General features: G+C 38.8%; 2 protein-coding genes across 5 annotated transcripts; one reads left to right on the top strand and one right to left on the bottom strand.

Moving 5' to 3' along the window:
- Positions 1-29,473: 29,473 nt before the first annotated feature.
- On the top strand, positions 29,474-58,520 carry FXR1 (FMR1 autosomal homolog 1). 4 transcript variants are annotated; one of them, XM_035557364.2, is made up of 17 exons: positions 29,507-29,627; positions 38,585-38,637; positions 41,779-41,872; positions 42,707-42,778; positions 44,211-44,359; positions 44,792-44,885; positions 45,884-46,000; positions 46,103-46,273; positions 48,388-48,466; positions 48,851-48,960; positions 49,890-49,976; positions 50,710-50,917; positions 52,456-52,623; positions 53,616-53,816; positions 54,561-54,641; positions 57,053-57,144; positions 57,502-58,520. In XM_035557364.2, exons 1-17 carry the CDS (start codon positions 29,577-29,579, stop codon positions 57,670-57,672), a joined length of 1,998 nt encoding a protein of 665 aa, XP_035413257.1. In that variant the 5' UTR covers positions 29,507-29,576; the 3' UTR covers positions 57,673-58,520. The 4 variants fall into 4 exon arrangements, with proteins under 4 accessions (XP_035413258.1, XP_035413257.1, XP_035413256.1 ...); XM_035557363.2 differs by having other exon boundaries at positions 52,420-52,623; XM_035557365.2 differs by lacking the exon at positions 54,561-54,641 and having other exon boundaries at positions 29,474-29,627; positions 52,420-52,623.
- A 2,327-nt stretch (positions 58,521-60,847) lies between these two features.
- Positions 60,848-64,670, bottom strand: DNAJC19 (DnaJ heat shock protein family (Hsp40) member C19). Its single transcript, XM_035557367.2, has 6 exons — positions 64,525-64,670; positions 64,153-64,204; positions 63,835-63,908; positions 63,414-63,490; positions 62,212-62,282; positions 60,848-61,533 (listed from the first exon to the last, which is right to left on the bottom strand). The coding sequence occupies exons 1-6, from the start codon at positions 64,525-64,527 to the stop codon at positions 61,463-61,465; spliced, it is 348 nt and encodes a 115-aa protein (XP_035413260.1). The 5' UTR covers positions 64,528-64,670; the 3' UTR covers positions 60,848-61,462.
- Positions 64,671-71,830: the final 7,160 nt, after the last annotated feature.

The following is a 71,830-nucleotide window of genomic DNA, read 5'->3' as shown; positions in this document are numbered from 1 at the left end:
ATAGGCAGTATTGTTTTCTAGCTCTTGCTCAGAATTGCTTGAAAAGTCATGAAGTTAGATTATCAGCTGGTATAAATTTGACCTACTTTTGCTAGAATGCCCGGAGATATTGATTTGAGGATATAATTTGTGTCTCTCAGACTGTTTATGCAGCAAGTCTGTGATAAAAAAAGCATGTACTTCTGCTATCCTGCAGCCAGTTGTAATTATATATATATATATGTAGAAAAATACTAGCTACTTCAATTTTTTTTATTTATTTTTTATTTTTTAAGTTGAGAGGATAGCAACGGGATCCTCTACCTAGTACAGACAGGGCTATTTTTTTTTTTTTAAATTTTGGATCATGCTTGCTTAGGATCAGAATATTTATTTGTGTAAGGTGGCGACCTTGATTTTTATACTGGCCAGCAAAACTGTTGAGTTTGTAATTTTATTCTCTGCAAATCATCATCATTATTTACTCTTAGATGAATAATTTAGATATGTTACTTTTATGAAGACTGGAAGGAAAATTGAGTCTGTATCTCCAACACCAGCAGAGAGTTTCTAAATTGTATTAGGATGGAGTTTCTAAAATCCGGTCAGTGCTGTAGATTATTTTATTTATGAATGGAAAGGAGTAAAGTATATTTATTGCTAGGTGCATTTAAATGTTCAAACCTGTAGGTAAACTTTAACTTCTTAATATTTATAACATTGCATTGGTAAGAAAACAAACTCTTGGTCACTTTGTGTTTTTGTATTTTCTATAATTTTGGATATTACAAACAACATAGACATGGAAGGCCATAATAGTCCGTGATTTCTAATATTGGGTAAAGCACAAATATAAAATATACTTGAAGCTCAGCTCTAAGTAGATTATAAACATTTAATATAGAATGTTATCATAATATTCAGAGCACCAAATTGCAGACTTCTGTCACCCACTTTCAGGCATGCTTCTGAAGATCATAGTTAATTCTGCTGATTTATGGTAATGCTGTAGCACTATCATATGCAGCATCAGAAACCACTAACAAGCTTAGTATAAGCTTGGACTGAAATGGTTTGAGGTTTAAATTTCTGTAACGATTATGAACTAGAGGGAGTGAAATCCCACTTCAGCAAAAAAATAAAAGTGTCTTGTTACAATTCAATATTGCATCCTCTCTCTCTGCCCCTCTCATTCCAACCCCCCCTTACTTTCTCTTCTCTCTTTAGCTTCTCTGAGGAGCCATATTTGAGAAAAGTAATTTTAAATTGTGACTGGCATTTTTAAATTTAAAAATAATCCTTTTTGTATGGTAATGTGCTTCATAATTACGAGACACAATATTAGTATTTATTGTAAGTAAAAAAAAAAAAAAGCTAGGCTGAAAAGTATTAAAATCAACTAATTTTTTTTTGCCCATTTCATTTGAAATGATAGCTATTTATAAAACAAATATGATGACTTTGCCAACCTTTTCCACAAACATTTTAATAACGTATGTCATATTTGACTGTCTCAGGGATACCATGGACTGCAATTACCGTAAAATCTGTTTCAAAACTCCCTCTGAACTTAGGGTTAGTATGATGCTAATGAAGGTGTGCAAAGAGAGAACATTATGAATCAGAACTTTAGAGGATGTAAATCACAGTGCTGTTGTTTCATAATGAAATCAAAGGAACTACAATAACGCAGTTGTTGAGAATCTAGCTTTGCATGTTTGCCTTTTATACACTGAGCTATTCTCTTTCCTGTGCCTTTATGAGAGCTGTGCTGAATGGCCATTTTTGGCAAAAGGCTGATGTTATACTACAAATAAAGTATTTTAGGAAACTTGCCATTGGTTCAGGCAACATTGCCATTTTCAAATTGCAGATTCACTACTCCGATCTGTCAAAATCACTTTTTGTCTCTCTGCCCATATGAAAATGTACAAATTGCCCAAGATTTTGAAATGATTTGAAATGTTTACTTTCCGGAGTCCAATTCTGATATCAAGAATCAAATCACAAAATCTGAGTATCAAATCTTAAAGAAAATGATTTGAAAGGTTATTTCAATTTAGTCATACAAACAAATTCAAAACACACTTCCCCCACTAAAAAATTGCTGCTATTCATCAAAACTAAGGTCAGGCAAAATGGCGCAAGGAAAACAGCTGTATTTTTCCTGGTTTTGGTGAAACTTATTCTGAACTCATTACCTTGATGCAAGCTGCTTGATTTTGCGGAGGTCTGATACTTGTTCCCCATCTTTCAGAAAACAAATCATGATTAAACATCAATCAAAACTTTCTTATGTTGGGCCAAAATCAAGTATACCTGTTGTCTTCAATGGGACAATGAAGGTTTGTAAGGCATTAAAAAATTGACTAGATTTTTTTTTTTTTAGTTGAAGCTGAGACACATCTTGTTTACAGTAATCCTAAGTGTTCCTTCATATTTGCTTTTTCATCCCAGATGTTTAAAAAATAGGAATCATGACTTAAACAAAACTCCTAAACATTTTCAGTAGCATCTTTTGCCCAAATAAATTCTGTAGAATTTGTTATCTGAATCCTACAGCATCAGGATGTGGTACAGTTGTTGATTGTATGGCAAAGAGTTTTACCTTGATCATGGGCAAATTTGTGGTGGTATGAAACACATATCATCAGTGTCCACACAGAATCATGGGTTCACCTACTTCAGCACATCTCCCTCTTCAAGATGCACAAGGAATCCACTGCCCTTTTGTTAAAAAGCTGAGAAACGGAATCAGCTCTTTTGGGATTCAAACCTCTGTTTCCAACTTGTTCAGCTGTCTTGCATCTGCTGCAAAGGCTGCTGATGTAGCCAATGGTCAAAGTTTTTTTATTCTAAAAGTGGATCTAACTGGTTCTGTGTCTTTTTCTCCATCAGCCTAGCATAGATGTGAGAAGGAAGCCACCAGGTTCTGTAAGATTTGGGAGGGCTCATCATCCGGTGTTGAAATACCAACTCCACATGCTACAGCTTTCTTTTCAGGATGTCACTCTCCCGCCTCCACACTCACCACCAAACAAACATAGAAATCTACTACTGTTCTCCCCATGCACTCCATTTTCTTCCAATCTGAGAGCCATTTGTGTGTATAATTGAAAATTAGCAGTGCAGCTGTTTGAAGAGAGTAATTTATCACAGCACATTGTTCGCTCCTGACACTTTAGACCTGGCTCTAACAAGGCAGTGGTTGCTGGGGGTTGAGCTGCAGAAAGTGATTCGGCTGTAATGCCGCGTTTCCCCTGCTTTGTTGCTAATTGTAGCCTCTTTTTCTCCATTGAATTGGGAGTTGAGTAAAAGAGCTTGTTTGCTCTGTGCGACGAGGCTGCCAGGGCCGCTTGGGCTATTATCACAAGATACTCTTGATCTTTTGAAAAGCAGGAAATAGAATTTTTCTCCAACAGGGAAAGTAATTTGCGATGCGTCCATTAGTTCTTCATTAAAGCAAGATTAAATTGCACGGCAAATCACATCTGTGTTTGGATGATTAAAGGGTGGCATTTTAGAGGCCAAAACTAATTACTAGCCAAAATGAATGGGAGTGAAAAAACAGTCATGTTTTTACATTAGATAGTGTGGCTTGTAATTAGATTCAAGCTAATTCCACTATTTCTTCTCATTTAATGAGATGAGCCTGTCCTCATCTTTTTCTAGGCCATGCTAACAGCCCCAAATGTATAATTTTGATAATACTGAGAGTTTACTTTATTGAAATTTCTTAGCTACCTGCCACAAGTGACTGTTCTGTCTAGTGGTGCTTCATTATACATCAACATGAGCTACTGTGCATGGCCTGAGCAAGCATCTCAAGCAATCCCTGTACATTTATATGTAGGTATATTTGCATAAGTATAAATTTGTGTGTCTGTATAGATATACACACATATATGAATATAACACCCATGATATACATATTTTGTTGTTGTTGTTGTTGTTAAATGAATACAGGAATGTTTGAAGGAGTATTGAAGGAAAGTGAGTTAGGCCTTTGCATATCTGGGAAGTACAAATCTCTATGCAAAATTCCTTTAATTATGGAGATTTGGAGGTAGTTCTTCAGGCATGAGAAGAAAGGGATAAATAGTTGCGTCTGATCCCTGTGGGTCCCTTCCAACTCAGCGTAGTCTATGATTCTGTGATTCTGCGATTAAGTGGTGGTATGACACAGTTTTTTATTTAATTTTAAAAAATGAAGTCTGCTAGTTGTCATTAAAGCAATAAAGCTTGAAACTAGTAGCTGATTCCAAATGACCTAGTAATTCATTACTTTATTATATCATGTTCTTAAGATCAGAAATTCTTGTTTCTCATTAATGGATGTGGTCAATATGATGTGGTACTATTTCTCCTCTTGGGCTCCTGTATTTAAAAGGAAGGAGGCGTAAAGGGCCACAGATTGGATGAATATAAGTCCCAGAGAACAGGTGCTGTCCCTTGCTTCTAATCCTTGGAGATCCTTCAGAAAGCAATAGGTTGGAGATATGTTATCTGTTCTGCAAGATTTCATTGCAATTACTCCCAAAGATAGATGCAGACATGGCCAAACATCTGTTCACAAGCCTCCAATGAAACATACCTCTGGGTTTTTTTACAAGGCACCAACACATTCTAAAGGGAATTTGCCTTTGTCTTTCCTTGCCCTATAGTAAGAACATTTGCTGCTGCTGCTGAACATTTGCTGTTGGCCACTGTCAGGAAATAATTACAGAAGAGACCTTTTGTTCAGTCCAGGATGGCAAATCTTATGTTCTCAGCACTTCCTACTGGACTGGTCACTGCAGGTTGCTCCAAATACACCATCATGGAGGACTTGTAAGAATGGTACAAACTAATTTGTGATGTATATGTACATGTAGAGCTGTAGAGCTGTACTTTCATAAAACAAATATTCATTTGAGTAATATCAAACAGTGCCCACTACCTAGAAAATCACTTTCAGTAATAAATCAGGACTTTTTTTTTTTTTTTTTACTAGCTTTTATTTTGATGCCTTACTGTGTTCTGTGAAAGCTGAGATGGCCAACATTAAGGTCCATTTGTTGGCTGCTTGCTGTTTTCACTGGTTTATATTGGCTATAGCAGATTTCTCTTGAAGATGATACTTGTAAACAACAGCCATGGAAGTGCCTCCTGGCAGAATACCATAGGGGCAATTAAGCTCACTTCCGGTTAACTTTTAAAAGTCTAGGGTTTCTTCTGGAGAAGCAACAATGTATTCCATAATTGCCTGTTTCATCTAAATTTAATCTTAACATTATAAAAACTTAATTGTGAAAATGATGCAGGAATTCTAGCAAAGCCAAATATAAAGTTCTTGACTGCAAAATGGATGTATATTTTCAAAGAGAAATCCCCCCTGATCGAGACTCCTTTCCTACTTCTCACTTGGGACCTTTCAGACAACTTAGCCACAGGTGCTGACTTCATTGTATTTTACCCCATGAAGATTTTACGCCATCTTTTTTAGAGATTACTTGTAGTTGGTTCTCTGAGTTGATAGTTGTTGCTTATCTCATGAATTCCCATGGGAGTTCCAGCTAAATATGAGAAAACTCTCCCTTACTGTGCGGGTGACAGAGCACTGGCACAGGTTGCCCAGAAAGGCTGTGGTGTCTCCTTCTCTGGACATACTTAAAACCTGCCTAGATGCCATCCTGTGCAACGTGCTCTGGGTGACCCTGCTTGATTATCTCCAGAGGTCCCTTCCAACCTCGAATATTCTGTGATTCTGTGAATTTCCAACTGAAAATTCATTTTTTTAAAAAACAAAAACTTTTCTGCTTTTTTTTTTTTTAATCTAGTAAGACCGATTTTATTGACTCAACTGTTACTATGTAATATTTGTATTATCTCTGGAGATAGATTTCTGACTAATGGACATGAAACTTTCTACTTGGTTTTACGAATTATTTAGTGTCAATCTAATAATCAGGAACTGCACAGAGAAGATTTTTAAACAATATTTCAAATTAATTTTACATAACATTCGTTTACATAACATTCATTTTACATTAACAACATAATTTATGCTCACTCTACATTACATCATATCAAATTCATAGTCATCTCTCTGTTGTGAGCAACATATTACATTAATAAAACAGTTGAAAGATTGGTATTTTAAGTGTTTTGTCTAAAGTACTTTTCCCTTCATCAGTTTTAGGGACTCAAGCCATTGCACCTGCATTTGAATTCTCCTAATTACAGGGAACCTTGCTTGCTAAAACAATAAGAGAAATGTGTCCATTTATCATTGCTTATAGCTAGAAAAACTATGACTGACGTTCCTGCAGATACTCTGGCAAGCAAAAAGGCTTCTTACAGCTAATGGGAGGGGACAAGAACTCATTTGAAGACAGAAGGATCCTTTTTTTGTTCTAAAGACAGTTTGTATTTTCTAAACTGGGAATTGCAGAGTTCAAAAGTTTCTAAGCTCTCTGCTGCCGTTGAAAGCTTCCTCCAGTAATGGAACCTAAGTCTCTATTAATGAGCCTTAAATTCCACTTCAAAACCACTTAAATGTCCTATATTCTCAGCTTCCTAGCATATTTCTTTTCTACAGTATATATGCAGTCAGGGGTCATGTAATTTTCTAAACAAAATACTTAAAAATGAAAGATCTGTGGATTCTGGAGAAATTACTTTTGGCTGTGGCAATGGTTCTCAGAGTGTTTTTCACCGAATACCACCCTCATTAGCAGTTGATGTACATTTTGTTTGATCATTTCCATTCTCCCCGTGACTGGTCTATAAAAATGGTAACCTTCCAGATGGGTAACAAGCATTCCCACATTTTTCTACGTTTCTGGATGAGCAGTAAGCAGTAACTTCTGGGCTCAAACATCCAACTTTATGCATGCAAGTAAGCTGTCCAATTAACTTAAGGTTTGCTCATAGTTTGAGAAATACTGGTCAAAAAGTGAGCTGTGAAGAGGAATTTGTAAGAAATTTTATGGCATGAAGAAGGAAAGGCTTTCTGGGCAAAAATACCATGACAGATAGGAAGAAGAGAATAGCTTATGAAGACAGCATCTTTAGCAAGATAGAGACAAGCTTCAGCTGGAAGCAAGGAGGGGGAGCCAACATCATATGAATATCCAGATAGTGCTTGAAAGTGCTTGCTTTTACTGGTATCTGAAGTGAAATCTTAGGAATAAAACTTCATTTGAGACAGAATATCTAAGTCATGGCATTTGACAGAGAGACTATAATTAAAAAAAAAAAAAGAAAAAGTTGATCAGATCCACTCACTAGCAAATTTTGTACTATCACAAGTAATATTCAGGTCGCACTTCACCTTTGAAGTTTTAATGGCCATCTTAACTTAGTCACTCACTTACGTTTGAAGTAAGCGTGCAAAGCCTTAGCTGCCTCCGCTTGTCTATGACTGCTTTAGGAGTTTCAGAAGGCATTGAGCTCATAAAACTGCAGGCTTCAAAGAGCTTATTCAGAGATTTCATTCTGCTGCCGCCATTTATCAAAGGGGCACTTTCAAAATATATATATATCTTTATAATAAAATGTTTTTGTTGTTGTTGGTGGTGGTGGTGGTTTTTTTTAATATAAACCTGGCAGTGGGGATGATGGAAACAAAATCTCCATTGACATCAATGACGGCAGAACTGATTTCCATAGTTTTAAAAATAACATTTATATTTTTACAAATAATATTTATTATTATTATATATAATAGTTTATTATTATTATATATAATAGTTATATTCAAGTTAGTTACTGATATAAGGAAACAGAATTAACTTTCCCTCTTATTTCTTTATCCTAATTTTGTGGAATTTATGGAAATATAAATGTGCATTTAAGCTTGGACTGTAAAGCAAGTTTTAAATTTAACCCATAATATTGAGAATAATTGTATCTCCTAAAGAGTATAGCAACTCACTATTTCTGAGTAGAATTCACCTTGTTGGACAGATAAAAGCCTGAAGAGTTGGTGGAGTATTAAAGCTAGATTGTAATTTATTAAAGCAAACAACAAAAAAGGACAGGAGTTCTGTAATTTTCCAGTCCCATGATAGGTCTTTGGTATGTCTAGTACATAATGTTGGATAAATCACGAGGCATCAAGTTACTTTATGTCCCCTTTGAACAGGAATAATAATACTTAACTAAGTCCCATTCATGGTGCCATGTTCTCTTGTCCATCCACTTCCCTAGAAAACAGTGGCAGGCTTTGCATTGACTTTACTGTTTATTAGATCAGCCCTTTAACTCATCATTTTAACTTATGTAAAGGATTATGGCCTCAGAGGAAAGAGTGAATGTCTATGAAATAGATATGACAATAACCGGCAAATACATCTTTATGGTTATAAAATACTCCCACTCCTTCTTTATCCCAACAGCTTGGTCACTTCTTTTGTTTGCTGCAACAGTGCACCTCATAACATCACAATCTGTTGCCATGGAAATGGCTGTGATTTTGCAAATTCGGTTTTATGTCTTCACAGTGATATCAGATAGAAGAAAAAAGAACTGGGCAATAGGGAAAAAAAACTTGTTTGAAGACAAAAGGCCAAACTGATTCTAAATTCAGGCCTCAAATCTTGAACTTCAGTGGGATAATTCCTCATGTGAGCACCTTTTGAAGTTATTACTTTTCTGTGGTTACCTACATGGCTTACCTAGTTCCTTCTGGAAGGGAATGCCACATCAAGTCTGCCTGAACACTAACTAGCAAAGTAGCCTCATTCAAGTCTCTGGATTTACTATAGTACAACTAAATAATGATAAAATTATGATAATGATACCGTAAACATAGCTAATAGAATGGGAAATAGCCATCCAAACACACGACTTCAACGCATTTTCTGCTTTTTCACTGCTCTAATTAATCTACCACCTCAAGCATGTAAGAGCTGCATTTTGGTCATATTCTGCTGGTTCACAGTTTGGCAACACTAAGAAATTGGCTTTTATAACCATCCCAGAAAAATTATTTCACTTTTGCCACTCTGGACTAATTCCCCCACATAAGTATTATTTCAGATTGTAAGTGACTTTATTCCGAAATAAATTCTCTGGTTTAGAATAACAATAATTCTTCTGAAATAATATTATTCTAGAATAAAATACCCCACAACGGAAAATATGCTGGAATAGCTAAATGATAAGTATCTTAGAGATTAGACAAAACTTCAGAGCATAGACTTTTTAAACAAGTGCACCAAGCTGTTTGTTGTTGTTGTTGTTGTTGTTGTTGTTGTTAGTTTTTTTGTTTGTTTGGTTTTGGGTTTGGGTTTGGGTTTGGGTTTGGGTTTGGGTTTGGTTTGGTTTGGTTTGGTTTGGTTTGCCTGCTGTTAAACCTTGCTCTTTTCTGTAAGATAACCCCAGCACTAAATAACAAAGATGTGCAATTCTGACACAATTCACAGTACAAGCTGTGATTACTTTGATGAAAAATCTTAGGAGGGATTTATTATCTATTCACTGTAGAATGGGTGTGTTTTCAAAATGGGTCTTTATTACCAAAATTTACATGGATCTCCACAGTCGCTCCATGTAGTTGCCATCTAATGTTGGAGGTGTGTATATCCCAAATGCCTGAAGTTCTGCCTGAAGTTCAGCCTCTGCATTATGGTGAATCACAGGTCAGACACGTGCAGTACCTGCGCAGGTTTCTTCTGTGGAGGCCATTGCAGTTTAGACATTTACTGAGCCAGCGAAAGGATGGATGGCTGTGATTCCTTAGTTCAGAGGTTACATGTTAGGCCATTGCAGCCAGGACTCTGTCTTATTCAACAGTCAGGTATGGGATAAAGTACTGAAGTTGTTTCAGGGATGGGAGTTAGAACATGTCTTTTGCTGTACAGTAGTAGCTTTTAAAGGGAATATATTTCACCACTCTTTTGAAAAACAATATTAATTGGCAAAAGTACTTTTTTTTAATAATAAATAGTTGGATAAGATCATTGTTCATTATGTTTCAGACTTCGCTAACTGAAATCTGAATTTGCTAAGTGTGAATCTACATATGGTGAGGTTGATCAGACCAACTGTTTATGGTAAAAATAATAAATAGGCCAAAGCAGTTATTGCAGGAAATTGTCTGTGAATATTTTGAGAGATACTATCTTCTTTTCAAATGATAGCGTTAGCAAACAGTTCCAGACTTGAACTGCACTCATTAGAAATATGTACTTTGGCACAACTACAGAAAACAGAGTTAGACAAACAGTTAAAAAGGACAAATTGTTTTTCATAAATGTAGGACAACTGTAAAATATTTCAACTGCAAAATATTTCAAAACCGCTTTGTGAAAAGGGATGCAATATTGCATCTAGCTACACTAGTATAATTGTGATAAACCTTAGTTCACATTTTGCTGTGTCTATTTGAAACCTAAAGACAGGGGTTTGCACTGGAAAGCTTGTCTTTTTCCCATTTACAGCATTTGGTCTAATAAACTGTGCTGCCTTTCTCTACTTTGTATGACTTGCTCGTAAAATGCAAACATGCACCACTCAAGAAAAAATGTTAAGCTATAAGAGCAAACACACATATATGAACAAACAGCTTGAGGACAAAGCTGTGATCACAGGGGAGCAGTTCTCTCTGAGGCTGTAAATACATTTTCAAAGCAGGATTTTGTGACTGATTAGTTCCTGGATGTAAATTTCAAAATAAATATTGGTATTCAGTGAGAGATAATTACTAGAGGCATTATGAGCCTGACCATTTACTGTCAAAAGCAAAAGCTATGCTTGTTTAATAATGTAATCAGAATGGGAACTCTTATGTCTGAACCATTTTGAATCACATTACAAGAAGATGAAAATAGCACTTGAAACAATTCAACAGGGATCCCATGTGAATTTGGATTGAAGAATAAGCTGCAGAATCGCACTATCAGCTATCATACTATTAGGTATACTCTGCTGATCAGGATGAAAATGCTTTTCTTAAATCTCTTAAGAACTTTGTTAAGTTCTTTATATGCTTTAAGCAAAAGATATCACATTGATATAAATTCCAGTGTGCTGAACTGTCAATACTGGAAGAAAGTTCAGTGGTTAAAATAATAGTTACTGAGTAAATTAAGACATCTACTAAGGTAATAATAAGCTCACTGTTAAAAAAAAAAAAAAAAAAAAAAGTTAAGAGCCATGAAAATGCCATGAGCTGAATCTTCAGGGCTCTAGAAAGACAATAAGTAATTATCCTTGCACTGCTTATTTGAAGTAAAACTACTTAGTCCCATACTTTGAGAGACAGATTGTACTATGCAGAAGGACCAAATGTCAGAAAAAAATTAAACTAGCCACATGAAAGATGTACTCATGGCAAATATTTCAGAGCACCAAAAGGAAGGAGAGTTGCACAAAGCAAGGGGAGCCTTATAAAGGACAATTATGTGCTGTGGTACTTGGCAGTGACGAGTTGCATGTTCCACTCAGGCCGAAGCTTAAGGACAGTACGATGGATATGTTACAAGGAAGACGGGCACAGGGAGAAAAAATACAGAACTTACCGAAACAAATTCTTGATTTTTTTTAAGTCTAACAGTGGAAAAAAAAACTTCAAGAAGCTTATGCAGGATGAATCTTTCTGCTAGACGATCACCCAGTGGTACAATCTACTGATTCTCATTTGTATTTTAAATATTGAGTTCTAATAGAATATGTCAAATAACAAAGGCTTATCATAATTTGGCTAGGATGGGGTTCTATTCAAGTTCATAGATAAAGGCTTACATGTTACAATTGCTTCATTTTTGCTATTCTCTGCTATATCAGTAGAAGTTTTATATACTGTGTCCCTTATAGTCACAAATATTAGAAAAAAAAATCAGCATAAATACCAGAGACATTGATTTTTATTTTTTTTAAGAAGTGTCAACAACATAATACCTTTTTCTTAATCTGAAAGTAACAGACATTAGAATTACCAGTTTTGAGACTTAGAGGCCAAAGGAAAGCCAAATGTTGCCAATACCTAACAAAAACAAGAGGGCCTAAAATGATTAAGCCACTGCAGACCAAATGAAACATGATAACAAAGGAACCCCTTTTCAAACTGAAAAAAAGATGAATTTCAGAAAGTGGTTGCTAACCCAGGAAGATAATGGATAGCTCATTCTGATAAAAATCATGTATTAGCATTCACTCCTGGGTCAATTTTACAGAAAGAACAGAAGCTCCTTAAACAAAACTCAGGGTGTACTCTAAGAGGACACAGACACTATGACAAAGAGGTGATAATAGCTACTAGAGGCAGTGATTATATAGTTTACACAACTTTTCTTTTTCTTTTATTTTTTTTCTTTCTCCTCATTACTCAGATATAGCTGAGGCTAGTGAGGCTAGGAGATAACAGCCTATTGCCAACACTTTTGTCGTACTTTAATACAAAGGCTATTTCTAAACCTGTTTGGGATTATTTTTCTCCTATAATCTCATATGGTAATCACTATTCATCATGAGGAATTCTTCAGGATACTGCTTTTTAGGCCATTCTCATTCCTTACATGAAGCAGTTTTCATATTCATCTATATAGCTTGGTGCTGTCCACCACTTTCCTGTCAGGTATTTAGGAGCACCCCGAAGCTCCCCCCTTCACTGCGTGAGAGGCTGCTTGTGCTCTCCTAGTGCCTGGACGTCGCCAGGTCTGTGTCCTTCCTTCCACCCTCATGGGGGCTCTTTCCACCCCCATACCATTCTCTCTTTATCCTTTACACGTACTGGACCCTTGTGGCTCTTTCCTCCAGACCCATCTTTCACTCTGCTATTACTTCTGTCATTTCCACAATGAGAAGACAAGCAGAGATGAGGTATTTTGTTGTTATACCGCATGCTGTTAATAGCTTTGATCTGCAGACAATTACAGAACATACTGAAGCTTCTGGTTCTGCCAGCTCTGTATCTGGAGCTCCCTATATTCCCTGTTTAGCTTTCTTTTTAATTCGATTCTACCTAAATCTGTAAATAGCTATGCATTTATGCCTAGGGCATTCTTTGAGAAATTGTGGAACTGATTGGATGTATTATTCTAAAGTTTCCACGTTCCAACCAAAAAGACAAACGCCACCACCCTGAGAATAAAACCTTGCTTCATTTGACTACCTGTGTTATCTGCAGAGGCCTTCCTGGGGCGAGCTATTTGCAGGGTATACAGAAGCAGGTGTGGCTTTCATGTTGCTGTGAAGGTGAAGCCATTGTGACAAGAGCTAGGGCTGGTTTCATAAAGACAGTTTGAAAAGACAAAACCAGGACATTGGCTTTACTTCACAGGTAGGTGAAAGAAGGCAAGGGGCACAGCTAGACGAGCTAGGAACCAAGAACAGCCAGCTGGAGAAAGTTCTGTGATCAATATCCAAGAAAAGGTTTTATTTTATTTTTTTTTTATGAAATTCACCATTAGAGATATTGAGGAGGCCTATGTATTTAATTCCTGAGTTTTGAGGCACTGTAATAGAGCTGTCAAACAAAGATACAGAAAGTGCCACTGTTTCCACTAGACATGACAAGCTAAGGATTCCCAACAAAGCAAGCTGTCGAGGCCACCTGAAGAGGGATAATGAAAGTGATTACATCAGCAAAGAGGAAGGAACAATCCAGGTAAAGAGTTGGTGGATGTTTGATCTTGGAGGGTTGCTGTTACCTCCAGTGCAGTCATCCAAAGCTGTCTAAAAATTAAATAGGCTAAAAGAACAAGAATGCCTAGGATTTCTTCCAGGAATTTCTGTAGTTACCTACTAGGCATCAAAGGATACTTCTTTTGAACCTTCAAATATACAAGGAGGTCACATGCGCTAGTGACTGCAGATTTGGTAACCTATTATTCATTATTTTCTTTTATTGGTTGTTTTACAGTTCTAAGGCATGTGTGTTGTTTGCTGTGTCACACACACACACACAAGTTGTATAGAATTTTTATTTTATTTTATTCAATTTTATTTTATTTTATTATTTTATTTTTAACACGAGTAACAGTGACTGTCAGTAATGACAATGACAGCCTATTTTTTTCCGTATTAGTTCTGATCAGGGGTTCTTATACGAATATTAAATCTGGTTTTCATGATGAATGGTGCCTTCTGACCAGGACAAAAAATGTCAGGTTGAGCAGGGATATTTTCTATATACAGAAGACTACAGTCTTCTTTAAAGATTACCTTTAAAAGCCTAAAATCACAACAAACTAAAGACTTGGCTTAACTACTTTCATAAGTCTTTTAAAAGGGAGTATTAGATGTAATACTTGGGCAATACTGACATTCAGGACAAAGAGACAAGCCAAAGCAATGAGAAAATTATAGAAAAGTAAGATATTGCCCACAAATATAAATAGCCACTAATTAAATATCTGTAGTTAGAAAAATAACGTACATTTTTTTAACTCTAGGTGGCAGCAGTGGAACAAAATAGGGAAAACGTATGATTATGATTATACTTGCTCACTGTTAATACAAAATCCATTAATTAAATACTGCTGCTGCTATTTCTTGACACAGTATTACTTTCATACTCTAGATGGCAGCAGCACCACAAAATACAGAGAAACGAGATTCATTGTATTCATGCTAAATTCAAATATCCATCCTGTACAAGTTTGTGGAGATTAAAGTTGGAGAGGATGAAATGCATATTTCCTGTAGGCATTTTTGCACTACAAAAGAAGAAGAAACTAACAACAATTGTGAAATATCAGGTACCATTAGAGATGCATCACTTGTGAAGTAAGGCTACATTTTATCACTCAGTACATTTTTGCTAATGAGAAACTGATGTGCAGAAAATGTAAATAACACCGCCCCTCCAGCCGGGTGTGGTAAACTGATCCTTAAAGATCTCCACCTGTGAATATCTGTCAAGGATCTTGCTTTTGTTTGTTAAGAGGATTACATTTTTTTTTTTTTTGCAAGAGAAGAGAGTAACAGTAATCACAGCAGATATTCAGTCTTTAAAATCGGAAGGTTTTGTATGTATCGGTTCAGAAGGACTTCATATATTTTAGTATGGGTCAAAGAACTTTGAGGCAAAAAATAAAACATTTACTGTAGATTATACAAAGTTTTGGTAAAACCCATTTTGAATATAGTTTAAGTAGAAAGCATTGTAGGTGCCAGCTCAACAGAAGGCTGATCCGGAGATAGAAGTGGGAGGGACTGGCGGTGGAACTACATAATCTCAGCTCCACTGTTTTTCCCTCTCCTGAGAGAGAGTGGATGAAAAACTTAAGCAATCCAGGAATACTTTCATGTTCCTGCCAGGTGAGGTTGTGCCAAATTCTACAGAGAATGATTTAAGTATAGCAAGTTTGTTGTTCATATTGTTGTGGGTGTCTACCCTATGTATTTTAATGCTATTATGACCAAATAACCAAGTATCCCTCAGAGATTGCATGATAGGCAGTGTAATGCATCACCAAATGTAAGTGCCAAATACTACGGCAAAGCCGGTGTATGAAGGGATTCTCTTCAAATGCAGGAAAAATAGAATTTACTGCTGAGACAGAGGATAGACTTAAACAAAATGGGACACTTTCTCCAGCTGGCTGGAGTATTAGCCTCAGTCACAGAAGCTTCCTGAGGATTAATTAGAGTATTGTCTGGTCCAGTTTTAACTGTGTTAGGAGCGGATTGTGTCAACCACAGATTGTTGCCCAGTGCCATAACAGGGTCATATTATGGAGATGATTCCATTGACATCCTTTGGGAGTGTGCATTGTTCAAATGTACAAATTTGTATGCTGAGTGAAATGACTGAATGCAATCGGGGTAAGTAGGATATATGAGAGATCCAAACACTAATTGGGGTCCCATCAGTTGTTTTTGTTTGTTTGTTTGTTTGTTTTCTTTGAGCACTTAATAGTTTATCAATCAGGAAAGGTTTTTGATCTATGCTGCTAATTGGAAAAAAAATCATTAGTTATTATTTTGTCTTTAATATTAAGTCTCTTAAAAAAAAAACAGAAAGAAGAAGGAAAATTGATCTGGTATAACTAGTATTAAGCTAAAGTGAAAGCTAAGGCAGTAAACTTACTGAATGAATACTAACTGAAGTATTTTGTTATATTAAATAGATGTTTGTTAGCTATTGAGATATTGGATTGTAATTAAATCGTGGAATTAAATCATACAATCACCAGTACCACAGTGACTGTAAACCCTGCAAAATTCATTATGTGCTCTCTGATTATAAACCCTGAACGATTTCATCTGCCGAATCTGTAACTCAGAAATGGTTAATATTTTAACAGAGAAATAATAATAATAATAAAAAAAAAAAAGCACCTGAACAAAACTTTTGGAGAAAAATATAGTCTCCTTTCATTTCGTTTCTTTTGTGGTGGCTAATACATTCCTTTTCTCAAAAGTATGCTTATCAGACTATTGCTTTAGACTACTTGAAACTATTATAAAGTGTTTTTTTTGGCACTTTTCCCAGATAGACTACAGGTGCTTATAACGAACAGGCCTAACTGCATTTCAAATCCTAAAATTAAATTAGAAATATTTTGGATGTTCCTCACCAAGGAAAAGCAGGGATAAAGGTAGATAAAGGAAAACATATTGAAGTCTGCAAAAAAAAATTGCAGCTCTTCTGTTCTCTGGCTTTATAGTCTCTTGGAATACAAGGTGAAGTAATCCTAGAACCAAGTGGTGGTGTTGGCACTGTGCTTCTCATTACCAGGCTTTCTTCACAATGCAAAAAGAAGCCCATGCCCAGGGCTGCAGAGACTGCTCTGAAGCTCTGCAGTTAGATGTGCTGAGGCTTCTATTTTCTGGTGAATACCAGGTGCCGCTTGGACTGTGACGCTTAATGTCTTTTGAGGTCCTGTATAACTTCATGGCTGCAAATCGGTGTAGTCCATGAGATCAGAGCCTTCTGAGGATTAGGCACTGCTTAGCCACTTGTCCTATAGGTACAAGTACCTGCTGGGGGAGCTGTTCCAGGGAAAGAGTGATTCCATGGATATAGTGTTTTTTTCCTGTTAAAATGAGATTCCCATTGAACTTAACGCTGCGGTGTTAATTTTGCAAAATGTATATGCGCATTCTCTCTTTTACTCCCTCCATGCTGTAGCCAGGTTCACAGACAAAGCCATTCTACCGGTGGGATGAAAAAGCACAGTGAAAGAAAGGGCGTTGCATCCTTCACCTGGGTAACATCTCTGTTCTTTCTCTGCTTTGAATAGATTCTTTAAAGGCTTGGACAACTCTTGATGGTAGACATCCCATTAGCTGGTGCCAGCTAATATTGCTGATGGGATGAGGGCAAGGACTGCTGCTGCCTTCTCCATAGTAATATCGATATAGTAATAGTAGTAGTGTTATTTTCTACCCACCATTTAATTTGCAAGTTGAATAGCAGCTACGTACTGCAAGAGGCTAATCGGCTTATTGTTTTGCCTGTTTCCTGTTTTATTGCACTGACTTTTTGAATATTTCTTTAGAGGGGAGTTCCTGTGCCCGAGACTATAATATACTTGTATACTGTCTGACCTCCTGTTTAGTTTTATGTAGAAAGGACTGAAGACATGTTCTGGAAAGTATCTTGAAGTGGAGTAATGCAGGAAGAGAGATGATACAAGAAGGCTATAAAATGTATGTTTTCTTTTGAGAGCAAAAAATGCATTAAGACATAAACATTTGCTGTGCACGAGTGCCCAGCTCTCTGATACAATGCCACTTCATTGAAGTGGTCCTCTCAGCCTGTGAGGAACTGTCGTTAGCCAGAGAGACATAAATTACTCCTTGCTTTGTGAACTACTATAATGATCAAGCATAGAGGTGTCCTAATGTACTGAAATGAGACAATGACTGAAGATGTTGAAAAGCACTTACTGAGATTGTCACAGAAGCCTTGCAGCACAAGCCGGCTTCTTTGAAGTTTTCTCCAGCACTGTTGGAAAACTTTTTTTTTCCTTATGCTTTGCAGATCATTCCTGTGGGCTCATAGAGGTACCCCCATTCGCAGTCTTACCCTGTAGGCTAAACTGGTTAGTCATAAATCCTAAAGAAAGTGATTCACCAGTACTTTGATTGGCCTCCAGTGGACATTCTCTAAGCTTGTTGCTCTGGAAATATTGCTAATAGCAGGGCAATTCTCCAACTAACATTTGATTAATAAAAAGATCTTTGCTTAATAGAATGTGGAGGTTGTGTAATGAGGAGGACTTCCATGTAGGTAATATAAACGGTTCCCTGGTATAGAAAATTATGACAGGTTCTTTAATGTGAAGTCCATGAAGTAAAAGTTGCTCAAAATTATAAATCATTGTATACAGAAGAGAAAGTACCATTTAGATGAAACCACTGTACCCAAATAATCTTACATACTGATCAGTGTGAAATTTCTGATGTAGCTGAGGCATTCAGCTCATTTGAAGATGACTTCACCTGTTTTTTGCTGTCACTGTGGTAATGCAAACCAGAGATGTACAGCCTTGTTAGCTGTGAGAGTTGATCTCCGCTTTACAAAGCCCTGTAACCCACAGCTCCTCCTCCTGTCTACAGCAGCTGCTGATGGTGTTCCCTCTTCCAGCAAGCAGCTGTCACCCTCTTTCATACAGCAGTCAAATCCACCTTCACCGCTTCAACAGGCAGCAGCTCTGTTGAGTGACCTCATGTCAAGCTTTTCGTCCACTAGAACCCCAAAGTCCTTCTCCACTGGGCTGCTCTCAGCTCGTGTTTCGGATTGCCCCCCGCCAGGTGCAGCACCTTGCACTTGGCCTTGTTGAACCTCACCAGGACCACATGAGCCCACTTCTCAAGCTTGGCCAGGTCCCTTTGACTGGCATCCCTTCCTTCTCTTAGTGTTGCCTGCAAACTTGCTGAGGGTGCGCTTGATTCCCATTGCCTGTGCTGGTCCCAGGACAGACCCCTGAGGGACACCACTCGTCACCATACTCCAGCTGGACATGGAGCCATTGACCACAACTCCCTGGGTGCAGCCTTCAACTGAATTCCTTATCCAAGTCCTCGATCCACCCTTCATCTCTTCAAGTTGGATATCACGATGTCATGTGGGACCGTGTTGCAGACCTTACAGAAGTCCAGGTAGATGACATCGGTCGGTCTTCCCTTGTCAACTCATCTTCTAAACGATCTACCATCACCTCCACTGTGTAAGCAGTTATCCTCTTTACCTCTCAATTAGCTTCCACAGCCTCTGGAAGTACCTGCTGCTAGATAGACCTAACTTCCGTAGGAGGCTGCTACATGAGGGAGGAGGAAGTGGGCAAAAAGTCTGGACAGGGATGAGGACAAAATGTTGCTTATTTCGTAACCAACTTTGAGCAATATATTTTGAACCAAAGAGCTCAAACCTAGGGAGAAAAAAAAAAAAAAACTCAGCATTTCATACTGAAAGCAAGCGTTATCTTTGAAGCATGAACAAGCTGCACCAGTAATGCTCTCAGCTGAGCACGCAGTTTCTTAGTTTGGCTTTGCTGATAACTAAAAATTAACAATTCAGCGTAAGTCTTAATATAAATGTCTCTCTGTCTGCCACCTGCTAGACTTTCCTCCAGTACTTTCTCCATCTTCGTGCTGTATACATCAGTATTAGCAATGACGGATTCAGCAACGTGTAACTTGGAACTTTAGAACAGTGACTTGGCACCTCAGCCCAATACAGCTCGAAAAGGACTGCACTCCCTTACAGCACACCCAATTTTCTCTTAAAAGGTTACATGTCAAAAGGTCACCAGACTATATTCCCAGGCTTTTGAGAAAACGGAGAGTATCAAAGCAAGATTTGGTATTTGTTTTATGATACTATTTCTATTCTGATAAGGGAGTAGGCAGGTGCATGCTTTTTTTCCATAAAGAAGTTAACTCTTTCATTATGTTCAATCTTATCTACCATCTTTTAACTGCATTTTACTTTAGCTAATTTTTCCAGACCTGGGTGAGAGAGTAAGACAGCATTTTTTCCTCTTTTTTTTTTTTTTTTTTTTGTCCTGTCAACAGAATTGCTTTCTAAGTTCCATGTAGTTACATGTGTACACATGTACTGAATGAATCTGGATAGATGATACAAATTGAAATTTGAAAGGCAGAGAGGTACTGACTGGAAGTGAAAGCCTAAAACATTATGCATGTATAACATGATGAAACAGTGGAAACACAAGCTTTAACTACAGTTTCAGTTGCTGGGTTATGGTGCCAGCTGTAGGGTTGCAGGCTTTCCAAACCCAGTGGTACAAAAAACAAAACCTTTGCTTTTAAACTGATCAAATTTTGTGCAGACTCATTGACAGACAGTGGCAATAAGTCTACGCTGCAGAGAAGAATGTGTAGAAATTCAAGTATCGTGTAATCTCATTATCAAAGAGAAGCCGAAGCTTTGATGTCAACAGGAGTCCATCTGTGGACTTTGATATATAATTAATTTCTGTAATATTAATTATTTTTCCTCTGTTTTATTATTATTATTTATTTATTTTTATTGCATCATGAAATAGCATTCTCCTAAGAGACAGCAAGCAGTTCAGGGATTTTCTTTTCTCTTTTTTTTTTTTTTATTTTAGTTTTAGTGGGAGTATTTGCTGTTAGTTGAGTTACCATGAAAAAGTGCAATGCCTCTGTCTAGAATGATGGTAGAAGATGTGTGTCTCTAAGAGAGATGTAGGTGGCATATTGGCCACATGAGGGATGCACAAGAATGATGAGGAGTAATTCATTCAGAATCCCCAGTCGTAGTACTTTGATGTATTATCACAATATAATCTTGTATGTTAATAGCTGATTATAATATGTACATATATAGGGCAGTAATTAGCCAGGTGAGCTTTGCTTATGTAAATTCTACTGTCTGTGTTTGAAACTGATAGTGGCTGTTACTTAATAGTGTTTAAAAAAATAAAAAGGCATGCAGCAGCTTCAGATGGGGGACTGTGGGTTTGGAAGACTGTATCCACAGTTATTTGTTTCCTCCTCACTCTTTACTGAAAATTCCTAGGAAAATATTTTCCACCCAAGAACTCTAGTGTTTCTCTAGTTCGGTGATATTAATCTTATTTAGGTGTGTGCCCTTTTCACAGACCCAATTTAATGTGTCACTTTTCTCTGCCACACAGAAGAGGGATGAGTGAGGAAGAAACAAAACTTTTCTGAAAGCAAAAAGAAAGGCTTTATTATGTGAAGCTTAAACAGAAAAGCAAGAGTGACAGGATTTCCATACAACTGAAAGATTATCTTCTTTAAATGTGTAACTCGTGTTTGCTCTTTATGGGTAGATTGTTAGACTGTATGTTCAGCTCTCTCAAGAGGCATTTAGGACTTCAAATAGAGTAATAAATTAATTTGCGAGATAGAGACAATAATGAAAGATTCCATTTCAAACCACTGACATGAAACTTTTGTGGGATTTTCAAACATTAGAAAGCGTAAATGACAGCCTTATTTACTTGCGTAAATGAACCCACCAATGAAGTAAAATACAAGATTGACAGCATTAGGAAAAGAAGCTCCTTTTTTATCTACAAAAGAGATGTGACTTACAACAGTGTTATTATTAGCTTTCTTCCATGATACTTGACCACCTCATGACCCTGAGAGGCCAACCACAACAAAGTGAGGGCAGATTAGAGATCTGGTGTATGCAATCCTTGCTTTTTCTTGGATAACTAAAGTTATTCTTGGTAACAAGGAGATGATGAGTTGACACCCATCATCTAAGAAAGGAAACCATTAGTTTACTCAGAAGGCCAATACGAAGCTACCAGATGGGAACAGTTTTCTGTCACTATCTGTCAAGGCTAGAGTGTAGCTATCCCACCTCCTGTGACATCAATTTTATGCTGAGAGCACAGCAGTCTCAAAAACTACTGAAAAGCCATTTAGTTGTAAAGTATAAGAAACATCTGTCAGAGGCTAAAAGTGTTAAAGGAATGCTTAACCGTACATTGAGTTGGCAGATTCTTAGGCTCAGATTACAGGAAAAAAACATTAGCAATGAAAGTCCACAAGATTTATCCTAATTTTTCAGATTACTTCCTCAGAAAGTCTCCTTTTGAACTGCTCTTCAACAGAAGAACAAATGTGTAGACTTCAATGCTTAATAAAGCTAAAAGCTTCTCCCTGGGGTAATTGAAATTTTTCTATCAAAGGATAGATAGACCTGGTTGCAGCTGCAACAAAGAAGAAACATATAAAGCCAAGTGGAAAGCAGTTAGACAGCATTGGTGGTGTAGGACCATTGAACATGGTCTTGCTAATTGGAATCTATAGCACAGGACATTCAACTACATGCTGGGCAAATGACCCTGAAAGTTTCAAGTCTATCTAGTATAAAAAAAGTTCAGATGTAAAAATAATCATACGAATGATGGATTCTGTATTCTTGAATGGGCATAACCAACCAGAGATCTGGGTAACTGGCAAATTTCTTTTTTAAATAAGGCCCTTTGAGTCCCATATATGCATCTACTTTCACAAGCATTTCAAAACCTGTCTTCTAATAATTTCACACAGAGCTTTCAGAGAAGCAATTTTCAAAAGAATGAAAGTAATGAAACACAGCAAAGTTTTACATTTTTATTTCTGTACTTTGGGAGAATTCCTATTGAAGACAGAAGGCAGTTCAAATTGGAATTTCTTTACTGCCAACAAAAATGTGTGACTCTTGATCTAATGAAAAATTAGAGAGATTGAAAAGCAGAAGTAGACTTAGGAAGGATTTTAGTTACAGCAGGATGCAGCCCTTATTGCATTTGTAGTTCATACTGTGATCTTTAAGGAGACCTAAATTGCTCCAGAATGTGGAATTTAGGGTATATGAGACTTTCTTTTCTCAGAGGTACAAGTATGGGTAGCTAAGACATCAGGCTTCATTGTTATGCATTTAGAAAACATATTTCAATTTAAATAAAATGCCCTTTAATGATGAAAATTAAAACATTTGTCATGTGAATTAAAAGTTGTTCAAAATGGTTCCATACAGTGGAACTTGTGAATTTTGTCAACATTTCCATTCCTGCAATCTGATTTGGGTAAGCACAATATTTTATACAGAAAAAGGCTTTGTATTATTGTGATTGCTATTGGTATGCAAGGTTCACTGGGTTAAAATCTAAAGTGGCACTCTCACGCTCTCTGTAGCTCTGTTAGCATAAAGGTATTTATGGGAAGTGAAACAGATACTAAGCAAAGTACCTGTCTATGTACTTGTATGTGCTGGGGCCTTCAAAAATTAAAGCATGGAAAGACAGAAATCTGCTTCTGGAACTCTCAAGAGCCAGAGTACTTTGAGTTGCGAACCAGTCAGTTCTTAAAATGAATTATTTTGTGATTTAGATTACATCAAGTAATCCTACAGGACAAGGTACAGCTTTGTCTGAATGCGGGTGTTTCCTTTTTTGGTGTCCTGTGGCATTAAGTTCTTATACCTCAGATCATATATTTATGATCATTATGATAACACCATGCTTAGTGTCCACTGTCTCATGCAAAGCTTGCTCAGGACTTCATTGCCTTCTTGTTAGTGTAGGCACTGACTTTAAGAAATTAAATACTAATACTCAGAACAAGAGATCAAACGTGCCTATTTTGATGTTTGAAAGACACAGGTAGTAAGTGATGTAACCTAAAGTTGCATTACCTGAAACCCTGCTCTAGTCCAGTCCAGCACCAGAATGCAGACCTCTATCTACACAACACTGACACTAAACTCAAAGCTGGTCCTCATGTCAAGTCAAAACAGAGGTAGTCTAGCAGCAGACTTGTCTGAGGTTAAAGAAACAAAATTGTACCAAGAGTAGAGTAAAATAAAGTGTTTTCCTTTCCCAGTTTCTATTGAAAGTACTCAGGAGACAAAAATGATTTCATTTGTGTTCATGTGGGTAACTACAGTGATAGGGAGAATAAAATGCTTAACACTTGGAGATCAGAACTTCCAGGACTGGCGATCTAAAGCTCATAATATGAAAGCTCATACTATGAGAGGCCTGTCCACATTGTTACTTCACCGTGACCTCACATGACTACAGTGGTACCTCTCTGGTACTCAGTGCACTTCACTTCATGGCTTGGAACAAAGTCAAGCACAAGCTAGGTTATTTTTGATCAGTTGCATTCAGACTAGCATTCAAAAGCAGCAGAATCCAAGTGATAATGAAAATTACCAAACCAAGCCAACCCCATGAAAAGTTGCTCTGTGAATGGATGAGCTTCAGACCACTGCATAAAGTCCATTAAACAGCAGTGTTCTCATCTGAGTTCATTAAAATTTCAGTGAAGTGATTTTGCATTTTCTTTGCATTGTGCCAGGATGAACATTGTGCTTACAGCAGGCATTGTCTAGTGCTTCTCTTTGCTTTTAAAATGACATCAAACTTTTAGTTCTATTTTGCTTACTTTCCTGTGCTGCTACTGAACAAAAATATGAAGACCAGCCAAGAAATGGTAAGACAGACGCTCATCCAGTGTGAAAAAAACAAGGTTCATATGTTGTAACTCAGTGTAAAATTACCTTTCACATAGTACTGTTGCCTGGATTTATATATTTCTTTTGCTGAGCATGCATATTATCTTGTAAATTTTGAACAAATGAAACCTGAGTCATATTTACTCATCATTACTTCATCATAAATACAGACTGCAGTCAAAAATGATTTCCTTTTAGCATTGTTTCTTGATGTCTTCCTTATATAATTTAATTAGTTTGGTGACTTTTCTTTTTTTTCTTTTTTTTTTTAGACTGCAGTGACAAAGCAGAGTGTAACAGTAAATACCCACTGCATTCTGTGAATTATTAACATGTTTCATCCTACTAAACATGGGGGGTTTTAAATGCTGTATCTGTGGGACATTTTCTTTTCACTGTGTCTAGACACAGAAAGATAAATGTGAGTGCTATCAGTTGCAAAACACACAAAATAAACTAGCTCCAAAAACTCTCCCTTTCAAGGTAAGTATGAGTGCTTATTTACAACAATAGGAACACTTGTTATTTCTCCTTTCTCCGATTTCCATACCAGACAGAGCTTTTAAAACTGCGCTACACAAAAATGTTTTTACATACACTCACTTAGCAACACCTTTTGTGGATCCTATTTTCAGAAGCGGTGTCTGCTTACAGTACTTGCAGATGTATCTGGGCATGGCACATGTAGTCCAGCTAACCTCCAGACAAATATTCATTCATTTGCAAAGGTCAGGAATGCATTTGTAAAAGGCTGCTGAAAATTGGTAGAGATTCCTCTTCAGCTCAATAATTCAAATAGTGCAAAAATCACAGAGAAGGACAAAAGCAAACAAAACACAAGTTTTTTCTCTGTTTTCTTTCAATTTTTATAGCAAACCACTGGCCCCTTATGCAGCCGTAGCCCAATAGGATAATCTGTGTTGAAACAATGTGCACAAGCTTTGTGCCGTAAAATATTAGATCCTCTGATGTAATTGCATGGGTCTAGAGTAGCTGAATTTACATGTCTCCCAAATTTACTCATGATACCCAAGAACATTACGTGGAACAAGGAAATCATAAACCCCCCACACTTGGAAGCATATCATTTTTCAGAAGAACTTCTCCAAGACTCTTTCTGAGTTGTAATGTAGTTTTGTCATTTGGCAAAATGTAAGAAGCCAATATGATCTTACCTTATAATATCCTTCAAATACTCATTTGTGTCGCTTGTCTCCACTGAGGTAGTTTACAGAGGATCTAAGTGCTGCCAGCTGCCTAAGCTTCTGCTAAGGCTGGAAGTCTCTGGAAGTCTCTATGTCCCTCATAGGTATCACCCTTCTGCCAAAATTTCAGAAAGAGTAACTGAACCAGAGCTTTTTTATCCACTTAAATTTGAAGCTAGATGATTTTTTTATCATTATTTTATGTTTTTATGGCACAAGTTGCTAAGTGTCAGCATTTTCCCTCATTGAACAGAATGTAGAACCCAGGTTCTATACTGAGGGTTTGTAAGTAAAGGTACAAGTCTGAATTTATTTGACCTTGATTTTTGCCTATCTTTCACAAAATTTGCTAGAAAGGCATGCTTTAGGGGGGTTTATTTTATTGGAGGTAAGGAATATGTGCAGAAAAACATGGCAATACTCCTTGTTCTCCTAACAGCAAAGACACTATAGTTAATTGGCACAGAAATAACTGATTAGTTGAATCTACAAAAAACAATTACAAAATTTAACCATCAACCTACTCGTAGTTTAAGAGGGCTATCAATTTGCATATTTCTTCGCAAGTAAATATAATCTTAGTTTAAAAGATCACTATTCTGAGATGTTGTTGATTTCATAGATGTCTCAATCTTGCCAGGGTCACTGAACATGGCTACAATTTTTCTGCTTTTGGGTAAGATGAACATGTAACATTCTCATGTCAGAAGGTCCCAGAATGACAATTCCATTCTGACCTTTAGTTTCACAGATGACAGGATTTCCATGAATTCATTTTTGTATGAACTAGAGCATAGCTAATAGTGATTTTAAAATTGCTAGTGACATGACTCTAAAGAACCCTTTATTACTTTGCCCTCCTACCTGGGTACTTGCAGCTTGTGGCCAAAAAAAATTCTTTGAAAGTAATTAAAACTCTACTACAATACTGTTCCACTGTGAGTTGTATTTTCAGTCCTTGGGGTTTTTGGCGGTGGTGGTAGTGTTGGTGTTTTTGTTTGTTTGTTTTTTGTCTTTTTCCTGAACTCTCTCCAGTTTGTCATCGTATTTCCTGAACTTTAGACAATGGCCTTTGGGGGGAATGGGAAAGGGGGTTGTTTGGTTGTTTGTCTGTTGGAATCAATACTTTCAAAGTCTTCTATCGTGAAACTACAGTTTACATTGCCCATGATACATCACTGTCACAAATGCTTTTTCCATCCTAAAACCAGGCTGTTTTCTTAAATTTTATTATTTTATTTTGAAAGACTATTCCAGGACCTTTCTCATCCTCCCATGTTTACCTCTACTTTCCAAATTTATTAATGGTCAATCTATACTTACTTGAGAATCTTTTTGGTAGCCTTGTTTTCCATCTTGTATCGCCTTAGTCTCTCTTTGGTGGTTATCCTCCCTGTGTGCCTTGATGTATTTGAAGACAACAATCATCATCCCTCAGTCTCTAATCCTTCACCCTTTCTTTTGCTCACTTAAACAAACCAACCCTTTTTCTCCTCTTTCCAGCCATGCCGACCAAGGCAGGGAATCCTGCTATTCCTTTTTTGCTGTCCTTTCGGCATGATGAAGCTTGCTCTTACATTGCAGAATAGTTTCAACAGAGGGTGGTTCAAACAGAGTTCTTCATAACATCATGGACAGACATTTCAATGGGAGGTGACAAAAAAAAAATCTGCTTCCTGATGAGAACTCTTCTAAAAAAGATAGGTGGCAGTTTCATCGTAAGTGTTGAAAAAGGAAAACAAACAGAAAAATCACCTTCTGTAGTCTTGTGAAAAAAGTTGTAAGTAGCTAATGGTCCTCCCTTTCAATATCTCAGTAAATACAGTAATTTAATTTAGTAGTTACATCTAATTTATATTAAGTGAAAACTGAACTCAAAATAGCTTTGTCGTCTACAACCTGGTTGATGTGCTCCAAACTATTACGGTCCACAACCTAATAATCTCTCTTCTACCCCAATTTTTACTTAAGTGTAGCAATCTGCTTCAGTATTAACCTGTAAATAACCCTGTCACTTTAACTGCTACCATGTGCACGCTTTCAGAAAAACAAATTTTATCAGGCAAATTCAGATGCAGATTGCGTTTGGCTCAAGCCAGTTCTTGTTATCGTTACTGACCAGAACTGTACCCCGCTTTGCAAATATGGACGCCCAAGCACCTCAGGAAGTTCTTGGATATTTTTTGTTGTTGTTGTTGTTAAAAAACAAAACAAAACTGAACACCTTTTTTAACAGCTGACATTAAAAGACTGTTTCTTGGAAGCTGAATAAACCAATCTCAGGCTATGAGGTCTTGGGGCAATTAAAACTTCTGCCATACAATCTTCGCAGCACAACTGTTTGCTTCATATTATCAGCTCTCATAGCTTATCCTGGAAAGTCCTGAGTGCCCTTTACCCACAGGAAGGAGGGCACTTAGCATTTTGCACGAAGGGCTCTCTTACCTATGCATGGTCTAGGCACCGTTAGCAATTGTGGGTAATTTTTAAAGATGTTACAAATATTTATAATAAAAAGTACTCTTCAACATTCCTTGGAAGAAATATGATGTAACAATGAGAATAATCAGGCATATGGAATAGGAGAAGAGTAGATAACACAGTTGTGGTTTTTTTTCTTAGCATTACCTCATATCCAAGATAATATTGTTTTTTGTTTTGTTTTGTTTTGTTTTCATAGCATTACCTCATACCCAAACAAAGATATGAGTTAGAGTGGAAGAAGCATGGTGTTGTCAGGAACTAGCAGAACCTTTTTGTTTGTTATTTCTGCACTCATTTGTGTATCATTTCCCTTCATGCTTCATTATAGCAACTCAAAGCTCTACGTAGGCAGAGCCTACGACTTCAGCTGCACCTACCACCTCCACCAGCCCAACCCTCTCAGCTCAACCCCCTGCCCCCAAGGGATGCCCCGGACCACACCACCACAGAGTAAGAGCAACCTGAGTGATGCCACAGCTGTCTGGCACGTGGTGGGGTTAACCAGGACATTGCTGCAAGCCTAGCAGATGCTGTGAAACTTTTGATCTCTCTCCCTCAGTGAGGCACATTGGGTTGTCTTTAATCAGCAGTTGACTTGCCCAGTATTTCTAGTCGTGTATTACCTGAAGTCCTTCACCCCTGACAGACACAGTAAAAGCTGGCAAAAAGCTACAGGGGGGAGGTTAATATAGAGTACCTAGAAATTAATGCTTTTCACAGGCAAAATACTATTTATCTTGTGCTTGTGTTTATTTGAGGCTGACTTCCAACAGGGATGACCAGCAAAAAGGCCATTTTAAAGCACTGTTATCGATATTCACAACTGCTGTAAAAACCATACGCATTTGGCAAGGATGGGGCCCTTTCCCCGAGCTCTGCATGACTAAGCTGACGTGCAGCACTGAGCTCACGGCCAAACTCGGGCCTGACTGCGGCGTGCGGGTCACGGAGCAGCACCGGGAGGCAGCCCCTTGGTTTTTATTTTTAATTTTTATTTGTCCTGCTGCAGAGCGCGGTGGAGGCCGGGGTCCACCCCCTTATGGCCGCCTGGTGCACTGCGGGGGCGGCAGGCGTCCCCTGAAGCCTTAAAAAAAATAAAAATAAAAATAAAAATAACACGGCTGACAACAAAACGCCGCATTTCCCTCAGGCCCGCAGCGCAGCCGCCATTTCCCCGCGGCGGCAGCAGGGCGGGGCCCGGCGCCACCTGCGCCTCAGGGCGGGCCCGGCCGCGGCCCCCTCAGCCCGGCCGCCTCAGGGGGCGGCCCCGCAGCGGCCGCTCTCGGCCGCTCCCACTCCCTCGGGGGAGGGGGGGGGAAGGCAGGAGCCGCCCGCCCTTCCCGCAGGGAACGCCCCGCTCGGCTGCTGCGGGCCCCCCCCGCGGCTCGGCGTGGGGCAGGCCGGCGGCGGTGCGCGGGGGCGGGGCGCGCGGGCAGCGCCCCCCCCGGCGGTGACAGTTTCTAGAAGCACGTCCCGGCGGCCTTTGCGCTCGCAACATGGAGGAGCTGACGGTGGAAGTGCGCGGCTCCAACGGGGCCTTCTACAAGGTACCGGCAGCCGGGGGGCGGCGGCTTCCCGGGGCTTTCCCCCGCTCTGTAGGGGCCCAGGGGCGGCCGGCGGGGGGAGTCCTGGCCCTAAAGGAGGGGGAAGGGGATGGTGGGGGGAAAGGGGAGAGCGGGGGAAGGTGTCGGGGTGTGGCGGGGGCGGGGGGGCCGCGGAGGGCGCCTGAGGGAGAGGGGCCGGGGGTGGGTGGGCTGAGGAGGGGGTGCTCGGCCCCGGGTGGGGGAACGGGGGATGTGTGGGGGTGGTTTTGGGAAGGAGTGAGGGCCTTCGGGTGGGATGGGGGGAGCTGAGCCAGCAATCATCTGGAAATAATTCTTTAACGATCTCGAGTTTATTTATGTCGTCAGAACGCTTCCTTCGCCGTCACCCCCCCGGAATGTCAGGATGTTGCAGGATCAATGCAGAGTACCCTCAGCTGTTGCCCGTCAGTCATTTCCCCTAAGCCTGGCTTCAGATGTTTAAGAATCCCAGCGCTTTTTATGGCAAGAGCCCTCTGTCTTCCTTTCCAGGAGGGCTGCTTCCAGCCAGCATTGTGAGCACTCAGGGTAGCCGTGCTCTGGGAGTGCTTAATCTCAGGTCTCTCTTTAGCTATTAAGCCTAACCGCATACACGGTGTGGAATTGCACATGCGTTATCCTAGTTGAGGCTGGGGGGAGAGTTCTCTTTTTTTTTCTCTGAATTTCCTGTTTGCAGCTGTGGATTTGGCTTGGAAGTCATTTGGTGACTGTACAGTATGTAAAGGCAATTGGTCAAAGGACTGTAACCAGCTGACTAAAGGAGTTAGGCTTTTTTTTTTTTTTCCAACTGGTTATCTATTAAAAGAGTCGAACAGGAGATAATCATATAAGGAAATAATTTAATGGGGTAAACTATGCCCTTGATACATATTCCTCTTAAATTTTTACCAAAATAAGTAGATAAACAATGAATTAGGTACATATTTAGGTGGTTTATAAATAACCACAAAGAAACCCACATCAAAAGTATTTATATTTGGAACAGGATACTTCTAAAACAGAACTGATTTTTTTTCCTGTCCATTAGAAAACCAAGAATTTGGAGGTGCATTTCTTAGCTTTCCATTGTCCACATTACGATCTTGGACAAATCAAAAAGTATGAGCTAGTTGTTTCTTCTGTTTAAGGGGAATGTGAGACGAATAGGAGCATTAGGAAGTATACTAAATTTTTGGACTGAGAGGAGTTGCTTGCACAGCATTTATTACAATTAGCCTGATTTGAAATCTGCAATAATGACTTCTCCTTCTAAGTCAGTGAGAATTGTCAGGCTTGGATTAGTACCATCATGTGTTTGGCCCTGTGGACGGTGCTTAATGAGCGGAAGTTTTACTTAAAAATGTCATTTAATGGCTTTCAGGTTAGTGAAATGGCAATTAGGCCCAGCAGTGGAGCCATTCACTTCACCATGGTGAATGGTCAGGTTAGAGTGCTTGGACCCATGGTAATGAAAGTCCCAACTCAAAATAATCACTGTTAATGTGCAAAAATCCACCCCAAAACTCAATAAAACAAATAGAAACGTGATTTTAAAGGATTTTTTTTGTACTGAAATCTGTGTATTTGGCTCCATTTTGTGAGTCTTACTGCTTGAGGTAGGCAGATGATGTCTGCATTTGGAGCTAAGGAACAAAACGTCCTGTTGAAAGTTTGGGAAGCAAAGGAAGGAGGTGTATCAGCCTCATGGAGAAAGAATCCTGGTTTGGGCACTGATAGCATTGATACTAGTGTTTGTAAGGTTATAAGGGGATGAAGTTTGAAGTTTGCAGTCAGAACACTCTGAATTTAGATTCATTATCCCAGCATACCTCCTGGTAAATGAGATGAGAAGGATCCTGCTATGCCAACAGAGATAAAAAAGAGTAATTATGTAAACAATTAGATGACAGATTTTTTTAATGAGTTGTTAATACGATCTGCAATTCAGCTGTAGTAGCAGTGGTGATTAAATCTGTTTTAGTGGGGTTTTAGTAGCTATTAGAGATATGACCATGATAGATGAAATTCTGTGATTGCTACAAATTAATCAGAAAAGCAATGTTTTTTATTACAATAGGTGAAAAATCCATGTTGTTCTTGATGCATAAGTCAATGGAGATGGTCATAGACACCCCAAGATATTTTTTTTAATCTGTACAAAAAATATGATGTAAATTTCACCTTCTGTTTATAAATCTCCAAACTAATTTTATGCCTTTTTTTTTTTTTACTTTGCTTTAAATGACTAATATAGTCTGGAGAACAGGACAGTATTTATGTTGTATTTTATCCTGAATTCTCAACCAGTAAACAACAGAGCATGTTTAGCCATTCCCTGCATCTCAGAAGACTTTGTATCCATCTTAATGTTGAGCATCCATTGTCTTTGAGCCCCATCGGTGCCATCTCTAAAGTGGTTAGGGTCTTGTGGAAAAGGTGAGGTTTGTGTTGCGGAACAGGAGGAGAGTGGACAGAGTTGACAAGCTGTACAAGTCAGCAGTAGCATCTGTTAGGGTTATGTTGATTGTGAGATCAGAACAGTTGAGGATTTCTCAGTCACCCGCACACTTAAATGTTTCCTGGTGCTCAGATGGAAGCTCTTGTGTTTCAGTGTGTGCCCATTGCCTTTTGTCCTGCTGACTGTGAAGGGGGCCTTGGCGAGAAATGACACGAACACTTCTGTTTTGCCCAGTATCTCCCTCAGCCATTTGCTTACATGTAAATTTGGGCCTTGCAGTAAAATGACACCAAAGTACATAAACTGAACACTAGATAGCTTACTCTGTGGAATCCTTCAGTGACATCTGAATAATTCTAAATGTCTGTTGCACTTACCGTTGTAGGGATTTCCACGTGCAGAAGAGCGAACTCCAGTGTTGGATGCCCTTGCAGTCTTTCTGTTCTAGACAGTAGCTGTCCAGACTATGCAGAAGGATGAAATGTGATTAAAATGGAAGTAGAATTAAACCCTTCACCTTCAATTTACAGGTTCTAAAGCTCATCCTTGGTGCCTCTTTCAGGAGGTTCAGTTGTTCTAGTAGCAGGCCTAACCATAGATCTGTTAGAAGCTGGCCTTAAGGTAGAGAATAGCCAAAATTCTGCTAAAGAAAATGGTGGTGAAAGAGAAGTGCACAGTATTTCTTCACATGTAGAATGTCGAAGCACAGTGAGCAATTCTGTGGAATAAAATACTTACGTATAAAAATATAATGGCTTTTTTTTTAATTAGTGGTTTTGAGAAGCTCTCTGTGAGGCCTGCTGAATGTCTTCTTAGCATGACAGTAAAATAGGAAACTGTCGTTAAGAGGATAGCTTACACAGGTATTACACCAGGAAAGACTACAGTAAATGGAATGAGATTTTTTTTTTCTGTAAAGATTTCAACTGTCTTTTGATGGACAGCGTTTATTAAATCTAGCCCTATTGAGTGGGAACCATCAGACATCTTAAGGTTGTTACTGCTCTCTTGAAACTTGCATAGTTGCATGAAGTATGTCTAGTCATTGCCATTGAAGAGCCGTTTTCTTGACCCTTTTAGCCTGATAAAAAGCAGATGCCACAGGCAGTGGTTATTGATTTCTGATGTACATAATCAGTACAGGGTGTCTTTCGGAAGTTTTGCCCTTTGGGAATACGCATATGAAGAATGCAGCATAATAATGTGAGTGCCTTAGGCTTTATTCATAAGTCTAAACCAGGAGATTCAGTGCTGAAGTTCTTGCATGACTCTCATAATGACCTGTGAGTTTACATGTGATAATTATGATTGTGAATGGAAATAAGTAGTAATGTGGAAAATAAAACTAAAAAAGCATTTCAGGGTTGTTTCCTACCTGCTCTCTGCTTGTAATGCTTGGTCTGTTTTCTTCTACCGGTTCCTTGTAGCAGGTGCAGCTAATCATTTCCAATGAAAATAACACTTTGAAGCTCAAATCATTGGACACAAAAAAAATGGGTATTTATGAGCTTCCTGTGTTTGCTTTGATTTTTTTCTATGAGGGTCAGTATGAAATAGCAATAATTAAGTAGGACATTTTGCATTTGTTACATGAAACAGTTGTGTGTAAGTCTTAATTTAAAATACTAACGGTTCTTGGTTCTGACAGGAGTGAAAGGATTGGTAATGGGATACAGGCTTCTTGACCTTTATGTCACTGATTCAGAAACAGTCCGTGGTACCAGATGCCAGAGTGTTTGCTGTTTGAAATTTGCTCAGCAGTGAATACGGTGATCTTAGTGTAGTTTTTAGCGTGCGGGTATATGTGACTCAAAATCCAGCACAGTGGCTGGCCATCTCTGGAAGGAATGCCTGCAGCTAAGCTAACAGCCTTATTTTTAGACTGGGCTGTCCTATTTGGGGGTCAGCTAATCTTAAGAAAGCAGGATGAAGTGGGAACTTAGATTGCATCTGGCTGTTACACACGTTTTGTGACTCCCTGGAACTGAATGTAAAAACCAAATAAATGCAGATGTGGGTGTGTGTATGCTCGAGCACATAGTTCACCGTAAGGGCACTTCAGTAAGTCCTGATCCGTTTATGTTATCAGCAGGTCCTAATCCTAAATCCGTGAGCAAAGCCCAGGTAAAAGGGAAAGACTGTGTGTGTGTTGTTTGTTGAGAGGTGAAGTCTCAGCTGTGGTGATTTTGGTGGCAAACGATCTTTTCATAGTTTCCTGTCCTTTTGTTCATACTTTGTACAGCATGGCCCTGTATTAGACTTGCAGGCTCTCTGATCCCACACCTGGGTTAGAGTGCTAGCCATGTATATTACCCCTCAGCTTACAGGTGCTGGTGTCAGGAGCCTGGCTTCTGCCAAGTGAGTGGCAGAGACAGGTCAGTGTTAGAGCGCCTGGGGCCCCGTGTGCCATTAATAGCCTGTAGTACGGTAGAGTCTCCTGGCTGCCTCGTGAGCAGCTAGCAGGGCATACATGGGCTTCAGAGATCCAGCCTGCTGCATGAACTGAGGGATTGGTGCTAAAATCTGGACAGTTCAGCTCTGAGGTGTGGCAAGGTGAGGTCACATTAATTTGTCTTCCCTTTCTGCACTCTGCAATTCCGTATGTGGTGTAAAACGTGTTTAGAAATGTTGCGTGTAGGCTGGCTCGCTGGTGCTACAGATTCCTTGCTGTGTGTTCTTGAAGCCAGTAGAGTTGCTGATGGTGATGCGTTCGGTGGTCTCTTAGCTTGCTGGGCCTCATCACCTGTTTGGCATGAGGATATGCTGAATGCTGGGTAAGGAAGAGCTCTGCAAGTTTAGGTATTGGTGTTACCTGCCTTTGGCCATCACTGGTAAATTAAACTTCAGTGATGGAGTGGCTTGTTCATCTAAGCAAAAGTTAAGATGTGTCTTTAGTTGGTAGAAAATGTTTCTGATACATTATCAGATGCGAGTAATGCAAATTTAGAGTACAAATCTATTTATATTGGTTACTTCACTGATGAAGAACTTTGAAATTCCTAGTTGAAAACCATGATATTTACTGTTCTATGTTTTTTTTATGTTCATCAGGCCCTTGCTGAAAAAATTCTAGTAAATAAGTAGGATTTAATGTAAATTCTAATGTAAAAAATAAATTTACTTTATATTGCAAAATATCTTAATTTCTCGAATTCTGGGCAAAACTGAAAATGTTTATAAAAAGAATTTAAAATAATCTCCAGGGTCTTGGAATACTCTTTAAAAAAAAAAAAAAATACACTAAACCTCATCACAATGTATGTGAAATCTGTTTGTGTGGTTTTATCTTGGAGTTATAAGTGACAGCTGATAATGCTTATAGTAAAGTTCAGGGTTGTAGGTGGGAAACCAGTAAGGAGGGCTTTTTACTTTTGATGAATGTTTCCATATTTTTGGCATGTTTCTTGGTAGTGGTCAAGTAATTTATTAGAAAACTATATTTAAAACCTATATGGAATTCTGATTACTACTAGTTGTATTACAAATTATCTGCCCTATATACCTCAGGCTGCCATGTTTTAGTTGCTGTAAATGTTTTCTTCCCACCAGTAGTAGAGAAACTGATGATAATAGGAAGTATTAAACCTGTTTTTTGACTTAGCATGTTACTCCCTCATTATTTCTTATACTTGTACAATTAGAGTCCAATCAGACTCTTCCAGGCTTCACAATATCATTACAATTATTTAATAATTTAATATTTTACTTGTGTCCTTTGCTGACTTGATGTGGATACCTGATGCTAGAATATCTGGTTTAGAGTGTTTCTCATATGAATATTGTGGACTAAGTGAGAATACCAACTGATAATATTACTCAGCTAATTCTAGTCATAGTTTAGTAGTACTGCTAGCCTTGAGTCTAGGTAGAATTCTGGTATGGGAAGAACAGTGCATGTGCTTTGAACTGAAAGACTCACTTGTGTGAAGGAGTTCATGAAACTTGTGATGTTGTAAAATTTATAGATTCTTTGTTGGAATTTGTACTCTGAATTGTTTTTTTTTTTTAAAAAATAGTGCTCAGTGTTTGTGTTTATGTGGTTAAGTTTTGTGCATGGACGGCTCTTTAGTCTGCTGCTGGTCATACCTGCAGTATTGTTTGACTTCCCTTTCTTTGGCAGGACGTTAGCTGGAGAGTTGGTTGTGAATATTAAACCTGGTTGTGCTGTTACCCTGAAGGCCAGGCTTTACCTCATAACGGACTGATTGCCACCGTCATTGGAACTCGTTGTCTTTCATTTCTAATGTCCTTTTAATGAAACCTGTAACTAGTCAGTGAATTCGGGATTTTTAAACTCTGCAGAGCATTGTTCAGAATATTTCCCAGGTGTTTTGTGCTATCTGATCGTGAATCTCTCTTGATTTTGGAGTTGTTCTAAACAAAAGGAAGGATAAATGAATTTGTATCTGCAAAATAAATTTTTGGCTACTACTAGACTGATCTTAGAAATGTTTTGGATTCATTAGAAATTAAATAAATTACTCCCTATGTTAAGTACTGTGAAAGCATGTAATAAATCAGAGGTAAGGTTGTCAGTTATGACATAAAGCAGCAGAATGAGGCAAAGACTAATATCAAATCAGAGGCTCTTGGAATGCAGATAAAAGGCTGTCCGTAGTAGCGGGTTACATTTCCCGTTGGTAGGTTGTCACTGACAGAATGTTGGCCTGCATAAACTTGATTCATGCTGGTGTGGCTTGAGTGATTTTATTTATTTTTGGATATTCTGAGTGAATTGTTGTAGAACAACTTCTATTTCCTGCACTTTGTGTTGCAGTAACTTATCCCCACATTGGGGCATGTTTAAAGGGACATTGGTGGGATAAATAAATAGTCAAAGTTCTGCTTTACCTCTGTTAGCTAATAGATACTTCCAGCAGTAAAATTTTGTATGCACTTTATGCTCTTTGCCTCTTTAAACAGACATAGCTTCAGTATTCCTGTCCAGTTTATCTGTCTAGAAGCTTTCTTGAAACTGAGAAGTCCCTGATGGTGTGCATCTTCACCACCAACTGTTGCAGTTGCCTACATCTCAAAGAGATTTGCCTTCCTCGCCTTGCAGTGGCAAGGTGACCTTTCAAAGGGTTGATTTTATGAGGAACATGTTAGATGGTTCAACAAGGTGACTTTGGTGATTTCTGTTGACCTGATGTGCTTGGGATCACTGGTCTGCTTTGTGCCAGAACCAGTCTTCTCTGTTGCTGGCAGATGGCTTTGAGCGCAGCTCGCTTAGGGTGCGGGAAAGCAGGGTGTTGAGTGAATCCTGCTCTTCGTTAAGATCACCCAAGTACAAGTTCAGGTAAAAGGAGCTTTATTCCTGCAGGCCCCTTGCAGCCAGCTGTCAGTGCGGCTTCCTTCACTGTCCCTGATTAGACTGAGGGTATCCTGTGCTGAAATTTCTTTCCCAGAGCTGACACATGATACCTCTGTGGGCTCCTTACTCCTTGCACAGCTGATAAGTTCTTCATCCTCCTCAGTTGCCAGTTTCTCAAGTGGATATAATCCATTCAGCAGGTTCCTGGAACTTATCTGAACGGAGCTATGCGGCTCTTGCTCATCTGAAACTGCAGGTTCCTTTTTGCTCTCCTGTGCTAGGGCAAATACCAAGCTATGGCAAAAAGTGGGAGTAGTTAGAATTTTTTTGTCTGTTGTTTTGTCATGTGGATTTCTTTTATTTTTTTTTTTGCACCATGCCTTCCTTCCTTAACCAAGAGATGGAGGAACTTAATTTCCGCATGGGTATATAAGTACAACTGAATCAGGTTGTTCTTAGTCTTTAGGTTTTTGACATAATCAGTGCATCCTTAAGAATCCCTCTTTTCGAAAGGAAAAAAAAAAAGTAGGGTTTTCTCTGAGTTGTTCCTGAGATCATAATAATGTGACACAGAATGATGTGAAACATTTGCTTTGTTTTCCTATGAGGTCCTGCAGGTATTTCACCTCATACTGTCCCCAGTTCTGTATTTGAAAGGTGATGCAGTATCTAGCCATGTAGCAGCCTGTATGACCAATTTTTAGCCAAGTTTGCTGTAACACTGTTTTGAAGGAAAGCTGCTTGGGATTCATTTTTGTTCTGAGAATAGCACCTGTAAAAGCAAATAGTACAACTCATGATACAGTGTTAAACATCTGTGAGTAGCACTAACTGCCCTGGGCTTGGACCTTTATAATTTTGCTCCTGTAAAATAGTTGTGTAGACATGTAAATAAAATAATAAACTCAGGAAGTAATGTATCAGTTGTAAATACGATGGTTTCATTTGAACAGTCACATGAAACAACCTATGTTCAATATATTTCTTAGGATAGATGGCTAAGTGTATCAGCAACCTCATGCAAGCAGTGGGATTGCGTCTGAGAACTTTCCTAAATTCAAATCTGAATATTGGTGATGCTCTGCTGTTTGGGTTAATTTCAGGCTGTACTGAAATTGCTGCCTTGTTTTGATGTCGTGTGCCCTCTTGTAACAAAAACTGTTTTTGTTTTAGGGATTTATCAAAGATGTTCATGAGGATTCACTCACAGTTGTATTTGAAAACAAGTAAGTATTTTATTTAAAAAAAAAATCATTTATGTATCGTTTTGATATTAAAAGGAACTGGGCTTCATTAGAAAAGTGTTGTTCTGGAAATAAAGGCTCACTATTCAGTCTCCATGATTTCTTGAGTGGCTGTAGTATCATAAATGAGCAAGTCAGTTAGGCATTCCTTTTCTTTTTTTTTATATTTTAGTAATGCCCATAGATGTGTCAGCCAATTTTAAGTAGAGAATAATAAGTGGTGGCAGCTGCCTGCTATTCTTATATATAAAGCAAAGAAAGATGGAAAATATCAAAGTATCTCTATTTACTAAGCAATTCATTATGTCTAACCTGGGGAATGCTTGTCAGCATCATCAACCAGAAGAAACAGTGCAAGTATTCTGATAATGAGTGGTTTTTTAAACTATTGCAGAATATACATACATGTACACACATTCAGTCTAAAGCCAATTTTTATTTTTTTGGTGTGGAAAAGTGCAAATCTGAAAGCACTGGAGAAAAAATTATGCATGCTGCCCTCTTCATTTATTGTATAAGCACAGGAGCACCATCAGGGACCTATAGCAGCAAGTCAGAGATAATCCATGGGATGGTAAACTACAAATGAATACTTGCTAGGCATTCTGACTGATAACACTGTGGATTACCTGAAAGTTTCCAGCGTAATTTAGGATATTCGGGGAGTCACATCCTCTTTGCTGTTTCCCTTCCAGTTGCTAGGTGGAGATGCTAAAAATGTGACTTTTGGTGTGAAAATTGTTAGTAAGCCCTGCCCACATCAACCTGTACGTTAGTCTGAGCCGTTCTTAAAGCAAGGCCTGGGGGGGTAACAAACATAATACTGGAGAGTATGTGTTTGTGTGTGCACAATACTACATAATGTTCAATATGAACATTTATAAAATCAATATTGTGTAATATTGAATAAACATATAATATTGCTTATATAATCTTAGCATGTGTGTTACATGTATGTATATATTCACGCATATGAAAAAACTCTAGGGAGGAAAAGGTGATCGTAGGGTTTACTCTGCAAAGTCCAGTCTTTGATTCTTTCTATCCTGTATTTTCTAGCCCTTCTTTAATGAATAATGGTTAGAAGATGAAGTGGCAGCCATAATTCATGCTAACACTTAATGAGGAGATTATGGAGGCTGTTACTGTCTCCTTGGTTTTCATATTGACACCACTCATTTCCCACTCCACCCACCCCTCAAAAAACACAGCTTCATCCTGTTGTTGATCTGAGGAGATGTGGCCAATCTTCAGTTTCGCATTCAGCATCCAGGTTGCCTTTCTTTAAGGTTAGAGGCTCTTTGCCTTCAAGGCATGCTTTCATGTGACAAACCAAGTAAGCTAAAGGAAGTGCTTGTGGTTCATAGCAGCTGTCTCATTATTGACAAACACATTTCAGATGTTTTATATCCATGTGATCAATGTGTTTCAATGTGTGGCAGCAGCTATGTTCCATAAAGGATGGGCTGCAATGTAATGTCACGTGCTTTACTGACCAGAAATAGATCCTATCAGGAAGTAGACTACTCTAGTCATGCTGTGATGTAAATCTGATGAGTTATTACCCGTCTTACAGAGTTAAATTCATAAGGGCTTTAATAAAATCGAAATTAATAAGAGTGTACAGTCCTGAATGCATGATTCTCTTGTGATAGTGATCAGCGCTAACCAAGTAAGCAAGTGTACACTGCTAATGGCAGTCAGTTTACATTTTGCCTGTTGTTAGCCAGTCTTTACCTACAGCTATCATAAGGTACCCAAAGTTGGTTTACAGCACAAGTTGCTAGTGATGATTTTGTGGCTGTAGCGATAATCTCTGGGCAGGTACTGATTTCTTCTAGGAAACGTTTTGGGAAGAGGCAGAGAATGAACAAAGAAGCTTCAGGAAATGGAAACCTTTATTGTTGCATACAACTAAAAATTAGATATTCAGGTGCAGTTTCATGTAGGCCTGTGGGAATTTGAAGCAGCCCTATCAGAGGAAAGATTTTGTTATAGGAAGCAAGCATGCTCTTTTTTTCCTCATGGTTTGCACCAGATATTTGTTCTGATTCTCTTAGTAGGCAATTTGTAGCTAGTCACAGGTCATTTCTTAAGACATCTTTCCTTGGCATTTCACTACTGAGATGCCCCAGTTTTGGAATTTTTGCCATCAAAACTTGTATTCTGGAAACTGAGCCTTCTGTGTACTTTTCCACTGTTTTATCAAAAAAAATAATCTTGCTGCTGAAATGGGTAAGTCATTACTGGCCCATCTACTTACAGTGGATGGAGTTTATGTGATTAGAGATGGAAGCAAAACTAGCTCACTACAATTTTAAGTAGATTTTATTGAAGATGCAAGGTCTATTCAGTTACAGCATCTCATTATGGGCAATTTATAACTTTCTGTAAGCTCCCGTTTGCTGGATTCTGAAACTACGAGGCACAGTTGAAATTCTCAAGAGAACTTCTAAGCTGCTCAGTTGTTTACAGCAATTTGTATCCTGTTGTTCAGTTATGATTATTTTGCTCATGCTGTTTCCAGACTGAAGTTTTATATACCCTGTACTGTAGGGAATGCATTTTGTCCTCAAGTCTTACTATTTGCCTTTGCACCTGTGAGAGTAAAAACTTCACAAAGGGGGCAGGGGGAACCCACACCCTGCTAACCCCAGGGTGACAGTTATAGTTACAAGGATAAATGAATTACTAGTAATCTTTTTTTCCAGTCCACTACTGTTTTTCAGAAATGAGGTTTAAATAACACTTTATGGCAAAAATACCTTCCAACCTCAACAAAAGCTATCTGTAATCTTCCCTGCTTTTGTTGTTTTTAAAAATTTAAGTACATCATATAATCTTTTCATGGAGGGTTTATGAAATCAGTTTAATGAACCCATTCAATATTAATTTATTTAAGGTTAATTCAAGAATTTTTTTGTCATTAAATATCTTCTCAGATATTATTTTGGTCTCAACAGGGTTATTTTGATACTTTGCTTATACGGTTAACTCTAGCAATGGATGAACTGACTTGATTATAGAGAGAGAGTGATTTAACTAAACTGTGAGTTCTAAAAACCAAGTTCTTTTTAAAAAAAAAAAAATTCTGGAGCTATTGTGCAATGTCTCAACTTTCAGTTGGCAGCCGGAGCGCCAGGTACCCTTTAATGAAGTCAGATTACCCCCACCCCCTGATATCAAGAAAGAAATTGGTGAAGGAGATGAAGTGGAGGTGAGTTTATCCATGTTTCCTTTCTTAATGAACTATTTTGTTACACAACTGATGGTCTGTTCAAGATGGTGACAATTTTAAGTATATCAGCAAAGTAATGATTTTAAAATGGAGCATGTCTCTAGTAATGGATTTATTAAGCCAGTAAATAAAAAATGTTTTGATTTTCTCTTAGTACTTAGAAAGCAAAACCTGCTGTCTTCCAGTGAAACTGGAAAGTAATCATGTATTTCACTGAAAATTACCAATGGAACTTAGTCTAAATTTTTAAAATAGCGTGTTTCAAAATTAAAAAACAAATCAGCTAATTTTTCATTTTTCATCTGGTATGTAACAGTTGGAAATATTGTGATGTGAAAATGTAATAATGATCTTCCAATAACCTAAGTTTCAAACTAGGTGAAATATCTAGTATGAAAATACCTTGTAGGAAATAGTTTAAATTATACTATTTTACAGAGAAGCAGCGCTATTTAGAAATAGCGGATTAAACTGTGAAATAGAATGTACATGTTCCATCCCTGGCTTATCGTAGTGTCTTTAGTATTTGCTTGTCCTTAGAATGGAAGTATCTTTGGGATACCATTGTAGTTTTAGGCTAGTAATCTGTTCATAATTGTGGCAGTGCAAAATAATGAAAATTTGTGCAAGGAGCGTGGACCAGTGAAAAATTAATACAAAAATTACTTCTGTGTAGCATAATGTTCATTTTCATGAAAATTAAAGTTGAGGTGTTCTTTCTTCATTGCACATATAGGCAACTGAATTATGTCCATATGTGCTTTAAAAGTTGTTTTTGTTAAAGTCTGTTTTTTTAACTACTTCCATTCCCAGGTTTATTCCAGAGCAAATGATCAAGAACCATGTGGCTGGTGGCTGGCAAAAGTTCGAATGATGAAAGGAGAGGTAAACTATTTTAAAACTTAGTGCTCTCATGTTGTTACTTTCATGTTGTTATATTAAATAACAGTAAATATAAAAGCTCTTTGTGATACAAAAAAAAAAAATAAACTACTACCAGTACAAAAACATATCAAAACAGAATTTTAAGCTGAGATGACTTTGAAATGACCCATGCTGCATTCATGCGAGTTGTATTTTTGTATCTGAGTAGGCCACTTTGATTATTAGTAGTTTAATTGCTTGGAGGACTGTATTCATGCATAATAATATTGCTTCTAACAAACATAATTTGTGCATTGAACTTGGTGCTAAGAACTTAGTAAGGCAGTACCCTTTACCTGCAGTTAAAGTCACTGTTTAAACTCCAAATTTAATTCTGGTAATTAATCACACTGTATCTATGAATGTGTTGTGGTTTCTTTTTTGCATGTGTATTTCCACTGAGTGTAGTGTAAAAACTTTTTTTTTACATATGTCAACCTTGTATTTTGCCACTGGCTGTTATGGTTGCATCTGCAAAATAGCTTGTATATTCAGATTTAAAAAAAAAAAGGAAAAAACAATGGTGATGTCTGGTATCATATCATTAAAACTTTATTTTTTGAAATGAAACCAAGATAACTCAGCTTCATAGTAGGAAAGGCCCTATGTCTCAATGCTTTCATTGTGTGAGAACCCCAAAACTGAGGAGAACAGGATTGAGAAAAAAAAATTGTTTAACTTAACTTATGATACTGTTTTAAACAACTGTTAACAATTAATAACTGCTACTGAATTCTGTAATGGCACAGTGATAATTGAAATAGAATTTAATTAAAAGTAAACCGTTATCAAAGGAGGATCATGTTTCTTGATCCTTGTGGATGAACCTTGTTAAAAAAAGGAGATAGTTAAACTGATTTAAATTACTGTGTTCTTAACTTGGGGCTAATCTGCTTGTCTTATATGCCACAGAAATTTGGGGTTGTACTATCAGTTTGCTGTCTTGCTTGGTTAGAAACTTTGACTTTTAAATTGTAAGAAATATTCTTGCTCTGTATGGTCTCATCAGAGTAGTAAAAGAAACATTTTAAATCTCAAATTGATTTTTTTTTCCAATTCTTCATTATCTAGTATTGACAGGAGAAAATGATTTTTCATTCTCTGAAGCCTGGTACCTTTATAGAGCATTGTCAAATTAGTTTTGCTATAAAAATATGTTGTGCCAAATTTAAAACTTAAAATCAGAAAATAGCATGTGGAAAAGTATGTCACAACATAGTGATTTACTCTTTCCTGATACTGGAGTAAGTTCTGTGTGTTCACAAAATTAGATACCTGTTTTGGAGGACTCTTAGTCTAGATATTCATATTTTGTACTTTCTTGTGTTGGTGATGTTAGAACGCCTTTGTTTCCAACTGAAGTTAACATTTGAAAAAAAAACTTCTTCTGTAGTTTTATGTCATTGAATATGCTGCTTGTGATGCCACTTACAATGAAATTGTCACGTACGAAAGACTCCGACCTGTGAATCAAAATAAAACTGTCAAAAAGAACACCTTTTTCAAATGCACAGTGGATGTCCCTGAAGATCTGAGAGATGCGTGAGTAGCTATGCACACTTTCATAATACGATGGTTAATTTATTGAGAAGTGTTGGGGGAATATTTTAAAGGACAATTCACAGGTCCGTTAAGAACCTTGATGGTGGCTTTTGCTGCTGTAGCTGGGCTAGAAACTACAGGCTGGGGTCTGTGCTGAGCCTTTGGGGTGGGGGCACAAAAAGCAAGTGCTGAGGTGGGATCTTCAGGTCTTGCTTTAGGCTTGAGTAGCTGATAAACTCACAGTGAGTCTCTGCTGCTGAGATTTGCCTAATAACTGTGATGATATGCAGTCCACAGAGAAATAAGCTCTGGAAATGTGTAATGAGAGTATGTTCAAAAATTAGAAAAATTCTTTGCTATAAACTAGTAATCATATTGCATGTTCTGTTTTGATGCATCTTAAAATATTTTAACAATCACTTATCTCCTCAGATGCGCTAATGAAAATGCACATAAAGATTTCAAGAAAGCTGTAGGAGCATGTCGAATTTTCTATCATGCTGAAACTGCTCAACTAATAATACTGGTAAGTATTTCGATGTGAATGTTGCATGGATTTTCAGTATGTTATTTACGTTACATATGTAGTCATCTGTATGCTCGCGTTGAATGCGGTCAAACTTGTCAAGCTATGCAAGTTGTTGGTGTTTTTAATATATGTAGATGCCTTTAGAAGGTAGGCCTTTGGAAGGGGATTGGCCTAAATTTAGGCGTAACGTCGTCTCTTATGACTTTGTCATTGAGCTGAGTGTTTCAGTGATTTCTACAGATTGCTTAAAGCTAACTATAGCTTTCTCAGCTCTGGAATGGTGGAGTCTACCTGTACAGTATTCCACTTTGTCCTTTGACCTAAAGTTGGGTTTCCATGTGAAGAACTGTATCAGTTCACGTCATGTTGAAGCCTGGGCGTGAACTGGCCGATAGGTAGGGTGGATTACCAGGGTTCTGAGAGCTTGGATCATAAGGAGTGACCAAGCACGATACTAGGTGGATTGAAGTAGCTTTTGCAAAAATAGCTTGGTTGGTCTTTTCAAATGTGAAATTCCTTTTCCAAGCAGAGAAATATACAGCCAATAAAGAATTGTTCACTTAGATTCTTCTGTGCCTGTTTTGTCTCAGTACATAGACTTCTCCCAGCAGTAGCTTTTCTGCATGGTTCTGTTTATGTGGTATTATCTACTTAAATCTGACTCTAGGGATTTGTGTTTTCCCTGCTTATTTCCTTAGCTCTCCCCCTGAATTGGTGAGTGACAAGTATGCATATGGTAGAATGATACTGATTTTTTTTTTGTCTGGGGAATATCAAGGGGAAAGAGCTACTATGTAGATCAGTAGCAAAATTTTTAGTGTAAAATATGCTTTGAGTTAGAACAGAAAATTGTAGGTTTGCAGAGGTGGTGCTGAATTTTTCATGCTTAGTTTTGAGGAAAAACAATATCTGTAAATACTGGAAATTCGGATCACGTTTATAACTTCTGTCCTTTCAGTGTGAATTTTTCTAAAAAATGACTGTCCTTTTTGTAGTCTGCCAGTGAAGCAACAGTGAAGAGAGTGAATATTCTGAGTGACATGCATTTGCGCAGCATTCGTACCAAACTTATGCTTATGTCAAGAAATGAAGAAGCTACAAAACACTTAGAAGTAAGTTATAGCTTGAAATTCTTGTTGCTTGAAACCAAGCACATAACTAACTGTACTTCATGTTGAGTGCATGTGAATGAGCCTTATTTTGTTCCCCTTCAGTGCACAAAACAGCTTGCTGCGGCATTTCATGAGGAATTTGTAGTCAGAGAAGATTTAATGGGACTTGCTATAGGAACACACGGCAGCAACATACAACAAGCCAGAAAGGTTCCAGGAGTTACTGCAATTGAACTTGAGGAGGATACCGGTACTTTCAGAATCTATGGGGAGGTAAGAGGAACTTTTTGTGAATCTGATAAGCATTTTGCTTTGCCCGCTTTTAGGGCGGTGAGAGCTGTACTCAGAACTAAGAACTGGAAAGAGCTGAGTACTTTTTTTGAATGGCCATAAACATATTCACACTGTGGCAGCTTGTATGTGAAGTAAGAGGCTTCACTGCAGTGGTGGTCTCCATGTGATGTGTTCTTTCCTAATCAGTCCATGTGCTGATGCACAGATTCAAGGGTAGCTGCACTATACACCTCAGTCAACCTGTGAGAGAGATTGTTTACTGTAATCTTGCTTGATTTTTTTCAGACTTCCTGTGCTGTTCTTATTGGCGACCTCCCCCTGCCCTGAGCCTGCTATAGTTCACATGGGGTTTTTCTGATGTGTGGTATCTGTTCTCTGACCTAGCCAAATGCATTCTAGTCTTATCTGCTTCTTTTCATCTTTCTTTTTAACGTAGCAATTTAATGCCGGTTTTGTTTTTGGCAAATTAATGATGGATTGGACAAAATACTGCTGTATTTCATTTGTGTGCCTCTTACCTGAGGTGTTTTAAATCTTGAGAGAGCCTTAAAACATAGCTGTTCTTTGGACCAAAGCTATAATCCATTCATGAGGCAGAAGAGCAGTGTCACAGCAATGCTGCTGTCACTGTGGCCCTGTTAGAACATTACTTGAGGGGTTTAACCTGTGCTACCAATTCTGCAGGTGTTTCACACTCGTTTAGAACTATGCTGCTGCAAAAATAGCAGGAATAATGCTGGGATTAGGGAAACATCCTGCATTTAATCTTCCTATTAGACTCTACAAGTAACTTGGACATACCTTGATTCTGTGGAGTAACCAAAGCAGGAATGGACATACAGACTGGAACTCAAAGTTAGAAAGATAGTTACTAGTAACTGGATTTTTATTGAGGTGTTTAATCCATGTGCACACTGATATTTTCAGTTTACTTTTTTTTCCCCCCCATGTATGCATAGTCATTATTTTCCTTTTCTGAATTACTGTCTGCAAGGAGCTGAGGATGCGTTATCCAAGCCAGCTTCATATGCTATCTCCTGCTGGGGTGTGAGTCACATGGGTTGTATGCGCACAAAACTTCTGAGTACTTGTGGCAGAGTGCAGATATGCATATGGGTATGCTGGAGCGCTTAAGTCCCTGGCAGCTGTTTGCTTTCTCATTCTGATGCTGCTTGTGTGACAGCAGTCACTGTTCCTTCATCTTTATTTGGGAAAGAAGTGATAAACGTACCTCTGAGGCAGGACATTGTGAACTCTCTAATTATGTCCTACTTGTAGAGTTCATTGAAGGTGAAAATTGCTAATGTGTGTTGATCTTTGCATCGTTTTATCTGTTACTTGGAGTATGCAGCATAGCTCTGCTTTCTACAACCAACCACTTCCTGTTTGCCTGCTTTTTTTTTTCCAAGCTTTGTTGCTTGTTTCATCATCTTGAAATCCGTTATCTCCCATGTTTCTCTCCTCAGCATTTTGACTTCTGCCAGAAGTAGAAGTTTGTGAATTTCTTGTCCTAGGAGTTCCCCAGTATTTCATTTAAAGGTCCAGGAGCTGGTGATATTTGCTTCATGTTTGTCTGAAAATATGACAGATGAAAGGGCTTAAAGGCGTTAGTACGATGAAAAGTTATCATTGCTGACACTCAAACACTCATTCATGCATTCTATGCTCCTGTTGTTGGTAATTTTAAGCTGTATATTTTCATTACCTTTAGTATTCAATTAAGTCATTTAATTTCTGTCACTTAGCAATGAAGCCGTAAGGAAGGACTTAAAGAGAGTTCTCCTGTATCTTAGAAAACTTGATAACTGAACTGTGGCCAGAACTACCATTCTGAAAGGGGAATTGTCTTGGTTGTAATATTACTTACAAAGTACAGGTTCACGCTTGATGAGGACATGTTCCTTAGCGCAGTATGTTTTTTTTGTAATTGGCCACTCAGTTATTTCTTTAATGCTTATTTCACAAGTAGATTAATTTTGCCTCTTGTCTCCTCTTTTTGAAAATGCTTGCCATTTGGAAGATTTATGGATGTTGCTATAGGGTTTTATCTTTATCATATTGCATTCAGAAATGTTTTTTAATTTGTTTTTCAGACTGCCGATGCAGTAAAAAAGGCTAGAAGTTACTTGGAATTTGTGGAGGATTTTATTCAGGTTCCCAGAAATCTTGTTGGTATGTAATACTGCTGAAATATGAAAACCTGGGGAAAGAGAGCCTACTAAGCCTGACTGTGCATAGAAGATTTAGCTTCTAGTACAATATTTGATTTTTCCATTTAATTAGAAAGTAATTTAGTCTTTTCAAACTATATGCATAATCTTCGTAACTACTAGCCATTCTATGCATGCATACAGTTTGAATATAATTTTAGAATTTTTGGCCTTCTCTTCTAACACAGGTTTTGTTTACAAGTGTGAAGTAGGAGAAAACTTTGGGGGGAAGAAGTAGAAGGTAAAAGAGTTGGGTTGTTACAATTATGTTGTATGTAAATTATCAAACAGCTGTTTAAAATATTTTGCACACTGGTGCAAAATTAACCATTCTTGCCCTCCAAAGGAAAAGTTATTGGAAAAAATGGAAAAGTGATTCAGGAGATTGTAGACAAGTCTGGAGTCGTCAGGGTGAGAATTGAAGGAGATAACGAAAATAAACTGCCACGTGAAGATGTAAGTACTTTCTTCTTTCTTCCTATTAAAATAGAAACCTTAACAAATGAGCCATTTTGTATGCTTTAACAAAGAAAATAAGGGAAAACATCCAGAAGGTGAAAATTTCTGGGGCTTGACTTAAATGACAAAGTGCTACCTTACAGCATTAGAATGGGAATATTGTTAATCTCTGCATCATTAGGCAGCTGGCCTACGTGCCCTTGTTTTTTTTCATGGCTAACCTATAATAGTGGTGATGTCCAAGTTATAAAAACATGGTGACTGTGATTTGGATAGTTTTATGGGATAGAGGCATGCTTGTGGATTGTGTAATAAATCCAGTTTTATAATTTTTTGATGGCTATAGAGAGATTTTAAAATTTTTTTCTGACCGGCATATTGCAGTGAATCTTGTATGAAACAATTCAAGAAAGGGTTTTTGCTACTGAAGCAAGACTTACTTTTAAGCTTTCTCCTTCACATACTGTAGCTGAATAACTATTAACACTGTCAGCCTAAAATTGTTTTACATATTTTAACTATATGAGAACATAAGATAAAATCTTCTAAAGGTGCTTCATCTTGCAAAGTCGGTTTAATTAACCACTGCACAATTCTCAGGAATCTTTGGATGCCTTTACGCACACCTACAATGATAGAAACACACGCAGCAGTTGTGTTGCATAGGCAACACAATGGAACGTAGACAGTATACGTTAGGTTACCTCAACTGCTAAAATAGGATGTTGGAACGCTAGGCAGTCTGAAGTTCTTAACAAATAAGTATTTGCTTCAATCTTTAAGCTATACCTGGTGCCTTTTTGCAGCCCAAGATTCAGTTGTCTTTGTTCAGATTTTTATAATTAAAATATTTTTAATTGTTTAAATAAAGTATAGTTTTGATAACTTTCTTTCTGAATGTAAGATTTGGCATTTTGTTTCTGTAGGGAATGGTACCATTTGTATTTGTGGGTACTAAGGAAAGCATTGGAAATGTCCAAGTTCTTTTAGAATACCACATTGCGTATCTGAAGGTAAGTGTATTTTGGAAGAAAGGAGGTGTAGAAGAAGCTTTTCTTGAAGTAAGAAAATACTTGAGTAACAACTTCAGTGGGTTTTGCAACTACTGAACGATTTCTTTGTAGGCTGTGAACTAAGGTTTGGTGTCATGAACTCTTCGTTGCACGTAAGAGCTATTTAGGCCTTTAAATACATTATCGTGAGTACTTAGTACTGTTGGTATTCAAAGAACTGGACTTTAAATAACACTTCTAAGTGGCATTTGAGAAGTAATATGCAATTGTTTTCTCCATGTTGTTGTTCTGTTGCTCTGAGGTTAATGCTGTGTTGGTGTGGGATGGAATTTCTAATGCTAAGTAGTATTTAAAACAATTGCCTGCCTAAACTAGTTGGCTTTGTAGGACTAGGGGTGTGACTTCACAGAAATAATGAATTAATTTGATTTTGTTACTCTGACAGGGTTTTTTAAAGGTGACTAGAAAAAGTGCAGTGAAGCATTGTTTTTAAGATGGTTACCTCTCAACAGTCTTTCAACATGGTGCTTTAAAAGAAAGGGTTTAGATTTTTTCCAAAATGCCAGGATTGCAAAACTCATAGATCAATCCTGTTACTTGTAGTCAACTTTGAGGTAGCATTAACTCACCTAAAGGAATGTTAGTTTTTCCTGTGACTGGATGGGCAATGGTATTTTGTGGGGAAAAGTAAGATGTCTTTACCTGACATTTCTTTTATTTCCTTTTTATGTAGGAGGTAGAGCAACTAAGACTGGAACGGCTCCAGATTGATGAACAATTGCGTCAGATTGGTATGGGTTTCAGACCTTCCTCTGCTAGAGTTCCAGAAAAAGAGAAGGGTTATACGACTGACGAGAGTACCCTCTCCTCAGTACAAGGTTCCAGATCATACAGTGGAAGAGGGAGAGGCCGTAGAGGCCCCAATTACACATCAGGTTACGGTGAGTTTTTTTGTGGTGGTTTTTACAACTGTAGAGCAGCTATTGAACGAGTCTTCAGTATACTTTTGAATCCATAGCTTTTCTTTAGATTTCTTTGTGTTCAGAGTAGTTGAGTTGAAGGTAGACCTGAAAATTTAGAATTGCCTTTTTTTCCGCATAGCTCAGAAAACCTAGTTAGTTTATATTCTTGCTGAAGTTAAATTTTTAACTGAAAAAAATGAGCAAACTGAACTCTGGTAAAATCTTGGCTTTCAATGATAGCAGTCGTATGACAAAAAATTGAAAGTGATGGTGTGTGCAAGAGGTACAGATACTCTAAGGAGACACAATTTTTTTTTTTAAAGTAACATTAGCTGACTTGACTGAGGAGGAGAAAAGCTTGTCTGTGATCATGGTCATTCTATGAGCGTACCTGTGAAAATTGAAACTTAAAATGGATGTAGCACAAAGCTTCTTCGTAATCATTTTTGAATTTGGGTAGAAACTAACTGGATTTATTTTAGATGTAGTGAGGTATTCTATGGAACTGAGTAGCAGTTCCTCACAGAAGTGTGCACATCCCCTTTTCACTCAGCTGCATCCCCCCAGTTGGAAAGTCTGCACTTAAATATAGACGTATTTCACAAAGATACATAGGTGCCCTAGTAAACAGGGTGAAAAATTATTGAATACAGTAAATTACTCTTGATCATCTCTGTGTAGCTCACTTGTGTCACGAAATCACACAGTTCTTCTGAATTGCATGGCCTGGCACTGATGATACCTTTGATCATGGCATGTTGATCAGGTTAATTCTGATGATACTGATAATATTTATTACTTTTTTTACTCTGTCCTGGTGAATTGTTTGACTAAACTGAAACCGTAATGAATACCTTTATTCCAGAATTGTTGGTAGGGAGAGGTTCTGGATGCTTAGCATAAATGGTAGGTGTTCAGTTTTTTTAGTAATAAAAAGATGTGAAGGTTTGGTTAGCTCACAAACAATGGGAAGTTATGAGCAATATTTAATATAAACAGTTAAATTTTTCAAGCACATTACTGCAGCCAGAAGAGGTTGCTTAGCGACAGCCATTAGCTGTAAGGTGGCAAAGTTGTCCTTGGGAATTTCAGAGAAGTTGCCTAGAAACTGCATCAAATGCCTGCAGCGTACACACAAAGAGAAAGTAGTATTTAATTGTTGATTTTATCCACATACATAAATTACAGTTTGAGTAATCTTGGATCTTATTTCTCTTGTTATTGCAAATAAAATTAAGAATCATAGAAACCTAGGTAACTTACACTGTTCGTATTTTATTTGTGCACATAAATGTTTTAATATAAATTTATATAAAAAGATATATCTATAAATTTTTATTTTGAATTTGTGTTTTTTGTATATAGCTATAGAATACGTATAATTAGGCCTGATGCTTGAGAAGACTTCTCTAAGAATCTGAAACCAGAATACAATCCCACATTTCTTACTCATTTCCAATTTTTTTTCCTTCTTGTACAAGGTACAAACTCTGAGCTCTCTAATCCCTCTGAAACAGAATCTGAGAGAAAAGATGAACTTAGTGACTGGTCCTTGGCAGGAGAAGATGACAGAGAAAGCAGACATCAGCGTGACAATAGACGACGTCCTGGAGGACGAGGACGCAGTGTATCTGGAGGTCGTGGACGTGGTGGACCTCGTGGTGGCAAGTCATCTATTAGCTCTGGTAGTGTGTCTCAAATGTATTTTGAGCTCTGTTTTTGTTCCTTGCAATTCCCTCTCTGACCTCTTAGTACTTTTAAACACTCTGCTTTTACATTGCAATTGTAATACTTTGGTATTTCAGTGGGGTTTCGTGATACACAAGAAAGCAGAAAAGGGACTCCATCAAGGAGTGTAGTGATAGGGCAAGGAGTCATTTTTTTAAAGTAGAAGAGGGTAGATTTAGATAAGATATTTGGAAAAAAATCTTTACTATGAGGGTAATGAGGCGCTGGAACAGATTGCTGGGAGAAGCTGCAGATGCCCCATCCCTGGAAGTGTTTAAGGCCGGGCTGGATGGGGCTTTGAGCAACCCGAGACAGTGGAAGGTGTCCCTGCCCATGGCAGGGGGTTAGAATGAGATGATCCTTAATGTCCCTTCCAACCCAAACCATTCTGTGATGTTTTGTTGTCATAAGCTGTCGTTGGAATTCTGTTCATCATCTTCTTTCTGTTCACGATGATCTCCATTTCCTTCCTCTACTATACACAGATAATTATGACATTAAAGTTTAGAAATCTTGGGCATGCTACCTGTGATTGCCTTTTGAGTTAAGCTTGTGTTTAGATACAGAAGGAGAAGAAATCACAGAAAGGAAGTTAACATTTTATCAGAATTTGACTGTGTAAGATAATTCACAACACTTCAATAGTGACAGAAGTACCATCCTGCTAATGAAGTGAAAGGTATATTTTACACATTTAACAGCTTAAAGTAAAAAGTTCTTTTAATATTACCTTGGAAATCTTTGTGATGCAGTAATTTAAGTGCCACATTGTGATGCCTCAGAATACATATCGTTGGATTAGTTAGAGAGGAACCATTACACATAGAACTATAGCATTTATACCTTTTCGTAAGATTGTTCTAATGTTTTGAAGCATAGATTTAAGTCAGCCTGGAAATTAAATGTGTGTAACTACAGTATCTTAAATACAAACTTTCTGTTTGTTTAGTGCTTAAAGACCCGGACAGCAACCCTTACAGCTTACTTGATAATACAGAGTCAGACCAGACTGTGGATACCGATGCTAGTGAATCTCACCACAGTAGTAACCGCCGCAGGAGGTCGCGCAGGCGACGGACTGATGAAGATGCTGTTCTAATGGATGGAATGACAGAGTCTGATACAGCTTCTGTTAATGAGAATGGTTTAGGTATGTAAACAGTTAGATAGTCCCAGAACAATTTTGGAAGGAAAAAGTGTGCTATCAGTGTAAGTGCAGTGAAATACTTGTTCATTTTTATTAGTGGTGAGTCATTGTTCTGTTAAAGGTTGCTGTCTGATTAAAGGAAAAATTCTACTTCCATGGCTGTGCCATGAAAGTTCTTGTTTACTGAGCTCCAGTAGTACTTTCATATGCCTCTTTTGTAAAAACGTATCTGATGGAGATACCAAAGACTAACTTTGATTTCAGTTAGTAATGCTGTTTTCATAGAGACACGGTGCTCTGATCAGTGTTCTGTTTTGTCCTTGGTAACCTCAGTGTCAGGGTAGGAAAGCTACTTAAGCAGTTAATTTATCTCTAGCCAGCTTCTGCTTAAGTACTTTCCCTCAATAAATTCTCTTGATACTCACTGGGACAAGAATATAATCTGTTACTTAATAGTGTAGAAAAAACTCTTCTTCATGGTTGTGGCTAAAATCTGACGTACGGTTATTTAATAAATGAAATCTGAGGTCATTAAGCATATGCCTAAATGTTTTCACGAGCCAGGAGCAAAAAAGTAAAATCTGGCATTTACTTCATTGTGTATGCTTTCAGTATAAATTTGTTGTTCTTTCAGACTGTCTTAGCCTGTCTTTTTTAACAGAAGTAATTTGAAATGCCCCATGCTGAAACTGCTGAAGAATTTATTTTTTCGTCAGAAATAGTTCATGGTAAACTTTGCAATTGCAGATGATAGTGACAAAAAACCCCAGCGACGCAATCGTAGCCGCAGGCGTCGCTTCAGGGGTCAGGCAGAAGATAGACAGCCAGGTAATTCGAGTGAAGCTGTGGGTATTCTCAGGTCAAAAGCATGAGAGAATGTTGTGTCTGCTGTTTTACATATAGCTGCATAATATATAAAGGTTAATAACTAATAAGACTACTAGATAAAGATGAAAAACATTTCTTACACTAGGAGAACTTTTATAAAGTTCTTAATCTGTCTAATGAAACTAATTTATAATGTCTAACTTTTTGCTTGGAAATACAATTTATGCTTCTGATCCGGTTCTCATTGAAGTCAATAGCCAAACTTCTGTTGACTTCAGTGGTCCAGGATCAAGACGTATATAAAAAGTTCATGATCTGCACTCACTTGCATTTGCGCACTTGCATTGAATGTGACACAACCTTTTCAGCACTGGCTGAGAAGCAGAGTTGGAATGGCAGGTTGTAGGTGCCCTGGCAAGGCACTGTGAGGGAACCTACATGGTATCTGCCAGTCCAGAGCTTGATTCAGACTTCTGCTATCAGTCTTCAGCTTTTGTGAACATTGTAAATCATCCACAAATTGAGGGTGGGAAGGAGGAGGAATTTAAATGAAGTTGCATGTTTCCAATTTTTTTGTTGTTGTGGCTTGTTGCACTTCTTTTGTGTGTACTAACACTTGAAATGTTAAAGGTGAACTAGCTAATTCTCAGTATAATGCCCTGTTCAGAAAATGCTTGTACATCTGTGCCATAAGGTAGTAACAGAAGGTCTTCTAGACTGACAGGCTCAAAACTTCACCCATATTTGTCTTCTGTATATCTGTGGTGCTCATACAATATTTGACTTGTAAAGCAACAACATTTTTTCTTCTAATAATTAAAACTTTAAGAAAAAAGAAACCTTATTTTTCAGCATTCTGTAGTTTTGTTACAAAATGATAGTTTATAAAGGGGTGGAAGAGATGCTGGTCATCTCTACAAAAACCTCTAGTATTTTTCTTGAAATGAAAGTGTTCCAAGAACAAAACCAAATCGCCAAAGTTTTCTCACTTTTTTTCCCTGTTGATTTCTTTTTGTTCAAAATACCATTTTCAATTTCCATAAGAAATATTTTTGAAACCAACCTTAAGAGCATTGGTAGTTATACTCTTTGGAAAATGCTCTAATAATTTAATCTCTTCATAAATACTCAGTGTATAGCGAGTGAAATTGAGAGAAGGAATTATTCCTCCTAAATACTAACAGCATACTTCAGTCATTTAGTTGTTATTTATGTCACCATACTTTTTGGGTTCCTGCTACGTATATGATTATTAAGATTATTATTAAATAGCCTTTTACACTGTGTGTAAAAACATACTTCCTCTTTATATTAGAGGAGTTGGGTACAGAACATCATTTTAGAGAAATAAGTCCCCTTGTGCGGAAACTCACTTGGTCTCAACAATTATGCAGGGACCCAGTTGTGAAAAGTCCAGTTAATGTAACAGAAAACCTGTGTGTTACACTTCCTGTGCTGATAATCTGTTTCTTACATAGTCACTGCTAAACCCAGGAAAACAGTTCACCTGAATGCATGGTATACTAAATGTAACTGACTGTACTGTTCAGTAGATAATGCTTGCCAACTCTAATATGCTTTAGTTCATCAAAGATACAAATGCATATTTAAATTTGTAGTCCTGTGTATTCTAAAAATAGAGTTGACTCTCAATTGTTGTGGTTACGAGAGGGCGGGATAAGACAAAACCAAGCTACAAGAACATGTGCTGAGGTGGTAAGAAGAAAAGAGGTCAGAAAGCCCCTGGCCAGCATCCAGTAAGTGTAGCCATAGCAGTGTAAGCATGGCTGTCCTGCTGTTGGGTATAGGCTCGCTCATACAGAGCCACTTGAGTGCCTGTACGCATGTCACAGTTAATCCACCCACCCACAAGCCAGAGTTGACAGTGTGGATTGCCTTTTGAGTACCAGGAGGGTGAGTTCTCTTGCCAGTGGCTTCATGAAAGTAACAAGGATTTGAATGCATCTTTTATTGTAAGTGATGCCATATTCTGAACCTCCCCTAATATTTTTTGTATTTTAACCTACCTTAATTTTATGAGTGTGAAATTTTTCACTAGTGAAGATGGTTAAATCCCAATAATAAACTGTCTATAGTTAAAGAGCCAGCGGTTTTGATCTCTTGAAGATGGGTATAGAAATCCCTTCTTTTTAAGCCATCAGGCCAAAATTACTGTTTTACTAATTTTAAGATTCTGTCTTCAGATAATCACCAGCTACCACAGATTTTGTTGAAAATTTTATTAACATAAAAGAACTGATCCTTGCTATGTAGTTGATAACCTGTAAGAGTGAAGGCCTTTTGTGAGATATCTCCCAGTTATAGCGTAACTTGTACAGAAAAAAGATATGAAGCTTAATGCTAAGTTAAATTTCTAATATGAGCGTCACTAATTTTTTTTCCTTGTACAGTAACAGTAGCTGATTATATATCACGAGCTGAATCTCAAAGTAGACAGAGAAACCCTCCAAAGGAGACACTAGCCAAAACCAAGAAAGAAGCGGTAAGACAATTTTAAATGTACACTTCCTTTTTCTCTTCCCTTACAGTGAAACAGTAAAGGAATGCTTGATTTAGGTCACTTCGAGTACTGAGTTCAAGAATAAATCATGAAAAGTCAAAATGGTTGAGTAAACAGAATTGAGCATTAGCTTGTAGAATATCAGTGGGGACTTGAGTAACTGTTTTAGTGTTCAAATTAAAGGACTTATGTACTCTAAAATACTATATTTAGCAAAGTAGCATTGCATAATAAAATGCAAAAATTCCTGTTGCAAGGTTGCTGTGAGCCAGAGGGAAATAGACATTGTATTCTGTGTTTTTTACTGAATTTTTAATAATCCTGTTCTTACTCTTTAAGGCAAAAGATGCAATTGATGAAAACTGCCCTTCCGAAAAGGCAGTGAATGGTCCTGCTACAACTGCTGGGGATGAGCCTTCTAAATTACAGCACAGTCCTGATGAAAAGAAAGTTACTGTTCAAGAGGAGGGAAATAATCAGGAAGAAGCAGTGCTGAATGGTGTTTCATAAACTGAAGTTCCTAGTTTACAGTTCTTCTACATTACATTTAAAATAGTGCTTGTATAAGCTTGCCAAAGATAGAATATGGATCGCCAGTCTTGACACCGCACTTTCAGTTCCTCCATTTTGGAATACAGAAAGGGGAGGGATCCTGAAGAAATCATATGTTAAACATACTTTGACACCTACTGTGTTATAAATATATCATCAGATGTGCCTTGAGATAGTATATGTAACATTTAAATAAACAAAATTGCTGGCTATAGGAAATGTTATTTTGTTTTCAAAATACGGCAGAGATGTGAGGGGGATCCCTAACATAATACTCTTTATGAAAGCATTAGCTGCTTTTGTTACATTTTTAATAATATGCAACCACTTCTTCACCTGAGGAATACTAGAAAGAAATGCAGTCTAAAATATTTTGCACTGAAATGTAATTTCTCCATTAGTTTAGTCTGGAAACTGGTCTGTTTTAATACATGTTTTTTAAATGCTGTATGTAGAGGAAAAATCTGCAGACCACTGGAATACATTTGTTAAATTCTCATACTCTGCAGGGATACTGGGTGACATTGGCAGTGACTGTTCTACATTGAGGCTTTGTTTGGTTTATTTATTAAACTGTACAGTATTTAAAAATCAAACATAGCTTTAGTTAACACTAAGCTGAATTAGTCATGTCCATTAAGACATAACCTGAACTACTGAAAAGATCAATTTCCAGAAAGTTTATTCTGTATAAACTACATATGTTAGTCCTTAGTAGAGTATTTTTATTTTTGTTTTGGTTGTTTGATGTGCAATATGTTTTTTTTGTATGCTGGTAGTAAAAGAAAATAAACTTTGATCTTCCATCTGTGGACTGTTTCTATCAGAAATTTAAATTGCTATTGACTTAAGGTTTTCAAGCTGTTAACACTAACTGTTGAAACTTACCTGCCAGGCAGCTTGAACCTTTAACTCTTATAAAAAAAAAAAAGTTTTCTAACATGCTAACCTTGCATTAAGATGTAAAACATCAGTTAATGTATCTAAAAAGACTTACCTTAAGAATTGCTTAACATGACTAACATATATAGGAACTAATGCAGGTGTAGTTTCTGAGAAGCTAGAAGCATGATATGCTAACGAGTCTTTTTGGGGGCATGAGCAAGAGCAATAATATAGAAAACAGAAGTAGGAAAAAAAATGTGAGAAGCAATGGAGTTGTAAGAAGCTAGAGAGAGCACATGTGCTGCTGAAGCTATACTGATTAGAAAGGAAAATTCTTTTACCTGATTTGGCTAAAAGTGAGAAAGGAAAAAAAAATACACTGCACAGTACGTGCCTCCAGTTCCTGTACTTTATACAGCTAGAACAGAGTTGTACTAACTAGGCTTAGGTATTTACTTCATTTAAGGATGTGTGGTTTTAGTATGACACGTGTTGAGACTAGGCAACAGTGTTCCCTCCTGAATAACAAAGTGTTAGAACTCTAAAGTAAACAGAGTCTCAATGATAGCAGCCACAAGAGTGGAAAACAAATGAGAGGGAAAAAAAAAGAGCTGTTTAAAAACAGTCAATGTTACTTGGCAGGAAAGAACTTAAGTAGCTTTCATTCTTTGTAGGCCTTGACAGATGCAAATTGTGAAGCTGCTGCATGGCAGTGTTCCAGCTGTGTGTGTGTGTGGTGTTTTCCTTTTTTTTAACCCTGCTTTAAGTTCTGTAGTAAAGCAAAGTATCCCTTTCATTTTAAGTTCTAAACATTTTCTTCTTCATACTCTTCCATTACTGATCTTGAGCCTCTGTTGTAAAAGTGTATAATCTTTCCATAATGGTGCTTTGGTATTACTAGGTGGCCTAGAACTAGTTACAGCAATACAGCTACAGAGTAGCCAAAGTTCAGGCAGAGGATGTGAGACTACTTAACACCCCTCATTGAAATAGGGGCATGGTTCTGGAAAAATGAAAGTTCCACACTCCAGTGTATATTTATGAGCAGATGGTGTTAATGATTACATATGTTGTACAGCAGTTTTACCGTAGTTGCAGAAAGGCTGGAAAGATTCCTGGAGCGTGACAGAACACTTTGGCCCCAATTCAGATACATAAGACAGCTGCTAGTATGTTTGGCTTCATGTAGCCTGGTAAATCCAGCTCAGGTATCCTGGTTTTATGTAAGTAGACCAGAATAGTTCGGTCAGAAGGGACCTACAGCGATCTGGTCCAACTGCCTGACCCCATCAGGGCTAACCAAGAGTTGGAGTATGTTATTAAGATCCCAATCCAAATGCTTGCACAGACAAGCCTGGGGTGTTGACCACCTCTCTAGGAAGTCTACTCCAGTGTTTGACCACCCTCTTGGTAAGGACGTTTTCCCTAATGTCCTGTTTGACACCCCCCCCCCCCGGTGCATCTTTGTGCCATTTCCGCATGCCCTGTCCTCAGTGACCAGGGAGCAGAGACCGGCACCTGCTTTTGCACTTCCCCTCCTCGGGACGTGGCAGAGAGCAGTGAGGTCATCGCCCAGCCTCTTCTCCAGAGGAGACAACCCAAGTGTCCTCAGCCTCCTCTCACAGACGTGCCCTGCAGCCCTTCTACCAGCTTTGCTGCCCTCCTCTGGATGCTTTCAGGGACAATACTCAGGGTGAGGCTGCACTAATGCTAAACACAGCAGGAGAATCGCCTCTTTAGGCTGGCTGTGCTGTGCTTAACGCACCCCAAGCATGACTTGACCTCCTGGCTGCCAGGGCAGCTGCTGGCTGTCGCTGAGCCTGCTGCCACCAGCACCCCCAGGTCCCTTCTTGCTGAACTGCTCTCCAGCCACTTGTCTCCCAGGCTGTGCCTGTGTCTGGCTTTGCTCCGTCCCATGCAGCACCCGGCATTCGTCTTTGGTGGATGTCAAGCTGTTGATAGTGGACCAATGTGCCAACATATCTAGATCCACTGCAAGGCCTCTCCTCCCTCCAGCCACCTCCCAGATTAGTAGCATCAGCAAAATTGCCAAGGATGCATTTAACTCCTGTATCTAGATCACTGATAAAAACATTAAACAGAACCAGCCCGTGTATTGAGCCCAGGGGGGGACCCTGCTAGTGACCACCAGTGACGTAAAGACTTCCTTTTTCCTGATTATTACAAATGCAAACCTTATCACATGAACCGTAACTTCGTAGTTAATAACGTGTAAAACTACAGTACGTATTACAGATTTGCAATTTATTGCCATAAGATCCATTAAAAGTTGGAAGCTACTAAAAAAATCTAGGATCTTCCAGATCCGTCAGTAACACTTAAGAGCTGAACCAACCTTGTTTTTCACAAGGCAAGACAACTGAGTACATTCAGTTTCTTCAACTTTATTTCTTCAATTAGAAACAACCACGTATCTGTCCTGTATCTTCCTGTCAAGTAATTCCTCCTGTTTTTTTTCCACCCTCTCCCTAGACTGTTTTCATCATGCTAACTTTGGCATCTGAAAGAACAGCAGCATGAATTTGAAAACATAACCAGATTAACAAAAATTAGGTAATGGCATGTCAGCATCCAGTAACATGCAAGAAATTTTGGCCAAACCAAATCAGTGGCAGCTTCTACCAAATATTAATGAACAGCTTTGGAAAACCTTGAAGCCTCACTCCCTCAGACATTTCCCAAAACACGACTAAGAATTGATCAGGGAAGGAAATACCTCCCCACATTCATTTTTCAAGCCTCATTTGTGTCAAGTCAAAGACTGACATTAAAACTTGCCTTAAGCTGTTTATAAAAAAAAAAATCACTTGAACAAACAAACCCTATGACTTTAATCTCCAATTCATTTTTTAGCTTGGTCTTCCAGTAAATCTTTAGCTTCATTGATTTTGGCTGCTACATATGGTGAACCACCTAGAAGAAAGATAACCTCATGTCACACTAGATGAAACAAGTATTTTGGGTTTTGGTGCATACAACAAGTAATGAAGTCACTTTCAAGGAGGCCATTTCACCTTTTAAGTGAGGATTAAAAAGTTAAATGCCAAGCATTAACAAACAATTCTAACTCACTGAAGAATACAGAATTCAGAATAGGCAGAGGTACCTTGAATTTCTAACTTTAAGCGTTACTAGATTCTGAGCCTTTGGAATGCCACTGGCAGCAGTGTTTTGCAGTTCAGTCTTCAACAGAAGCAGAAGGCTCAATTCTTCGCTTGCCATATAGGACCAATTTCCAATGAATTCATATCAACTCAAACTCACATGGTAAATATAAAGTACACAAAAATACTCTGGTCTTTCACCTAAAATTGAGGTGATTTTGTCTCAGTTTAACAAGTCTTATTTTAATCAGATATACACAGAAAAGTGCAAGCATCAGTTGACCTGCTGAATCTGTCTGCTTGCTTTAAACCATTCAGACAGCAGAGTATGTTCCAAAACTGTACGAATTTAGGCACTCTAAAATCTGTTTTCACTTTTTTTTTTTTTCCTTTTAGTAGCCAACATATTCAAATGTCACTTCCCACACAGTTCACTTCATGGGTAAAAATATGTATTAGTCGATCAATGTGAATTATTTTTACTTACCTTTATCTGGATGATTCAGAAGCATGATGCGTCTATGAGCTTCTCTAATTTTACTTCTGTTGGCTGTAGGGCTAATTTAAAAGACAAAGAAAAACTAATTTGAGGGAACCTTATAAAATCCTCCAGATTAAAAAGATGTCTTATAACAAGCACTTTGTCTTGCCCCAGAATTCTTTGATTTACATGTACGTTTTTCTTTTCCTATTATTATGTATAACATTTATGTCCTGGGCAGGGTTTTTTAGGGTTTTTCCAATATATTGCACGCCCAAGAAGACATGCTGTAAGGACATGCTATAGCAGTCTAATATGCTTCGGAACATCCACACGATCTGGAGATGAGGGGAAAAAAATAAAAATAGGGGCAAATTTTCAAGAATATTTTGGTAACAACCAAGTTAACAGGATTTATCCTGACACAGCAGTACTTTAAAATGTTTTTGGTATTTAGCTCCCACTGAAATCTAGTAGAATTACACTATCTTGCAGAAGTAGCTAGCCACGTCAAGATCCTACAGTGTATGTCCCAGACAGGGCTCTCTCAAATGCCTGTGTGAATTCAAACTGAATAGTCAATCAAAAAGGAACAAAACTAGATTGTAACATTTTTATAGGGTCAAATTTCATAGAGGGCTCTTGAAAAAAAGAAAAACTTAATCGATTGCTTTTAATTATTTGTACACAAACTTCCCTGTTGAAAGTTGCCTTCAAAGAGAAATGGTTCTTACTCTCTCTCATACTAGATAAAATTGCGTATTTGGTCTTAGACTCTAAGTTTTGGCAGGGAAAGCTACTCCTCTCTCAGATATTCTAGAATAAGTGATGAATTTGCATGCAGGAAGTAGGTGTGCAGCACTTTCACACAGGATCTAAAATTCAACGGAAGTGACAGCAACCACAAGCGAGCAGCACAACCCTGTTCCCCACACAGAATCAGCCCCAGGTCTTCATGAAAATGGCATGTTTCCTAGGACCGGCTTTTGAATGTGCTTGGGATTTACAGATGTATGGAAGTCTAATTAGAGTTAGCCTGGAGCACACTACCATGCACCAGAGAATCCCAAATAAGTACAGAAAATCCTGAGAAGACACTCCGTATTTCCTGGCTTGGCAGTGACGCTTCCAGGGGAACTGGCATAGGACAGTCTTGAGTACTGAGCACCCTCCTTTTTACCTTTCATTTATAATACATTTCCTTTTACCTCACTCCTAGTATTAAAGCTGCTTCTCGTTTAGTCATTTTGGGTTCAAATCCACCTCTATAATAACCACGGAAGTCCTGGAAGGGAAAGTGTGTTCGTTTAGAATACAATGATTATGTAAGTTTAACTACATCAGCTAAAACTCATGATTGCTGAGCTTTTAGTCAGTAACAGTATTGTGAAGCTTCTTTTGCACTTGCAATAAGGAATTCAGTTGAAGGAGAGCACTGTAACTTAAATTAATACTTAAACCTGCCAGAACAATGTCTCTATTAGTCAACTACCATCAGAATCGCAGATTGTTAATAGTGACAAAATTATGTTTAATTTTAGAAGATGCAATACTACACAGAGACAACAGTCTGCAGCCACTTCACTGAGTACACTTTTTAATAAAAAGATACCATTGAGAAAAACTTACGGGTTTCGGTAGATTCTGAAGTGCTTGTTTTACTTGGGGCTCCATTTGCTTCATAGCTTTGAGTGCATAACGACCTGAAAGAAATTAGCATTGAACAAGACTAAGTATGAGGTTTCATAAAGACCTGGCAATTCAGTTTGACTAGTAACTTACGGATTAGAATATGGAATAAGGAATTTTTTTAGACATAAAAAAATAAAAAAAAAATAGTTTTTGTTTAACTACTGCCACGTTTCTCATTATAGGCTCTCAGCAGTGTCCACTATTAGGTATTAAAATCCATCGGTGCAGAAGCAGGCGTTAAACACATCTACAAACCTGCAAATCCAGCTGCTGCTATGGTCAGGCCAACCGCCACCATGGTACCGGCCTGCACAGGAAACAAAGTCTTTGTTTACCAAGAAAGAGAAACAAGACAACACACACACACAAAAAGGCTGTCTCTAGAAGCGGGCGCCATTAACCCATTAGCGCCGGGCAGGGTTGCGGCGGGGCTACGGGGGCGGCGGGGCCGGGAGGGATCCGGGGGGTGGTTTTCAGCGCCGCAGCCCCTCGAACCCGGCCTCCAGGGCCGTGCCGAGGGCAGCGGGCTCCCTGCAGGCCGTGCCGCCCTCCTGGGCCTCGGGAAGGGCCGGAGCCCCCGCAGCTCCCGCAGCGCGGCCGGCCGGGCCCGGCCCCCACCGCACTCACCATGGCCGCGGCTGCCCCCGGCCCCAGGCCCCTCGCACTGCCGACGGCCGGGCCGAGCTGGCTGAGGTCCGACGCTCGTCGCTCGGCCCCGGGCCCCACCGCACAGCCGCCACCGGCTGTCGTAAAGCGGGGCGGGGCGGCGGCGGTGACCGCCCCGGCGGGGCCGGGCCGGGCCGGGCGCTGAGGTGGCCGCGGGGGGAGGGCGGCCCGAGATGGCGGCCTGCGGCAGGGCCTGGTGGAGGGGCTGCTCCGGCGCTGTGACAGGCGGCTGTGATTTGTATAAACGAGCGATGACGTGCTCGAGCTAACGTGTGCCAGACTCGTTTTTTACTAAAAAAAGCGTGGTTTATCTCCCGTCCCTGTGACAGGGCGTGTGCCCCGTCCCATTTTCCTTGTCTTCTGTCTGTCCCTCTTGAGCTCCGGCCCGCTCCTTCTCTTTCCCTGAGCATTACTGCCAAATTCGTGGAAATTCCACTCAAATGGCGCCTGCCCAGCCGGGCTGGCACGGGAAGGACTGGCAATGGGGGCAACCGGGGAAATTAATGCAGGCCCTGGCTCTAGAGGGACAAGCTCGCATAGTTGATTGTTTAAGATCACTACAAAGTGAGGGTGAACTGCACGTCTGGTACTTGTATTTGAATATTATTAATAATATAGTGGTGACACTGTATTAACAACATAGTGCTGCACGTAGCAGAGTGTCCGTCTGTAGTTCCAGTCAGAAGTCATGGTTTTGGAAATGCAATAACTTGGCCTGCAGGAACATGCCAGCCTTCAGCACAGAGCTGCTTTTTCAAACAGGTCGCAGCTGTAATTACAGCTGTCTGATTCGTGTTTAGTTTGCAGGAATTAAAAGCTTTCATCTTACCTCAGTTCCCGTGGATGTGTTGGTGTCCTCACGGGCACCTGGAAAATGAATGTGCAGTGTGGTCTAAGAGCTGGTCACTGGTTAAGATGCTTGTAATTTTGCTGGTTCTTGCGGTGGAAAATATTTTTTCTTCTCCTATTTTAGCTCTTATGAGTGCTGAGCTCACTTTGAATACATTGTAATTTCAGTTTGAGTGTGAATTGTTTTTTTTCACTAAAATTTCAAGTGACTGACACAATGTCTTCTGAGATGTTTGGGGGTGGTCTCCTGTTTCCTTCCTTCCCTGTTATCCAGGCAACACTATGTTAAAATAATCTGCTCACTTTTAAGGATGATAGAAAAAAGGTTTTGGCTGCATAAAGTGCTTCCACAAAGCATCTCTAAGACTTTCATGAGATGGAAGTAAAAGGAAACTTTGATAAAGTGATCAAGTCCCCTTGTAGAGCGCAAGGCCCCTGCCAGCCTGTGAAAACTTTTCAAATATGGGACAGGGAAGTAGCAACTGAAAAAACAGCTGGGTGTTTGTTTTATGAAAAGAAAAAAAAAAAAGAAAAGAAAAAAAAAGCTGTAGGAAACTACAGGCTTGGTAGCCAACTAGAGTTTCTTCATATAGGGAAGAGAATTAGGTTTTAAAATGGTTTCCTCTTTTTGTCCGTTCTCTATCCAAAAAGGGTGTAGAGCAGTGCAAGCTAGTGGCTTTTCTGAGGCATTACCAGTGATTTCATTTTTCCTGTCATCTAAAACAAATAAGAGAATGGGAATCCTTTCCTGTAATTTATTACATGAGGTTTGGTTTCCACGTTGTGACAGAACCTTTTGTGGGGCCCAGATCCATGTGGCTTTTGGAGAAAGCTGTCCCAAATGGGATTGCTGTTGTCTTTCTTTCCTCACTTTCGCCAGCTCATGTCGGGAAGGACTGGAGACTGGTCACAGATGGGGTGTTGCAGGTTTATACCTACTGGGTCTTTCTATTATATTTTTACTCCCTGAGAGGATCCAAACTTCATCTGAGAACATCACACTGTTTTGAGTTCCCTATCAGAGCCGAAGAGCGTGCTAGAGGTGTTCCAGCTGATGGCACGTGGGCACGTTGTATGGGATGAAGACTTAAAACCAGCGATACAAAACACCACATTTGCTAAGGAAGATGATATCTGGGGGTGCCTCCCACCACGTTCTGAATGTGGTCTCTTCTAAGGACTTTCGTAGCAGCCACGTGCCTCTAGGTGGTACGGGATATATTAAATACGCCTCTCCCTCTGGCAAGCCAAAGGAAGAACTGCTGCTTGCCCTTCCTTGGCACTGCCTGTCTCCAGACTGCTTTGGCGCGGGTGGCAGCTGTTGTAGGCCTGTCCTGGCCAAGGTACCAAACTGCTGCCACTAAGCTTTCCAAACATGCGTCAGAGTTAAGAAGTTTTCTGTGCAGAAGTCTGAAAATAGCTGCTCTGAGGCTAGTCCAGATCTGTTTCATTTTCCTCCTTGGCTGCTCAGGAAACCTGAGTGAAGTACGGTTAGGGACTGGATGTTTAAATGCTGTTAGTTCACATTTAAACACAAAATCAGTAAGTGCTTGTGTGTATGAGTAGCTATGATAACAAGTGCTTGAAGGATCAGAACTGTGATATATTATTTCTGAAACTGGAAGATTTATGAATTTTTACATATATATAGGTTGTACTCTCCAGAAACTACTCGTCTAGATGCTCGTGTTGGCAAATGGTGTCTTAAGTCTTGCCAAATGCTGAAACTTGATTTTGTGCAGGCTCTGTACATAAATATTAAGGTGATTTGTTAGACAACAGGTAGCTTGGTGCTTTTTAAGCCTTGGTCCTTCAAACTACTACAGCTGTATAGCATACAGCTAAAGCTTTATGGACATGCTGGTGGCCATATAGACACTGGGGCATGCTGCTGAAATCATAGTTATTACTGCTGATTTCTAGGAATTAAGAAGCAGGCATTATAAGGAGTATCAAGATCAAACAAACAAAAACAGAAAATGCAGAAAACCTCATAGAAATACTTGTTTTCCACAAACAGAGCTGGAAGTGCTCTCTTTTGCCATTGGAGTTTCCATTTATTTAGAAATAGGAATTCTGCTCTGTTTGCTTTATGGGTTCATTTTATAGCACCTTATTCCTCTAGGTCTTCTCTCTGTCAACCTTGTGCTGTTGTGCAGAGGATCATTCACAGGGAAAAATGAATAAGCTCTAATGGGCACAAATTAAATCAGTACACTGCAGTTTTTATCCCTTCTGAAGAATGTCTGTTTTTTGAAATCAGGAGGAAGGCAAAACTACTGAATTTTTAAGAAATATCCTCTCAGCTGGAGTATACAACCTTTTATTTTGCTTAATGTGTTTCTAAACTGCTCCCTTTATGTTTTCCAGAGAAACCCTGAAGCTTTTGTTTCTTCTGTCAAGGGTTTCATCCTAGTGCTGTCTTAAGGTTTTCCACTCAGTTAAAATACCTTTTGATAGAAGATGATTTTCCTTTTCTTAGCTTTATCTTACTGCACTATCCAAAGCAGCCACATGTAGAACATAAGCAAACTTCTCCATTAAAATGGACCATTTCTGCAGAAACCTGGCAATACTTAACCATATCTTCCACAAATGGACAGCAGGTGAAATAGTTGTGCATTGAGGAAGTTTGTGATGTACCTGTTCAACATCTATATAAGGCTGCTAAACATTTTTGTAAGTGAAAATCACGGTTATGTGCTGCAGCAGTTGTCCTGTGCACAGCTGATCCTCGTGCTTCTCTGCTGCTTGAGGCTGCAGCCATTCCATGCTCCCTGCTGTGGCTGCACCGAGATGCTCAGAGGCTCACCCAGGGACACTGAGGTGAAGAATTTCTTAGGCGCTTTTAAACGTTTTATCCTGTTTGGTTTTAGAACACTATTTATTTATATTTTAATATATATATAATAAAAATAAAGTTTAGGTAGAAATTCTTGTTTATTTTTTTTTCCTCCAAATTTTTTTCCTATTTTTTTCCTCCGTACTCCACTTTCTTTGGCTATACTAGTCTGCCAGTTATGTTTCACATCTCCTTTCTTTTTCTTCTCATTTATCCTTTTTGAGATTCCATTATTTCTTGTGTCCTAAACATCTGTACCAGAATACAACACTGTGCTGTCTCACCTGTGGCTAAATTACCTTGGTGTTTGTAGCATCACTTTGTCATTACATTGATAATCATAATTATTAGAGCATAGTGTGGATGACACTAATTGCAAAGTGAGATTCACTCACTTGGTAAGAATTGTTATGGGCTTTTTTTAATCAAACAAAGCAGGATTTCACTGTAATTTGACACCAGCTATGAAGTGTGTATGTGTGGCATCTGTATTCACAACAATCATAAGAGAATCTGCCTTGCAGTGGCATTATTTGGCTTTCCAGCCTAGTTAAAAAACAGATAAGGTTGCTGGAAAGCAATGGAGAGGCAAGGTCTGTAATTGTTAGTAAATTAGTCACAAAATTCCCTGAAGCTGAACTAAGGAATACAGCATCTACATGTGAACTTTCTCTCTCAAAAGTTTCTAAAGTCAAGTTTGATACTTACCATCTTTTACCCGTGGTATCCTGAGATATGCTTCTGCTTAGGGGAAAAAGCAATGAGATAATACTGACGTGTTTACCAGGGACATTATGTCATTTTTGGTTTTGTGTTGATTATTACTGTAAAGCTTTCCTTTTGAAATTTGTATTCTGCCAGTATTGTGCTGAAACTTGTGTGTCTGTGCTGTGAAACTCTATTAAGTACTACAAAAACAAGCTTGTGCCAGTTTTTGCAAAGAAGTTGAATGAGTAAAGCCTTTATTTGCACTGCCTTAATGAATTGTAGTGAACGAAGGTCTCAATCTTAGGTTTCCCCCACTTGGAGATTATCACAGGATCAAGGCCTAAACCAGCTCTCTGTCAGATAGGCCATGGTCCCTTTGTACACTGTGGGTTCAGGTGTGCATCCTACCTCCTACCTAAAGATGACAACTGAAGTGTCAGTGTTGTCAGTCAGGAAGGAAAACTTGAGCAGAGCAGAGTGCGGAAGGCAGGGGAGGAGGAAGAAGACAGCTATGAGCGCTGGAGGAGACTACAACGGCACTCCTCGCCCATGGACTTATAAGAAGCTTTCTCAAGGCATTAAGTGTTCTTCTGAGGAGATTGTGGAGGGTTTTGCAGCTTTGGTGGTGGTGATGAGGTTGAAATTTAAATCTGAAACTGTAATGCACGGATACAGGTGATGGAAACGGTAATGGGTTTTGTGTTTTGCTTTTGGTTTTTATGTTCCACCACACTGAAAGAGAATCACTGGGTTAGGTGGAACCTTCTAGAAGGAGGAGCTTGTTCCTTTTCTTTAAAAGCAGCTGGTGACATTTTGAGAGAAGATTCAAGACTGCAGGCAGGACAAGAAAGGAGTGAAAGAAGCACAGCAAAGTCCAGGGAGGCTTTTACTCAGACAGGGAGATTGCTGCAAGGCCTAGCAGGCATACAATCAGGCCTGCAGATAAGAAGGAAAACTTCATAGGGATAATCCTGGGATAGTTTCAACTCAAACACTCATTGAATTAATTGAAATTTTCCAAGAGTGGAAAACACAATCCTGTAGATATATAATGGACAGGAAATAATTTGTATACAACCCTTTCAGTTGTTCTGCCTTGACAGGATTATTTGATAAAGGTGCTGCTGCAAGACTGGCATCAGTAGAACACAATGTGTTCAGTCACATCATGATGTGTCTGCAATGTTGTAAGTTTATATTTTTCTCAAAACATGCAAGGTTATCTGGATTTCATGTAGGAAGAACTCTGCTCCCTGGTGGACTGCTGTGAGGAAAGGCAGGAGGATGAGCATCCAGGGGACCAGGCCCAGCCAGCACGGGTTCATGAAAGGCAGGTCGTACTTGTCCTACCTCATCTCCTTCTATGATCATGTGAACACACTGGTAGATGAGGGAAGGGCTGTTGATGTAGTCTACTTAGACTTCAGCAAAGCCTTTGACATGGTCTTCCACAGTATTCTCCTGGGGAAAATGGCTTCCCGTGGCCTAGACAGGTACACTCTTCTCTGGGTAAAGAACTGGCTGGATGGCTGTGCCCAGCAGGTAGTGGTTAATGGAGTTAACTCCAGCTGCCATATTGTTACAAGTGGTGTCCCTCAGGGGTCGGTACTGGGCCTCTCTTGCTTAATATCTTTATTGATGACCTAGATGAGTGGATTGAGTGTACCCTCAGTAAGTTTGCAGATGACACCAAGTTGGGAGGTAGTGTCGGTCTGCCTGAACATAGGGTGGCCCTTCAGAGGGATCTGGATAGGCTGGACTGCTGGGCTGAGGCGAACAGGATGAGGTTTAACAAGGCCAGGTGCTGGGTCCTGCACTTTGGCCACAATAACCCCATGCAATGCTATAGGCTTGGGGCAGAGTGGCTAAAAGACTGTGAAGAGGAAAGGGGCCCAGGAGTGTTGATCGATTCTTGGCTGAACATGGGCCGACAGTGTGCCCAGGTGGCCAAGAAAGCCAATGGCATACTGGCCTGTATTAGAAATTTTGTGTAGCCAGCAGGAGCAGGGAGGTGAGGTGATCATCCCCCTGTACTCAGCTTTGGTGAGGCCACACCTTGAGTACTGTTTTCAGTTTTGGGCCCCTCACTACAAGAAAGACATCAAGGCACTGGAGCACGTCCAGAAAAGGGCAACAAAACTGGTGAGGGGTCTGGAGCGCAAGTCTTATGAGGAGCGGCTGAGGGAGCTGGGGTTGTTTAGTCTGGAGAAGAGGAGGCTCAGGGGAGACCTCATTGCACTCTACAACTTCCGTAAAGGAAGTTGCGATGAGGAGGGGGTCGGCCTTTTCTCTCAGATGCCTAATGATAGGACTTGAGGAAATGGCCACAAGTTGCACCTGGTGAGATTTAGATTAGATATCGGGAAAAACTTTTTCTCTCAAAGAGTGGTCAGGCACTGGAACAGCTGGCCCAGGGAGGTGGTGGAGTCACTGTCCCTTGCAGTGTTCAAGAAGCACCTGGACAAGGTGCTATGAGATATGATTTAGTAGTTTAGTGGGTAGTGTTGGTGATAGGATGACGGTTGGACTAGATGATCTTGTAGGTCCTTTCCAACCTTGTGTTTCTATGACTCTATGATTCTATGAGATCTGCACATCAGATGTTTGTTTTCCTGGGAGAAGCTGAAGGCTAGTTTAGGTCTTCTGCAACACCTCAGTTGCAGGCATCTCTGAATCTGTCCCTATAGGAGGGGCACTGAGGAAGTGGGACCTCACTAGAGCATTCTTTTCGAGCAGATTGGAGTATTTGAGACAACCCAGTGGTGAGTGTGGTCACCAATAACAGGAGAAATGGCACAAAACTGGAAAACAGGCTTTGCTGGTCTCTCACATCTCTGGGAAATGCATCATTTCTCAGGGCAGTTATCT

Source organism: Cygnus atratus, chromosome 9 (assembly GCF_013377495.2).
Source record: "Cygnus atratus isolate AKBS03 ecotype Queensland, Australia chromosome 9, CAtr_DNAZoo_HiC_assembly, whole genome shotgun sequence".
Classification (NCBI taxonomy): domain Eukaryota; kingdom Metazoa; phylum Chordata; class Aves; order Anseriformes; family Anatidae; genus Cygnus; species Cygnus atratus.
This window is presented reverse-complemented; position numbering and strand designations above follow the sequence as displayed.

Coding starts and splice junctions, on each gene's coding strand:
- DNAJC19 (XM_035557367.2), bottom strand. Junction 63,909..64,152: donor AGCAGCAGCTGGATTTGCAG/GTTTGTAGATGT, acceptor AATTTCTTTCAG/GTCGTTATGCACTCAAAGCT. Junction 61,534..62,211: donor TCTGAATCATCCAGATAAAG/GTAAGTAAAAAT, acceptor TCTTTCTTCTAG/GTGGTTCACCATATGTAGCA.
- FXR1 (XM_035557363.2), top strand. CDS start 29,577: ATGGAGGAGCTGACGGTGGAAGTGCGCGGCTCCAACGGGGCCTTCTAC. Junction 38,638..41,778: donor ACAGTTGTATTTGAAAACAA/GTAAGTATTTTA, acceptor CTCAACTTTCAG/TTGGCAGCCGGAGCGCCAGG. Junction 49,977..50,709: donor ACCACATTGCGTATCTGAAG/GTAAGTGTATTT, acceptor CTTTTTATGTAG/GAGGTAGAGCAACTAAGACT.